The following is a 70692-nucleotide window of genomic DNA, read 5'->3' on the forward strand; positions in this document are numbered from 1 at the left end:
TCTCAGTGTCCGAAAAACTGCTCTCTGACTTTTTTCTTGTGTTCCTCTGAGAGTCGACTCTCACTTTCTTTGGAGTCGACTTGCCAACCATCGGAGTCGACTCGCGTTCCACTGGAGTCGACTCGAATCTCAGACCCGAAAACTGCTCTCTGACTTTTGCCTTGTTTTCCTTAGGAATTAACTTGCCAGCTATTGGAGTCGACTCGAGTTCTTCAGGAGTCGACTCGCCTCTCAAGGTCCAAAATATCTTTTCTGTCTTTCTGTCTTGTTACTCCCTGGAGTTGACTCGTTCTACTCTGGAGCTGACTCGACAAGCATCGGAGTCGACTCGAATTCCTCAAGAGTCGACTCGAAGACTATTCTTTTGAATTTTCCTTTGAACTTGCTCCTCCAATTTGAATCCTTCGAACTTGAGACTTGGGCCAATAAATTGTAGCTTTCTTCCAACTTTTCTTGAGAGCTTTGGAGGCCTTCTTGTGTTCTTCCAACTTGTTATGTTTCTAGCAAAATAAATATCTTTCTTCTTGCAACACAAACATTAGTAATTATACTTCAAGGTTTTGTGATCATCAAAATCAATCTTTAAATCAATCCTTGGGTCATCAATAAAGGAGTCTGACATAGCCAAGACTGCTTTCCGTACCAGGTATGGACACTATGAGTTCCTTGTGATACCTTTTGGTTTGACTAATGCACCAGCAGCATTTATGGACCTGATGAACAGAGTGTTTAAGCCTTTTCTGGATAAATTTGTCATAGTATTTATTGATGATATTCTGATATATTCAAGGAGTCAGGCAGAGCATGAGCATCACTTGAAGATTGTTTTGGAGACTCTGAGGCAGAATCAGTTGTATGGTAAATTAAAGAAATGTGAATTTTGGTTGGACAGGGTGATGTTTTTGGGGCATGTTATCTCTAAGGAAGAAATTATGGTTGACCCAAAGAAGATTGAAGCTGTGGTTGATTGGAGCAGACCGAATAATGTGTCTGAGATTCGCAGCTTCCTTGGACTAGCCGGTTATTACAGAAGATTTGTGGAGGGCTTCTCTAGTATTGCCGGACCCCTGACTCGACTCACTCGCAAAGGAGTGAAGTTTGAATGGTCGGATCAGTGTGAGAAGAGCTTCAAGGAATTGAAACACCGTCTAGTATCAGCACCTATTCTGACCCTACCAGTTACCGGTACTGATTTTACCATTTACAGTGATGCTTCCAAGAAGGGTTTGGGTTGTGTGTTAATGCAAAATGGGAAGGTTATTGCTTATGCCTCCCGACAGCTTAAGCCCTATGAAGAGAATTATCCCACTCATGATCTTGAGCTTGCAGCTGTGGTTTTTGCCTTAAAGATCTGGAGACATTATCTGTATGGAGAGACATGCCAGGTATTCACTGATCATAAAAGTCTGAAATATCTCTTCACTCAGAAGGAGCTGAACATGAGACAGAGAAGGTGGCTGGAATTGCTGAAGGATTATGATTTATCTATACATTATCATCCTGGGAAGGCAAATATAGTAGCAGATGCTCTAAGTAGAAAATCTTCGGAAAATGTTGCAGCCTTGATTACTACTCAGAGAAATATCCTGGAGGATCTGAGGAGGGCAGAAATAGAGGTATATCTGCAGGATGCTACCTTGAACTTGGCAAACTTGCGAGTCCAGCCTACACTCATTGACAGAATTAAGGCAGCGCAAGTGGATGACTCTCGGCTCCAGAAGATCAAGAAAGATGTTGAGTCTGGATCTCAGCCTGATTTTCATATACATGAGGATAGCTCATTGAGGTTCATTGGCAGAGTTTGTGTTCCAGATGTCCTAGTCTGAAGAAGGAAATTATGGAGGAGGCTCACAGTACGGGATATACAGTGCATCCTGGTAGTACAAAAATATATGGGGATCTGAAAGTTGTGTTCTGGTGGAACAATATGAAGAGAGAGATTGCCCAATTTGTATCTCAATGCTTAACTTGTCAGCAAGTTAAGATTGAGCATCAGAGACCAGCTGGTATGCTTCAGCTCCTTTCGATCCCAGAGTGGAAGTGGGAGCATATTACTATGGATTTTGTGTCAGGGCTACCTCGTACCCTCAGAGATAATGATTCAGTCTGGGTGATTGTAGACAGATTGACCAAATCAACACATTTCCTAGCATTTAAGACTGGGATGACACTAGAGAGATTTGCAGAGTTGTACATTGAGCAGATCGTGCGGCTGCATGGAGTTCCAGTATCTATAGTATCTGACAGAGACTCCCGATTTGTGGCTCATTTCTGGGGCAGTTTGCACAAAGCTTTGGGAACCACTCTTAGCTTTAGTACAGCTTTTCATCCACAGACAGATGGGCAGTCCGAGAGGACTATTCAGATTCTAGAGGATATGCTGAGAGCCCGTTCTATTGATATGAGGGGTTCTTGGGATCATCATTTGTCGTTGGTAGAGTTTGCTTATAACAATAGCTACCAGGCAAGTATTCAGATGGCTCCTTATGAGGCGTTGTATGGTAGAAAGTATAGATCACCTATTTGTTGGGATGATGTGGGGGAGAGAAAAATTCTGGGTCCAGAGATTATTCAGCAGACAGTGAAGAAGGTTCAGCTGATCAGAGAGCGACTTCGGGCAGCTCAAAACAGACAGAAGAGTTATGCTGATATTAGGAGGCGGGATCTGGAATTCCAAATCGGAGATCATGTTTTTCTCAGAGTGTCCCCTTCTAAAGGGGTAATGCGATTTGGAGTTCGGGGTAAGCTCAGCCCGAGATATGTGGGACCATTCAAGATTCTCGAGAGAGTTGAAGCTGTTGCTTATAAGCTGGCACTTCCACCTGCTTTAACGGGGGTCCATTCTGTTTTCCATGTCTCTATGTTGAGGAGGTACATTGCTGATCCCAGTCATGTGATTGAAGTGGCACCTTTGCAGCTCCGCGCAGATATTTCTTATGTTGAGCAGCCTATCCGTATAGTGGATAGGAAGGACCAAGTTTTGAGGAGGCGCACGATTTCTTATGTAAGGTGCAGTGGAGCAATCACAGTGAGAGAGAAGCTACTTGGGAGCTGGAGGAGGAGATGAGAGAGAAGTTTCCTGCCTTGTTCTCGGATTGAGGTATGTTTTAATTTCGAGGACGAAATTTTTTTTTAGTTGGTTAGAGTGTAAAGATCTGAATTTGGGCCCGTTATTGGGCCCAAAGAACTGAACTCGGCAATGGATGCCGACTTCAGTTTGATCTTCGTGGTCTCCCCACGATGACCACGCCGGCCGAACGGCCAGCAATTTCCCCGCAAACCCCTCTCTCCTCCTCCCTCTCTCTTCGTGAGGAAGGTTGGGAAACCCTCAGAGGAGCTCTATCCCAGCCCCATCCCTTCCCCACCCCTCTAAAAAAAATTGAGTTTTTCCCCTCATCTTTTTCCCTCTTTGTGAGAGAATCGCCGGAGCCCCGTCACCGCCGGAGCCGCCAACGTCGCCGGGGATTCGCTCGTCAACGACCGGAGGTGAGAAAGACAATCCATTCATTATTTTTTATGGATCTAAGGGGAAGAGAAATGAGGGATGGCAACCGGTTTTCATCCCCTGTTTTGGAAAATTTTTTGATGGGATTCGGCCGGCCGACGGTGGCCGGCCGGGGTCAATCCGGCCGAAACGGGTTCGGCCGGAGGTGGGTGAACGGGGGCCGGGCTTCCAGCCCCGGTCTCCCTCTCTTTCCTCCCTTTTCTTCCTCTCTCTCTCTCCTTCTTCTCTTCTTCTTCCCTTCCGCCGCCTGTGACAGCAGAGTGGCCGGCAGCGGCTGGCCGAGCACCGCCGCCGAGGGCCACGGTCGGCCGCCGAGGGCCGACCGGAACCACCAGCCACCCCCCCCCCCCTTTCTTCCTTTCCCTTCTTCTTCTTCTTCTTCTTCTTCTCTTCCTTCTTTCTTCTTCTCTCCTTCTTCTTCTTTATTCGGCCTGGGTTTTTCCTTGCTTTGAAATCCGTGCCTTAAGGGTGAACCAGACTTTGAACCGGGTTTAAATTGTGAACCGGTTCCACCTATTCCATGAATGGGTTTTGTTATGGTCTGATCAGACCTAGTTTGGGTTGGGCTAGGGACCTATTTTTGGGCTGAGTTGGGCCTGATTGGATCTGTGGGCTGGTTTGGGTTGGGCCCGAAATTTGATCTAGACCTGTTATCCGGTTTGGTTCAATTGGGCCTAATCTGTTTTGGGCCACAATTGACTTGGGTTTAAGGGATTCTGATTTTAGGGCCTATGTTTGATCTTAGGAGCTCATTCTTGGATCCATGAACTTAGGAGTTTAAGAGTTTGAAAAATTGTTTAAATTATGTTTCTTAGTTAATTAAATAATTAATATTTATGTTTAATCAGGGGTTCGTGATATCTGTGGCAGGGATTTTTAAGCGAGCCCAGGTATGTGACCGTTGCTTTAAAGTAGAATTTTAACATGTATCTTGCATATGTTGATTTATTGATTTATTATTGGCAATATGTGTTAGAATTAGAATTATATATTTAATTTCATAAATTGTTATGTGCTTTACTGTTGGGAGTATGATTATGACTTTGATATAGAAAGTTGATTTATTGATTTTTTAAAATCCGCGTGACTATAGTCTAGGCCCCGCCAATGGGATGATACGTTGGCCCTGTCGACTTGTACTGAGGAACTAGTTCCAACACCGCGACCACCGGTGATAGAATAGTGGCGGCACAGGGGTGCATTTTGCTCTTCGGAGCAGCTCAGTGGAGCGTGAGTTTGGCACCAGGGGGTGCGGCACAGTGGTGCATTGGCTCAGTGGAGCGGCTCTTCGGAGAGTTGTATTGGCACTTCGGTGTAACCATGCCACTGGGTGATGTGGCCGTAGTCATGCGGTTGAGTTATTTTGAGTCTCGGATCGGGTTTACGGATTGTCGTGTGAATTTTTGGATTCATGAGTTTTAGCTGCTTTTTATATGCATCATAACATGTTATATGATGACTTTATTGCATGATGTTGCCTACTGAGCTGTTAGCTCACTCCTACCATTTACATTTTTGCAGGTGATGATATATGATTATGGGGATTACGGGATAGAGTGATCATGATGTAATTAGCTAGTAGATATGGACTTTCTTTTGATTTATGTATATATGGACATTTGATATGAAAACTGAAATTTATCTTTAATTAGTTATTGATGGTTGATTAGATTTATCTGCCTTGCGTGCCTGCGGGGTCCGCCCTGCAGGTGCGCGGCGTCTGCTCGCGCCCCGGGCCCCGGGTTCGGGGGGTGACAGTAATATCATACAATGGTATCATTTATATGGGATTAAAGAATACTCTTGTCAGAACTAGACGCTAAACATATCAGAGATGTGAAGGCACAAAACAGACAACTTGCAGGGATGAATAAACACAAATAGAAATGACAATACTGGATCATGATAGATGACATTGTGAAAGAGGTACCGATAACCATTAAAGCAACTAGAAGGCAGTTTATATAGTAGTTTTCTCAATATTCAGATACAGGAAACGTTAATTTGAAAACTTCACAATAGGATATGATGAAGATGTTCGGCTTATAATCTACTGCAAAGCCGATTAACGTAATACTAGACAAGGTATTTATGAGAGTAGTTTTATTTGAAATCAAGAATCCATGCAACATAATTTGAGTTGAGTTTGAACTGGTCAAAATATCTATGATGAGGCTACTTGTAGTGAGAGGCTAATGCTTATGAAGTAAAGGCGATCTTGAAAAGATATTCTTGACTGTATTACTTGTACTGGAAGTATAATTTATCATACTAATCCAACATTCAGTGGAAGCTTCTAAACAAAAGATAACTGGTTGACGTTCCCTCACTATATAGTTTCTATAGATGCAATACCAAAAGCATTATGACTTTGTAAGTTCATTCAAAATTTTGAGAACCCTTTATATAGAGAACTGGAATGATGTTTTCACCAAATAAAATTTACATCCTGCAATATGGAGAGATGGACTTAAGATGAAACCTCTACTGAAATAATAACATGAACTAGTCAAATGAGACTTCATTTTCAGCAACTAAAGGCCTGAACTGACTAATGACTACAGATTCAACAGAGAACAACAAGATTCGGAAGGTATAAACATCAAATTAAGGGCAAGGGAGAGCATGGATTTTGTGAAATAATTCCTGATTTGAAGAGATATCTTATCCTGGGATTGTGAAGAACATGGATCAGATGAAAAATATAATGTTTAGGGCTTGGGTTATCATGAACCTGTTATTAATCCTTTGCAGATGGACAGTGGATAGGTAACTAAATTTGCTGTAGATTAAGTTTCAAGTGCAGAGATATACCAGTCTAGTACTAATAAAATGAGAACCAAAAATTACACGCTCCGAACATTTAGTGTCCGTTAACATGTAAGAAGTCCTGTCCTCAACAAGACACCTACATTTGTTTATAACTACTAATAAGAGTGTAGTAGCTAGAGTTTAATGTGCTTGCTTTAGTCAGCATGCAAACAGAACAAGTTCGGGACAGCTAAACTTATTAGAGACCACTTTGTTTTGATATAATATATGTTAGCATTATTTCCTTATACCTTCAAAAAAAATAAAAATTGTTAGAGTTCTGTGAGCATCATTGACCTTTATTTCATTCGTGAAAGCCTCTTCTACCATCACAAAAGCAGCATACCTGCCTGAAACTTCTCCATCATTAATTATTGCCACTAGCAATGACATTTAGGGCAATAATCTAAGATCTAGTAGCATAAAGTAAAGGAACTGATACATGACTTTTACATCTGTGAACAGTTTGTCCTGAGTTTAGCTGAATTATTTCCAAGCTTCATAGCACTTCTGACTGCCTTACGCAAGAAATGCATATCCTTTTGCTGATCTATCAAATCCAGAAAATAGAAGTTTGCTTTTATAAATATTGCTCTATTCTCAGAAACCACTGGACAACTTAATGTCTAATTTAACAGTAGCCCTAGATCTTCTTTCTTTATTTAGGAAATGTTATGCTAAAAGAGCCTAACAAAGATTCATTGAGGTAATGAAAGAAGAGCATTACAGCCCCCCAGGGAGGGCAAGAGAACACAAGAACCAGTTTCTACAAACACAGAATCTCCCAGCCAGTTTTCTGATTCTTACATGGCTACCTACAGAACCAAACACAGCCTCCTAAGAACCACACACACCCTTTGCTGGTTTAGCCTGGACCTTTTATTGACTTTCGATTTATTATATATACGTAAAACTGATGTGTAAACTAGAAAAGAAAAGCCATCGGTCACCCTTTATTTTGTAATTTCAACATGAATCAAAAAATATATTAACCAAAACATGTTATCTTTGATTTCCGAACTTGGGATACAGTCATCTTATTTCCATACACAACGAACTTGTATGATACAGATAACTTATTATGTTGCACAGGATTAACAAAGGCAGAGGACCTATACAGGGAAAAAGTAGAAATCAAAAGTAAATGAAAGAATTATAAAACAATTCTCAACATCCAGAACACCAATGAGACAGAACTTGAACAGCATATATAAGCAAGCTATCCTACCTAATGGAAATTATTACAAGGAACATTCAAGGGAAGATGGTAAGAGGTTACTTGATCATACTCAATGGGTTTTGACGCTATCCCGTTGGTGGGAACAGAATTATATATATGCAAAGACTAAATTTTAGCATCTTATTTTGCACTGCACAGACTTGAAATGGATCTTAATATCAGATGTTCTACTATCTTGCACATTGAGGAGAAGTTAATGCTTCAGGTTCCTGATTACTGGAAATCCTACAGTTTTGCAAAACGAACAACTTATTTGATTCTTTATGAATACAATACCTGATTAGAAATGCAAGATTAAGGCAAATTACCTCTGTCACTTCATAAAAAGAACCATTTGTGAGAGCATCTGGGAGACTGTTCATCACAATGATATATCGCCTGAAAATATAAACTTCCAATGATTTGGAAGAATGCTCAACAACCAGAAGAGTGACCTTCATAAAGCCCCATACCAAGAAAAATATATTCAGAAAAAATGGAAAAAATGCCAAAAAATAGAAGTCCTTTTCAGCTAGGTAGTTGGCAGACATACCTCTTTGTCCCATGTTTCTATCAATCCTTTCAGCAGATGATCACAAATGGGAATGCAAACATAAGATATCCCAAACACAGCTTGAAGTATAGCTTCAAGGATGTGCATTGCAATCTGCAACAACCAAAAAATGCAGTTTAACACCCCTTCCACCTCACATCCCCATCCTGCCTCCCTCAAACCCCCCTCCCCCTCCCCCAGCCATATAAAAAAAGGCAGCAGCAGCAGTATTATAGCTTCAAGCAATCTGAAACAATAAAAATCTGCACTTCTAACACCCTTCCACATAATCTCCAACCCACGACCCCCTATAAGAGAAAAGTAATAAAAATAAATAAAAATAATTTTCCATTTCTCTATAGGTGCATGCATTCACCAAATGTCATGTAAAAGAGTATTCATGCCCACAGATTTCAGTTAGGGCCTGCATTAATGATCTCACATCACCATGAAATTTGATGTAGCCATCAGGCTTAACATGTCAGTTACTTCAGAAAGAAAAATATATCATGCTAGTTTTCAACACTGAACAGCTCCCTGAAGAGCATAATTTTCTCTTTCTAGTATTTACTTTCGCAGCTATCTATCCTATCAGATAATTTCACTCGTTAAAAGATTTTGATATGGAACTGGTCTCGCTTTTCTAATTCACCAAAACTCAACAATGAAATTTCAAAATGTTGGTTGCATTTTAGAATAGAATTAACACCATTGACAGGGTAAATACAATAAACTAACTTCTTCCGGGAAACTGCATCCAAGATGAAATCAAATTTTGAGATGGGGAAATATCTGGAATCGGCTACATGGCTTTACAGTTCAATAATATCCTGCTCTCAGGGGAAAGGGTAAAAGGCACCAATTGGCTTGTAGAAAACAGCGATATTGAGAGACCTTCGAGTTCAACTTGATATCCTTTGTGCCTTTTATTGTTTAGAGAAATAAAGAAGTAAACAAATAGGCTATGTATGGCATGATCATAAAATTAGTCATCAAGCCTTAAGCAAAACTATATGAGGTCACTGTTACATGTCCTTCTTTGCCATTCATTACCTTTATAGGCTGAATCTTGTTTCTCTGCAAGTTTTTCAAATCCTTGCTCTTATATATTTCAGCTCATTTACAGACAGATGAATGAAACTAAGATCATGGATGCACAAATACAATGGAAATAAATACAAGATATACAAAATGCAAAAGGAGCATAATTGGGCCAAGTTGGAAATAGAAGGAAATCTTTGGAGTTTATTCTTGTATGTACATTATAGTTTTATCAAGAAGTTAACTACAACTCAAGATGGATGGAACTGCTCCATAATAGGAATCTGGGTATAAATTTTAAGAAATAGATGGATATAAAGTTATTACATAAGATAAATGATTAAACCAACACATATTGGGTGGAATTCTGCATTCCATCAACAGATAACAGAATCCCATATCTTCTTTTCACCATAATCTTTCTCTTAGTCATCGGTGATACATGATACAAAGGATGAGAGATCATTTGGAGTCATATGAATATATCAAAGACTAATCTTGGGACATAAAGAAGTAAACATGGGGCAAAGTATACTGAAAATGAACATTCAGCATAACATATGGAAGAAGATGAGAAATAAATTTTAGCACATTCATATTGAAAACTGGTACCACTTTAGTAAGTGTGTATTTTAAACAGAAATCATAAGGACCATCAAATTCCAGGAACACCAATATACAACAAATGATCAACCTAGCAATAACCGAGACCATCGATGGCCAAGTAATAATCAACCTAGTGAATCACCGTGGCAGGGTCCCCATCAAGGCAAATTTAACTTCCAGGGCTTGGTAGCGAATGACGTGCCATTCTATACTGCCCTTAGATTTGTTCTTGGAACAGAAGGACTTGCTCATAATAACAGCCTACGAGCCTAACAAAATGTCTCCAGGACACCCCACAGATATATTCTTTAGCAAATCAGTAAATATTCAAATTAATGAGTAAATTGATAAATAATTGGCTAATAGAGTGGTATCACAAAATTGTCAATGATAATTTAAAAATTCCCAGGCCTTCAGCATCTTGGTCTATCTTGATATCCTGTTGCGATTCCAAGATATCCAAGTTTAAAATCTTAAGCCTAATTCACTAGCCTGACTCAACCTGCATTGACCCACTATATATAAGACTTGAAAGGAATGAAGTTAGGATGTGATCCGACATTTAATCTCTCCAAATCTACAAAGCTGATCACATTTAGGAATTTGGATTGTTAATAACCACAGTTAGAAAAATAAGAGTGCTGGCTAATAAACCATTCAAATGCCTTGCCAATAACTTACTTACACAACTGATACATGATGCTCATATATGACACCAAAAAGACAAGGCCAAAGAGCAATAGAAAAAGTTGGAACATAGGTTGTATAACACATTTCCGTTTTAGCAAAAGACTGCACAAGTAATTTTGCTTGCTAAAATATTTCCCTGAAATTTCAGGGGCTTGAGACTCCTCCCGTGGGCCATTTTGCATTATTGATGATTGTATTAATGGATCAAGTTTTAAAAATTTTGTAATATCCTCAATCCGACTTGCCATATGCGAGGCGGGTGTTTGGCGCCAAGCGGATGTACATCGAGGGAGACTCATCTATAGTGATCGAGTGGATATGGGGTACGAACAGGTATGGAGATGGCCATTCACTTATTTATGAGACATGCTGGTTGTGGAGCTGGGGGAGCACCAGGTAGTACATATTTTTCGGAAGGCGAATAGGGCAGCAGACTGGGTTGCCTCCTATATTACACGGCATTCCGGAGAGTTCCTATGGACGTCCATAGTAGAGCTCCTGCCCCTAATGTACTTTTTATTTTCTTCTGACTTGACAGGATGTACTCACGTTAGAGCTATATAAATTGCCGTTTTCATCACAAAAATAAAAATAAAAAAAAATCTAGTACTTGTGGTTTTTAATTGAAGAATCTTTTTGCTCTCAAATGGTCAACGGATTTTGTGGAAGAAACGTAACGTCGTTGCCGTGTTATACTTTGCTTATGGATGTCAAAAAAGTCTCGATCGCCAGTCTAGCAAATACTCATCACCCCCAATCTATCGCGAATTGACAAGTGAAGACAACAGCATCCATGCATTAATTTTGGATCACACGTACTTCTGTCTTTGGTGATAAAGCTAAAATATTGAGCATTGCGTGATCAATTGGTATTGGGATCATATCTCACGTTACATGTTCTAATTTTAGGCATTTTTAGCTGAATCTGTATGTATATATTAATTCTAGGAGGAGGTATGCAGAGTTATCCTAGTTGATATTTCGTAGTTGTGGATGGACTGAAGAGTTCACGTTGATAGATAAATGAAATATCCGAACCAGTTCGTGAACAAGTAGGATGGAAATATGGAATGGACCGAGAGATTAGGCACGTCGGTTGCACATTAAACTGATTGTCTTGTCAAGTAAGTGAATGGCTAAAATCAAGTTGAGAGAGGACACTTTGTCCATATGGTGGTGAGTAATTATGTTAGTTGCACTTGTGACTAATCTATATCAAGGTTGATAAACTTATCAAGCAAATTTGAGGCCTCTTTTAGTAACTCAATTACCTTTTGGACTAATCAAGTGCACCTACTTTTTACAAGCATGATCTTATTGAAGTTTTAGTCTTAATCAAGTCACTTGTCATGCTATATATGTTTGCTGAATTATTGCCATTTTTCTTCAAGATCCTCCTCTTGAGATGAACTCATCGTTCTTTTCCCAATCTCAACAACTTGTTGAGTTAACAAGTTTTGGTTTTTGGAAAAGGTTCCCATTATCTTATAATTTGGGATTGTTTGACTAATGAGTTTCAGTCAAATAGATTTTAAGAATTGAAAATAAGTGAGATTTATAATATTAATTATTTGGTTATTTTTCATAAAATCTGTTTCATAAAAATTGACAAGTCATGAAAACTGAACATTAATATTTACGAAACTAGGTCTCCAATTTTTTTTCATATATAACCTGTTTGCCAAAAAAATATATTTATAATATATGTTTTAGAAAAATCTACATGCAAACAAGCAACCCCTTTAAGAATTGTCTACACATATGTACATGCCCACATACACACACGTATTATAAATACACAAACATAAATGTGAGCATTTGCATATATGGGTAAAATATGTGTGTATGTATTTTGTATATGTGTAAAATATATGTGTCTGTGTATTATATACAGAAAGGAGGGGGAGCATGTAGAACAAGAGGTTTCTAACATCTAAAAAAATGCCCCAATATTTCCATAAGTCCTCGACGTAAATGAACAGAAAAGATTAACCGAAGCATTTATCATCATGTACATTTGTTATATATCTTGAATAGCATTGCCACATTAACATGAAATTGAAAGAATATGTTAAGCCTGATATATATGTTGATCCTTTCTCTATTAGCTAAAGCTTTTGAAATCAATTAATCAATTAGAATGGTATCAAAAGTCAAATTTGCCGGAATTCATGAATTCTAATCCTCTTCATGCTAATTATTTATATCAATCAATCTAGTTATTATCGTCACTCATTCCAATCATTGTGCTCCCTCTATGTCCATAGCCTCGGCCGACACATGGTAAGATGTCAAGCCTGATATATAATATTAATAAACTTTTACTTATCATCTTAAGCTTTTGGGATAAATTAGTTTTAAGCTTGATGTATATTGTTGACTCTTTTTGGATAAATTAGTGTTACACTTGATTTATATTGTTGACTTTTATTCCTTTGGAGCAATTAGTTAGTTAAAATTATATCAAAACTTAAATTTGTACATTCAAGTTCAAAATCCTTCCATGCCAATTATTTCTTTAATCAATCTATTGATTATCGTAACTCATTCCAATCATTATGCTCCCTCCATGTGCATGATTTGAGTATGGGATATTGTTAACTCTGATATGCATTGTTGGCTCTTTCACTATTAACTTCAACTTTGGGATAAATTGGTCAGTATCTCAAGTTTAATAAAAGTCCAATTATTTATTTAATTAATTCAGTTATTATCTTAACAGAAGTTTTTATTTAATCCAGTTATTATCTTAGCTCATTTCCATCATTGTGGCCTATCCATGTGTATAATCTAAGCTGCATGTCAGGAGGATGGTTAAACTTGATATGCATTGTTAATCTTTTTCCTATCATTTTTAAGATAAATCGGTTATTAGTACCGTATCTCTAGTTTCACAAAGGTCATGTAGTTTAATTATTTATTAATCATCTTATTTATTAGTTCTTCTGATTCCGATGCTTTGACTTAGCGCGCGCTCTCTCTCTCTCTCTCTCTCTCTCTCTCTCTCTCTCTCTCTCTCTCTCTCTCTCTCTCTCTCTCTCTCTCTCTCTCTCTCTCTCTCTCTCTCTCTCTCTCTCTCTGTGTGGTTGGGTCATTGTCTGCTAGCATCATCATGATCCATCCATCTGTCTCTTTCCTTTATTGCATCCACATCCACCAATTATTCTCTAAAGATGGCAATTTATAATCGGACGTACAAACAACTTGCTTTAAATAAATTTTGATTTGACCTAAATAAATTTGGATAGTAAATAGATCAACCTATCCAAACTTGTTTATTAAACTTAGATTCAGAATTAAACCATTTGATCCATTTAATAATTAGATTATATTATGACCTGACCCGTTTAACCTATTTAAAATATATTTAATCTTTTTAAAACCTGTATAATTTATTTCTGACCTATTTAACTCGACCCATTAAAATATTTAAGTTGTTTAAATCCATTTAACTCGTTAAAAGCCATCTAACCTGTTTGACCTATTTAATAAATGGGTTGTGTGGGTATGGTAAGATTACCAGTTTAATAAAAAGGCCATATTCAAATTTAAAATTTTAACTTATTTAATAAATAAATCGAATTTAAATTGATGAATTTTTGACTCCACCTGTACCCTACATATGTACATAGTTGGACATTCATGATTCTTGGTGGGTAGAAAGAGTCCAGAGAATCGGCGACAAAGAGTTGTTTGTGGAAAGGCATCCAATGTCTGCACCATACTGATATAATTTTTATTTAAAAAGAGAATTCTATTATATGAATCTTTAAAAAAAGACATGATCCACAGGAAGGGAATGACCTGCAAATTTAATATTTTGTCCAACTTGACCTGTTATGTCGTCACGTAATGAAAAATGAGAAAATTATAGCAAAATTGGCCTGTCTTAATACTATATATATCTACTTCCATCAACTTTTTAAGAGTATTGCACACTATCCTTGCATGATGAAGATGTGCAGAGAAGTGCTTATTTTAATTGATTACGAAATGATGGTTCAATAAAGAAGAAGAAAAAAGAAAAAAAGAAGGCCATGGTAGTCAGTAAAATGCTTTGTGGTATATCAAAATTAATAATTATTAATTGAATTATAAAAAATTAATGACATGCAGGATGAAATGTTCCATGGAGCGGCCACTTTTCATGAGTTCAAGATCAAGCATCAGAGCATTCTTTTTCATTTAGTTTCTGCAATCTCAAATGAACATTTTTTAAATTCTCAGGAATGGTGACAGGATAACCGAGCAGCAAGGAAACAACCTCCCTTTTTATTCTTATCTTGGCGGCTTTGCTTTAGAGTTAACCACGGGCAGCTAAGTAGAAACCAAAAGTAGGCAAAACATTGTTTGTGAGACTACTCTAATTATGATAAGGTTGCTTCCTTCTTTTCTTCAGAGTGCAACTTAAATACATTGAGCCAACCGGTGCGTAGCATGGTAGTTACTAAATGAATCAACTCCAAGCTTATTTTAATGGCTAAGTTGCAACTGGCTTCCAATGCTGAGCCAGAAGACGGCCATCTTGAGTCGATGCCATTACCACTGAAACAAGCTGAAGCCAATAAATCAACCTAGCACCTTATCACTTGCCGAGCGATACTTACGAGATCAATCTTTTACAGGGATGACCACAGTAATCCTTTCAATGCTTGGGGACAGTAGCAAGATCTCACTAAGAGCACTGTACAAGAAAAATGTATGCAAATATATAAACCCAAGAAACAACCATGTCACAGATCGAGCAGTCCACAGCTTGTACGCCAGCTGTTTTCTCTATCACATCAAAGAGATGGATTTCCACCACCCTGCTCAAAAAAGATGTCCTCAGTCTCCAGAATGTGAATAGGTACGTAATCCTTCCAATTCAAAACACTTGAAGCCATGATTTAGGAGAGCATCCATCAAGTTTTGGAGTTCAAAAGGCTTTTTGATGAAACAACGTATCAAACTGATGGTCATGAGTCTGAAGTTTCATCCAAGTGCATCGAGCACAGCAGCAAGCCAAGCTTGTGATCAATCCAATAGAGCACGGATTTCCTGAACAAGCAAGATGGTTCACTGGCCAACATCTACTGATGGGAGCTAGTGAGACAGTGGACGAAGGAAATGTACAAGAAATGGCAGGGTAAAGAAATGCTAACATTCCCATGTGCTAGATTTCACATACAAACTTATCCAACCTTTTTCCACTTTGTATTATGCAAAAGCCATTACAGCTATATAACATCTTGATACCAACAAAAAAAGTATCTTCCAATGAAATCCAACCAAGTTCAACAGATATTAATTATAAGATATGAACAAAAGCTGTTGCTTAAAGCTGAAGCATGCACTATCCGATGTGTCGATCAGTGGCTAGAAGAGCCATAAAGTCGTGCAGACGGACATCACTAGAAGAGCCATCCTTGGTGATTAATGTTGAAAGTAATGCGCCGAAACTATATCCATCAATTGAGGGACGCACAACACCTAGCCGTCAGCCAAGAAAATAATTATAGCCACCAAGATATCAAGGTAAGTTGTAAAGGAATGCCGAACTAAAGATCGAGCATTTAAACTTTTTTGAAAAAAAATTGAAAGGATGGTCTGAAACTAGATGAAAAAACCTAGAAGAAACTTCGTGGGGAGAACTAGCTGAAAAAACCGAGTGCCTGAATAGAGACTCTAACATCTATGTACTCGAGAAATCAAAACCTCCACAAAAATAAAAGGTTATTATAATCGGGCTATCTAATCTTTTACATTAAGATGTATTTATTTTTTTAAAAAAAAGGCAGAGAGAAGGAGGTAGGTATATATTAAGAAAGGGAAAAAGAAACCTAACGAAGGACTGGAAGTTTTGGAATTAAAGGTCGGCGTATACCAAAGTTCACCGGAGAGAGGCTCCTTTCCTTGCCAAGAACGCGCCGGAAGCAGGAGGAGAGAAGCCTTAGACTGCAAGTTCCCGCACCGGAGCTCCGGCACCATTCAGTTTCTTTCCGGAATGGCGAGAGAAGCGCTGCATGCGCTTGTAATAATATCATAATAACCTACGAGTAGGTCGCATGTGCTGTGTGCGTGATCGAATCGTGGAACATTTCAGAGCCAGCCGGCTCCGATGCATCATGCACTTGCCAAACCAGTCTCGCAGTATGGCTCCCGAAGCGCAATTGGGCTCCATTCACCACCTTTCTTGCCCGGTCCAGCCCGGCCTGATGCTAATATCATTTTAAAGAGTGGGCCCCTTTAAGAGTATGAGGATCTATATAGATTGAACGTATATTTAGTCCCATATTAACTATGCATTGGATAGATTTTACGTATTTATATAAAACTAAAAAATCTAAAAAATACCTTGCATATAGTTTTTTAAGTAAGAAGTTGTTACAAATGATATCAGAACGGATCTGAACCATCGTCCATATAAAATATGAGGTATCGCGGCACGTTCCATTTGGGTCTATCCTAAACTAAACTCAAATTAAATGAGAAAAATAGGAACTAAATTCAAATTTTTGCCCTCATTGGATTTGAATATATACAACAAAGCCAACTTGTACCCTTTAACTGAGTCGAACACATGATAGGATCATCATCTCAACCTGACCCGACCTAATAGCTTGGAATTTCAGGCCCAAATTTATTTAAGCTTAGATTTAGATCAAGCAAATTACCGACCCTCTTGCAGCTCAAGACAAAATTAAAAAGAAAAAATTGGGTACAATTAGAGGCCCATGAGCTGCACAAACAAAGAAAACGACAGGCGAACTGATGGAAGAGAGCTTTCATGTGGAATTAATATTATCAAAATTAGCTGGCCGCAGCAAGTCTTGTCTCAATAATTTGACAATGTTATTTTTTCAACAGATATTCAAGCAGTCAAAATTATTCAAAATATAGAAAATTCTCCACTTGATACCAGCAGGAATATATTAAATAGTTTCAGGAGCTTAACAAAGTGAAAGAGGCTTATGGTATATATAGTTAGACAATTTAATTCTCATATATAACAATTGGTTTTAGTGAATGTCAAACCATTGAGCATTCTAATAAGCAAGTATCTTATACATGCTTTGTCAGTATTGTGATCTTATTCACCCATCATTTCCATTAAGGCTTACTTCCAGCTCTAAAATTAGCTTTCTACCAAATCCCTTCTTCCTATTGCAACTTGGTTAGTTTAACTATTATTATCCCTTTCTTAACTCTTTTACTATAGGTTTGAACATTAGTTTACCTTACATTACTGATATACTAAACTACGAGGGCCCATGCATGTATATTTAGCCTTACATTGGCTACATATTGGGTAGATCTTGGATACACATACAAAATCAAGGAACCAACTAATACTTTTTGGCCGGTCCTTTTAGATGAGATCTTGAGTTATTACAAATAATATAAAAGTGGATTCAAGTCATGGTCCATACTTGGGGATTGGTGCAGCACAAGCTCATTAGGACTGATCATGGGGCTGATCATGATATCTGCAATTAAATTTATGGTACTTGTGAATAAATTTGAAAGGATTGGAGCTCTTATTCTAGCGAGAATACATGGACTAGAATAAAGGAAGCATGTGAGGATCCATATTGACATGTATTTATCCAATTAGCAAATAGCATGAAGGTGTGTTGTGTGGTCATTGCCAAGTTAAGGCCCCTCAATCTCTTGAATTAGTTCATTAATAAAACCGTTGTGACCTCAACTTTTTATCTTTTGCAACTCCAGCATGCTCGGCATGAGGTCTATAACAAATCTGAACACGATTGGTTTAAATAATCTCAGAAACAGGAGACCACACAGATTTTAATATATACGGACTTAGGGACTTCGAGCTACGGGTTCACTTGGTTGGCGAAAAGAGAATTGTTAAGACCAGGCGACAAATGGCAATCACTGATCTTCTGTGGTCCAACCTAGGGACTATCAACGAGGTCTTGTTGAACAAAATAAAAATATGACTTAGTTATGCTCTACGTTATTCAAATAAGTTGGTGGCTCACAAGTAGTATGAGCCCTCAATAAAAAATCAGAAAAGGATGTTTAGCTAGGGCACCGCAAAGCAGAATCCTTTATTTTTATGTACTCCATGCACGCATCGCCAATATAATACTTGTTTGCCTGCCCTCTACCCTATAGATTCTACCATGTTGACAGAAGTGTAGCCATGACAAATGTCCACCAAAGGGCTCCCACCTTATGGGAACATCATTAGTTTAGATAGTGGGTTATTCTTGGGAAGTCCGCGAGTATTGGTTGCAAAGCTGCAGCTACTTGTGACATCAAAGTCTTAGTCTTCTGTTTCTCTATTTTAGGATCTGTTTGGTTCAAAAGAGAGGGGAGGAGGAAATGTGTGGTTATATGAAAAACAAAAAAATATCTCTTGCTCAGTTTTTAAAGACAAGCGATAAAAAAATAACATTTTTATGCAAATAAAATTTCTACATTTTGTGAAGAAAAAAGCTATAAAAAATATAAAAAAAATCATGAGAGACATAAGAAAGAAAAACTCATAAGAGATATGAAAAAGTTATTTTTGTACGGATTCAAAATTAAGGATTTTTTTTCAAAAATATTTTTAAGCTATTTAAATCCATGGGTAAGGTTCTTTTTCTTTAGTAAGGATATAATATATATTTTATATAAACTTTTTAGAAAAGTAGATGCTTACTTTAGGATGTGTCATTTTTTCATGATCAACCAAACATGCTAAAACTATTTTTTAAATATTATATTTTTAAAAATTATCTTTTTAGAAAAAAATTCTAATAAAAAAAAATTCTACAAACTAAACAAGTCCTTAATGAATATTTCACTAATAAAAACGGTGAGCCAGCTTAAACTAACATATGCTTTTGCTCATTATATCCTTGGAAAAGGATCTCGCACTGATGGGGGCTAGTAGGAGTGCATGTCAAGAGGAAATAAAAAAGTTGTGGGACACAAAACGTCTTAGGGATGACAACGGCAGGATACGGACCGAATAGACTGCTATCTGCGCTTGTTCAATACTTTTCTTGGAGCAAGGTGGGGCGTGACGTGTAGAATTAAATAAGACAGATTGGATAGGTTGGATGGAGTAAAGCTACAAAGCTTAATTTTTTTACATATACATTTTTTTTATGGAAGGAAAATTATGAAGGGTTACGTATATCTTAATTAGGTTCGGAGTGGAATTTTCCATTACCTATATCTGTCCTGAATCCACTTCGGATTGCGTAAAATCTATCCCATTCAGAACGAATCTGATAACTGATTTGGTTTTCGTTTGTCGTTTTCCTCCACCTAGAATGTTGGGTAGTGGTGAATAAGGTGAGTGTCTCACCTTTAGATAATTGTCTATTACACGTATTAACTGAACTGTGTCTTTAAGAACCTTTTAACAAAGCAAGCCATGACCGGGGAAGTATTAAATTTCCGTAAGGAAAAAAATTTTATAATGAGCATCCTGAAAAGAGATTCGCATTTTGCAAAAACTTATTGATATATGTCCATGTCTTCGCTTGAGGTTCCACGTACATCAGCAGGGTTTTTATTTAATGATGTCATTATTCACCTAATCCAACCTTTGGCCATTATGAGTTTAGGATTTTAATCTATGATATTTCCAGATAGCTAAGAATGCAACTATGACAATGATTAGAAGAAGAAAAAATAAAAGCACTAAAAATAAACTCATGGTGGGAATTTGACATCATGGTGGGACCACATATAAGTATTTTGGTTGGTCAGAGCCTACACTCTTCATAAGTTACCTGTGCTATGGTGCATGGAGGGAGTATGTCATTGGGATGCATGACCCGCTATGATCTACATTAATGATTCTCATTTGATCTAAATATTTAGTGTGATATGGAATATAGTTGATTGAGATATTTTCCAAAATATGAATGCACATTCGTCAAGTCAATTTTAAATATAGTAAATTCAGAAGTTCTGTTTTGAATAAAATATTTTTTTTTTTAAAAAAAAGAAGATATTTACAATTAGTTATAATGAGCGTAGTTGGAGAATGCTGGAGTTTATCCTTTAATGTGGCCTAAATAGCTACTTGTCTATAAGTTGTATATTTGCATTCTGTTCAATAAACTTGGACTGGGCATGAGTTAGCCTATTCAGTTAAGTAACCTGTTCCGGTTACAATTACTTTAAGATGAAAAAAATAGAGCACTAGTTAGATTGAGAATATTGATGGATTAGGAAACCAACAACTATATATATATATATATATATATATATATATATATATATATATATATATATATATATATATATATATATATATATATATATATATATATATATATATATATATATGAGAGAGAGGTTTGGTCTCTCTCTTTCTCTCACATAAAGAGAAGTCTATAGAGTTTCCTATCAATACTTTGACGAAGAAGAATGAGGAGAGAGAAGATTAGTATCTATGGTTCGGCTCCTTTCAAAAGCAGTGTTTTTGCATGATCATGAGAAAAACTATTTTGTGCATCATAGTTAATACATTTACATTTACATATATGCTTTTCATATTATTCAAATATATAATATCATGAATTAATATGTGTTGGTGAGTATAATCATGTATAATTATTTATTTTTTGAAAAGATAGAAACCCTATGTATCTATGTGCTAGATTACCCCGACATATTTATATGCTGGAAATGCCCATAAGAGGTTCTACAGCTAATAAAGAAGCACTTCGTTGATTTCAGAGCAATAAAGGAGAAAGTTTTTCAGAAGAAGGCTTTCGCTCCAAATAATGAGGAGGCACAGATCCAGATTGTTATTCAGACGGGCCTAAATAATTAGTAGAAGTAGGACAAGCTAGCCAGACATAGGGCTCAATTTGGGCTATCATACTACGAATCGAGCTTCGGTTCTGCGAGCAGTAGAGTACATCCAGAGTTTAGGAGGATCTCCTTAGTCAAGGAGGCCGTCAATAGAAGTGGTGGTCATATTGCATCAATACTGGATGCTTTCAGTAGCAAAAAGAGGTCATCTAGATAGATTCCACTAAGAGCCATCATCCATGATTTAAATCCACTTGCCTTCTCCAGCAAGGATTCAAAGCAATAGAGGGTTGACACAATGTTGAAGAAGATAAGAAGAAGGATATGTGCCGAGCTATTGGATCCTGATTTCACTTAAGCCACATTCCAGTGAATGGGCTGACAATACGTACTATAGGTTTGTCATTTTCTCCATACAGGCTGTCAGTCTCGGTGTTGATCTTCCAAGACTAAATGACATCTATGATGAGTTTGTTGACAATAATGAGGAGCTAAATAAGAGGATTGCCTCATACAAGAGCTAGTGGCCCGCATAAGGATTGACGGTGATGTGTGATGATTGGACCAATCCTATCAAGTAGAGCATTATCAACTTCTTGACATATTGTGATACGAAGACTTTCTTTAATAAGTTAGTTAATGCTTCCGATCATATGCATGATACCATTTATATCCTCAAATTAATGGAGGGGTGATTGATCAAGTATAAGAGGAAAATGTCGTGCAGGTCATCACTAATAATGGGTCATAATATAAGGCCGCCAGAAAAATCTTGATAGAGCAGCGATCACATATTTGCTGGATCTCATGTGCTCCATATTGTATCAACTGCATATTGATGGACATTGCGAAGATTTATAGGATGCAGCATATAATGGAGACAGTCTAAACTATCATGAAATATATTTATAACTATACATGAGTCTTTTCACTAATGAAGAGGTATGCAAAGGGAGATATCTTAAGACGAATAGTCATACGATTTGCTACCAACTATGGTATATCTTAAGCATCTTCTAATAGCTACTACCCTACGCAACTCCAGCATCTTACGCGTCAGATTTTGCTGTCGGCTTATTTAGATGGGCCCTTACATAACTGTTTTATCAACCAGAGAACACCTATCAAAATCAGAGCTTCAGCGAGAGATCCAAGGGTATTTATAACCCAAGGGTACTTATAACACAGACAAATCTCTCTTTTCTAAAATTTTATACCTAAAAGTTCATAAAATCTGTTGAACGATATATACAAACATATATATATATATATATATATATATATATATATATATATATATATATATATATATATATATATATAATTTCTTATATCAGACAAATATAGGAAACTATATATTGGTACCCATGAATATTATTTTCTAAAAGCTAAGTATTGATTTATTTAAAGATATGTATAGGCTTGCTATATGACTAATTTGCCTGATATGTATCATCTGGCCATGTAGTGTGTACTAATAAAAAACATGTCCCGAAAATTATGCATCAATTTATCTTAATTTCTGTATTGAATCACTGCAGCTGGATGTATATTAAATAAGCTTGCAACATATATTAACAAGTCGACGAGTAAGCATCCCCGGTCATATAGTGTGTACTAGTGCATTTGATATTCTGAAAATTGTATATTAATTTGCTTGAAAGTGTGTATTAGGTTGTTAGATAACTAATTTGCTAGTTGGGTATTATCTAACCTTGTACATATTCTATAAACTGTATATCGATTTACCTATATATATGTATCGACTTGCTAAATATCTAATTTGTTGTATATTATCTAATCTTGTACATATTGTATAAATCATATATCGATTTACCTACATGTATGTATTGGCTTACTAAATATCTAATTTGCTTAGTTTGTATTACTTGATCATATAATATGTAATGATAGAAAGCATATTTTAGAAATAAAAAAAATATTATATATTTTTTAAATTTTTTATATTGCTAAATAACTAATTTGTTTAGTATGTATTACTTGATCCTATCGTATATAATGATAAAATCTATATTTTAAAAAAAAATGTTATATGATTTTTTTTAATTTTTAATTACTGGACCGGCAATTCTGTTAGTTATGGTAACCCTCACCCACAAGGCCACAACGGCCTCCCACCATATCCGGTTCCGACGGCCACCGGACCGCGAGCTCCCCAACACCTCCGCCCGACCCAACCGAACAAAACCGGAAAAGAAATAAAGGACCTTGACACAAATCCCCAGCCCATCGGCCCCTTGCTTTGACACGTGCCGACCTCTCGATCACCTGGGATGCATCAAGAGTCCCGTGCACTGCACACATGCCAGCGTCTTGACCGTAGATCATCTACGTGCTACGCTAGCCCTCTCGAGGTCGCCACATACGAGCCCGGAAAGCGGAATCCCGCGAGCGGTGGCGAGGCCGCTGGGGCCCATGCCCTTTGTCGTTTGCCCCAGAGAGTGGACGATTTCTATTGGCTCGTGTTCTTTCCTAGTATCTCTGCGCACGTGTCTCGCATCCGACGGCGCGGGGAGTCCCCAGATCGGCGCTTCCGCCTTCTCGCTTCTTTTCGGCGAGAAGTTTGAACTTTGAACAACTCGGCGCGACTTTTTGTGCGAAGGGTATGATCACCGCCTGTGAGAGTAACAGGTTTGTGAAGGTGAAGGTGAAGGCTGGCTGGCTACATGCTATGCTTAATTAAAATCTCTTACCTAAGCAAATTGTCAATCAAAAAGTATACCTTGGCTACTTACCAAAAAAAAGTATAGTTTGGCTCATCATTTCATTTGTTGCTTAGAGCTAGTGGAGGTTGGTGCTTCCAATTAGAGATAGTAGTTAGATTGGGTCAGACCAGATGCAGATTAGAGCGAATACAGAATAGATCCATCTTACACCCCAAACTTGATCTTTTTAGCTAACAAGTTATAAATCCAGAATTGAACCTAATTATTTTATTAAACAAATAATTCAAATTGACATACAATGGTTTGAATTAAATTAAATGGGTTAAATATGGTGAGCATTACCCTCCGATTTCAGATCTACCAAAATCGATCTTAGGTCCTTCAACTATTTTTCTTCTCATTCTCGCACTTTAGCTGCATTTCCAGAAATCTCGTTTGGATAAGTTAATTGGCCAAAGAAAGCTTACTTTTTCAATACAAGGCCAAGGAAGTTTATTAAATGGGGTACCAGTGCAATTAAAATATGAGATGAAGAAAGCAAGGGGTGATTTAGAATCCATGGACTATCAAATGCTAATTTGATTTAATTAAGGAGCATGACTAAATTTTGTATGTGTTACGGGGGAAATAAGCCGCCATGCCCCACGTGACCGGCACGCGCGCCCAGGAAGACTACGGCTGCCCTTTGATCCAGCAATCCGACCCCGAGTCGGACATCCTCGGCTCCGCAGCCCGACCCCGAGTCGGCTGCCCTTTGATCCAGCGCTCCGACCCCGAGTCGGACATCCTCGGCTCCGCAGCCCGACCCCGAGTCGGCTGCCCTTTGATCCAGCGCTCCGACCCCGAGTCGGACGTCCTCGGCTCCGCAGCCCGACCCCGAGTCGGCTGCCCTTTGATCCAGCAATCCGACCCCGAGTCGGATATCCTCGGCTCCGCAGCCCGACCCCGAGTCGGCTGCCCCTTGATCCAGCGCTCCGACCCCGAGTCGGAGATCTCTTGATAACGACAGGCTATTCCCCAGAGGCACGCCGCGGCCTCCTGCTCCACTACTCCCTGCAACGGCTGTATCCGATGCTGCTCCACGATCTCCTGCATCAGCCGTACAAAGCGGAGCCCCACTATGCCCTGACGTGGCCGTACCCGGTGCTGCTCCACGACGCCCTGTAACGGCCATGTCAGTGGCCACACCATCGTGCCCCACGATAACGAACCCCCCTGAGAGACCCCCCAGCCAGGTATATATGCGGCTGGGGGGAGAAAGGGGGGGAGGTGAGCAATATCTCCCAGAGCACTCTCTTACTTGCGATTATCACCTCTCCTCCTCCTCCAATCTCCTCTGACTTGACCGTCGGAGGGCCATCACCACCCTGGTGGTGGTGCAAGGCTTGTTTGCAGGTTTCTTGGCGGAAGGTGGAGCGCAACCAACACCAACCAAGACAACTCAGACGGAACCCCGTTCACACCGCAGTGCCAATCGTTCTCGGTTTGGACCACCAGCAACAGTTGGCGCTAGAGGAAGGGCCGAATCTTAGAACGATCGTAATGGCACGGCGAGGTGGTCGTGGAGCTTCCAATGCTTCCGGTCGCGGAGCCTCTCGCGCCTCCGGCCGAGAGGCTGCTGCGTCCCCAACGCACTCTCAGCAGCACTCCACCGCCCCTTCTTCCATTCAGACGGTCGAAGCTGCTCAGTTCGACCAGCTAGCCCAGCAGGTTCGCACCCTCGCGGAGGCAGTGCAGAATCTGCAGGGTGTGATCTCTCGGGTGCCGCAACGGGCTCAGGAGCCGCTGCCCCCCGAGCACTCGCCTCTTCCTCACAACCCGCGCTCCTTCCTCTCCCATGGAGAGGAGCGCCGGCGCGAGGAGGATTCTCGAGTGCGGTCCATTCTGCCAGGACCTTCTCATCGGAGCTGTGCGGGGTACGAGAGGCGGACCCGGGCGCGTTCTCAGACACCCCAGTCCTCGAGGGGCCCGCACTCCAGTCGGTCCCCCACGCGCCGCTCCTTGTCCCCCACCCACCGGTCGCGCTCCCTGGACCGGCGGGTGGACGATCTCCACAGACAACTCCAGGTCCTGAAGGGCCACTCCAAAGATCCCTTCGCTGACTTGGAGATCTCCTCCCAGCCGGCGCTTGCCTCGAGGATCCTACGGACCCCGAACCCGCCGGGGTTCAAAATGCCGGCGATCGAACCCTACGACGGGGCGGCGGACCCGCGGGACCACGTGGAGAGTTTCAGGACTCTTATGCTCCTCCATGGAGCATCGGATCCGCTCCTCTGCAAGGCCTTCCCGGCGACCCTCCGTGGCCCGGCAAGGGCATGGTTCGCCGGCCTGGAGGCTAACTCCATCCAGTCCTTCGACCAGTTCACCCGCTTCTTCATCAGCCATTTCGCCGTCAGTAGCAGGCGGCGACTGGTCTCCGACTCCCTCTTTGATGTCCGGCAAAGCGAGGGAGAAAGCCTGCGGGATTATCTCACCCGCTTCAACAAGGCTACACTGGAGGTCCGGAACCTGAGCCAGGAAGTGGCTCTCTCAGCCCTGAAGCGTGGCTTCCGGAAGGGCAGACTCACCTTCTCCCTGGACAAACGCCTACTGCGGAGCTTCCCGGAGCTGTTATCTCGGGCAAACCAGTATGCAGACGCCGAGGAGGCAGCCTCCCACCGGAACAAGGAGGCCGCCGAGGCCCCTCTAAAGCCCGGGAAGAAAAGGCGAAAAGAGGCACCCCAGAGGAGGAGCCCGACGCCTCAACGCCGGCGCAGAAGCCCGTCACCAGCAAGGAACCACGGCGCCACACGCCCTCGTTCTCCACACCGACGCTTCAACCGGTACACCCCACTCCTGGCCCCCCGGGCCCAGATCCTCATGGAGGTCAAGGGGCGGGAGGACCTCCCGGTCCCGAGGCAGATGAAGAAGATCCCTGGGAGGAGGCCTTCTCGGGCGTACTGTGAGTACCACCGAGACCACGGCCACGATACCGAAGACTGCTTCCAGCTTCGGGACGAGATCGAGGCTCTCATTCGCCGAGGGCGTCTCGGTCGATATGTAAACGACCGACGTCCCCCGGCAGACCCGCGTCCGGCCGACCCGGCCCCTCAGGAGCCTCGGGAGCAGAATCGACCCGTTGCGGGAGTGATCCACACCATCACTGGGGGCTGCTCTCGGCCCGTGAGGAACGCAGGGGGCTCGGCGGAAGCATCAGGAGTGGCCGTCGCGAAGAGGCAGCGGGTCGGAAATGTAATCGCTTTTTGTGATGAAGATGTAAAGGGGGTTCAGACTCCCCACGATGACGCCATGGTGATCTCTCTCACTATGGCGAACTATGATGTAAGGCGTGTTCTTGTGGATAGTGGAAGCTCAGCTGATATTTTGTATTACGAGGCCTTCCAAAAGATGAGCTTGTCCCGACAATTGTTGCACAAAACATCCACCCCCCTCATAGGATTCACTGGAGACGCTATCTCGGCCGAAGGTGTCATTGAGCTGCCTGTGACTGCGGGCGTTGCACCCGCAGAAGCCACGGTGCGACTCGGGTTCTTGGTCGTCCGTGTCCCCTCGGCCTACAACGCTATCCTCGGACGACCCGGACTGAACGCCCTTCGCGCGGTGGTTTCTACCTACCATTTGCTCATGCGGTTCCCCACGGCGGCCGGGATTGGAGAGGTCCGAGGTGACCAACTAACCGCACGGCAGTGTTTCCTAGCAACTCTCAAAGGGAAGAAGCCCATGGAGGCCCTAAGCATCGAGTCCCTTGACGCCAGAGACGAAGTGGCCTTGCGGCACGGGGAGCCGGCCGAGGGCGTAATCGAAGTTCCCCTCGAAGAAGGCCGCCCGGACCGCACGGTCCGGGTCGGTGCCAACCTCGACTTGGAAGCTCGGCTCCGGTTAGTGGAATTCCTCCGAGCCAATGCTGATGTGTTTGCTTGGTCGGCGGCCGATGTACCTGGGATCGACCCGGAGGTCATTTCTCACGCCCTCAACGTCGACCCGACCCACCGACCAGTAAAGCAAAAGAAGAGACACTGTGCCCCGGATCGGATCCGGGTGGTCGACCAGGAGGTAGACAAACTCTTGGAGGCAGGTTTCATAAGGGAAGTGAGCTACCCCGAGTGGCTGGCAAACGTCGTACTTGTCCGGAAGGCGAGCGGGAAGTGGAGGATGTGCGTCGACTACACCGACCTGAACAAGGCGTGCCCCAAGGATAGCTTTCCGCTTCCGCGAATAGACCAACTGGTCGACGCGACTTCCGGATATCAGCTGCTGTCTTTCATGGACGCCTTCTCCGGCTACAACCAAATAATGATGGCTCCACAGGACGAGGAGAAAACGGCCTTCATAACAGACAGGGGGATGTACTGTTACAAGGTAATGCCCTTCGGTCTGAAGAACGCTGGCGCTACTTACCAGCGCCTCGTCAATAAAATCTTCAAGGAGCAGATCGGCCGGAACATGGAGGTGTACGTGGACGATATGCTGGTAAAGAGCCGCCATGCGGATCAGCACATTGCGGATCTGGAGGAGACCTTCGCCACCTTGCGGAAGTTTCGTATGAAGCTAAACCCAGCGAAGTGCGCCTTTGGTGCTTCGGCCGGGAGGTTCCTCGGCTTCATTGTCAACCAGCGGGGGATCGAGGCCAACCCGGACAAAATCAAGGCCATCCAAGATATGTCCCCTCCGACCAAAGTGAAGGAGGTTCAGGAGCTCGCTGGAAGGGTCGCCGCGCTCGGACGATTTGTGGCAAAATCGGCCGAACGCTGCCAACCGTTCTTCAAGGTGTTGAAGCGCCCGAAAGACTTCCTCTGGACGGCTGAATGTCAAGTGGCGTTCGACCAGCTCAAGGAGTACATGGCGTCTCCTCCCCTGCTGTCCAAGCCGCAAGAGGGGGAGATGCTCTACCTTTACCTGGCGGTCTCCCCAACCGCAGTCAGCGCAGTACTGGTTCGGGAAGAGGCAAAACTTCAGAAGCCCGTGTACTACACCAGCCGAGTCCTCCGGGATGCCGAGACGCGGTACACGAAGGCTGAAAAGATCGCCTTCGCGCTGCTGACTGCGACCAGGAGGCTTCGCCCCTATTTCCAGGCTCATTCTGTCACCCTTTTGACCGATCAACCACTGCGGCAGATCCTCAGCAATCCTGAGAATGCGGGACGGCTGGTGAAGTGGGCAGTAGAACTTGGTGAGTTCGACATCCGCTACCAGCCCCGGCCCGCCATCAAGGCCCAGGTGCTCGCGGACTTTCTCGCTGAGTGCACTGTGCAGGAGGCGGAACCTAGGCCGCCGGAAACACCCAGCCTCGATCTCCCGATCTGGACGCTCCACATTGACGGGTCGTCGAACCCTGAAGGTGGAGGGGCTGGGTTGGTCCTTACCAATCCCGATGGAGTGATAGCCGAGTATGCCCTGAGGTTCGGATTTCCAGTGACCAACAATGAGGCGGAGTACGAGGCCCTAGTCACGGGACTCAAACTCGCCAAGGAGCTCGGCATCCGGCGTCTGAAGGTCTTCACCGACTCCCAGCTGGTGGTCGGGCAGGTTCGAGGGGAGTTCGAGGCACGGAGCCCGACCATGCAGAGCTACGTCCGGAAGGTGCAAGCACTCATTCCCGACTTCGGCAGTATTGACATTCAGCAGGTCCCAAGGAGCGAAAATGCTAGGGCCGACAGGTTGTCCCGCTTGGTGGGCGCTGAGGCACACAACTTGTCAAGGGCGATATACCTGGAGACCCTAGATGCCCCGAACATCGGCGAGGCTGAAGCGGTAATGGCAATTGATCCGGAACCATCTTGGATGGACCCGCTTGTAGCTTACCTCGCCGAAGGGATCCCCCCCGAAGATGAAGATCAAGCTCGGCGACTTGTTATGAAGTCCGCCCACTACGTACTCTACGAAGGGAGGCTGTATCGGACCTCGTTCACCGCCCCCCTCTTAAGGTGCCTCCGCCCTTCGAAAGCGGCTTACGCCCTCAGCGAAGTCCACGAAGGCATCTGCGGATCGCACCTGGGGGCTAGGTCCCTGGCACATAAGATCATGAGGCAAGGCTACTATTGGCCGACCTTATTGGAAGACTCAAAGGATCACGTACGGAAATGCGACGCCTGCCAGCGCCACGCCAACATCCAGAGAGTCCCCTCTGTTCCCTTGGCGCCAATCACCGCCCCCTGGCCCTTTGCACAGTGGGGAATGGATATCCTCGGACCATTCCCCATCGCTTCGGCCCAGCGGAAATTTTTGATTGTCGCCATCGACTACTTCACCAAGTGGGTGGAGGCAGAGCCACTGGCCACCATCACGGAGGCGCAAGTCCGGAAGTTCGTAAAGAAGAACATCATTGTCCGATTTGGGGTACCTCGGGTCCTCATCTCGGATAACGGTCGACAGTTTGATAACAAGCATTTCCGAGACTTCTGCGAGGAGTTCGGGATCGAACATCGGTTCACGTCCGTGTCGCATCCCCAAACCAACGGCGAGGCCGAGGTCACAAATCAGACAATCCTCCAAGGTATCAAAGCGCGGATCGGACGGACGGGGCAAGCTTGGGTCGAGGAACTCGAGAATGTCCTTTGGGCGTATCGGACCACGCATCGGACTCCTACCGGGGAGACGCCTTTCAGCCTAACCTATGGCACGGAAGCCGTTGTCCCCGTAGAGCTCGGACTTCCCTCACCTCGGGTAGCCGCACACCGACCCGAGGCCAACTCGGAGCAACTCCGAGGGAACCTGGATCTCTTGGAAGAAGCAAGGGAAATGGCGCAGGTTCGGATGGCAATGTATCAGCGGAGGGTGGCCCGATATTACAACTCCAAAGTCCGACCGAAGCTTTTCAGAATTGGAGATCTGGTGCTGAGGCGAGCTAAGGCATCTCAACCTACGGAAGGTGGGAAGCTAGCGCCGAATTGGGAAGGCCCGTATAAAGTTCGTTGGGTAAACCGACCTGGCTCCTACCAGTTGGAAGCCCTAGATGGCCGAGAAATTCCAAGGGGCTGGAATTCCGCTAACCTGCGGATGTATTACCAGTAGAACAACAAGGCCAGAAAGACAATTTGAAAAGGTGCAACACTTTTCATTTCAATAATTTCTGGTTACAATGGCGTGCTCGTGTGATTACAAGGAATTCCCAGAGGGGAATTAGGGAGTAAAGAAAGCAAAGAAGAGGTGGAGAATCCGTGGAGCTGAGGACCGAGGATCCCAAACCCTCAACCCAAAGCAGCTGCAATCCCACCGGAAGTGGGTGCTTCTAACCGGAGGCGCCATCCAGCACCTCACCAAAAAGACGAGGAGCCGCCGCAGAAGAAGCTCCCGCTGCCCCCAGGGGAACGCCGCCTCCAAAGGATATTCCCATCCTCCCCAGTGGTAGGAAAGAGAAGGAATTCGAGGGGGAAGAGCATATGGAGGCGCGGTCCCGGACTGAGCGTCTGGTGCAGAGCTCAATCGGGAGGCTGAACTTCAAGGAGGGGAGATGTGATCCCGGATGAAACGCCTAGAGCGGAGTTCCGCCGGGAAGACCCTCCTTGTTGATCTCAGATGAAACGGCTAGTTGGCTGAAGTCGCAAGGGGAGCGCCTCCCCTTTCCTTCAACAGGAGTCTTTCAGTCATATGCCAAGGAGGAGGTCCGCGATCCATGGCAACCTGAACAGCTCCGGCTTGGCAAACTCCATCGTACCTGCACCTGTATTTATAGCCAAACTGCGGCCCCCTGGTCGTTCCGATGCGGGTGGCTCCAATAAATGCAGGCGCATTGAAACCGGAGCCGTTCCGGCTCCCGAGGCGTATCTCCCCGCGATTTCCTAAGCGTCATTCTCCTTAAACCGCATTCTTTGTGCAGGACAATCCGGGTGTCATGTACCCCTAGGTCCACATATCTCCGCTCGCGCCCAGGCCGTATCCTCCTCGAAGAACCCGCGTATCGCGGCCGCTCAACTAACACTCCTCGCAAGCAGCAGCTGGCGATCCGATTTCCCAGGTAACGCATTAATTAGCGTTTAATGCCCTTCTCGTGTTCCCCCAGGCAACGCTTAGAGAAAAGGAGAAACATGATCGCGGCTGGCCACGGAGAAACCCCGTCGGGCAGCGAGCGACAAGCGCACGACCAGCGAGCGGAATTTCCCGAGGCTCGGCCCTCGGATGCCAGGCTAACCCGATGATCATCCCGGGAGCAGACTAGCCTGAAGCCCCGACCGGTCGCCTCGGCTTGCGCCAGCCTTGGCCGACCAACGAGCGGAATGTCCCGAGGCTCGGCCCTCGGATGCCAGGCTAACCCGATGATCATCCCGGGAGCAGACTAGTCTGAAGCCCCGACCGGTCGCCTCGGCTCGCGCCAGCCTTGGCCGACCAACGAGCGGAATTTCCTGAGGCTTGACGGCCCTCGGATGCCTGGCTAGCCCGATGATCATCCCGGGAGCAGACTAGCCGGAAGCCCCGACCGGTCGCCTCGGCTTGCGCCAGCCTTGGCCGACCAACGAGCGGAATGTCCCGAGGCTCGGCCCTCGGATGCCAGGCTAACCCGATGATCATCCCGGGAGCAGACTAGCCTGAAGCCCCGACCGGTCGCCTCGGCTTGCGCCAGCCTTGGCCGACCAACGAGTGGAATGTCCCGAGGCCCGGCCCTCGGATGCCAGGCTAACCCGATGATCATCCCGGGAGCAGACTAGCCTGAAGCCCCGACCGGTCGCCTCGGCTTGCGCCAGCCTTGGCCGACCAACGAGCGGAATGTCCCGAGGCTCGGCCCTCGGATGCCAGGCTAACCCGATGATCATCCCGGGAGCAGACTAGCCTGAAGCCCCGACCGGTCGCCTCGGCTCGCGCCAGCCTTGGCCGACCAACGAGCGGAATTTCCTGAGGCTTGACGGCCCTCGGATGCCTGGCTAGCCCGATGATCATCCCGGGAGCAGACTAGCCGGAAGCCCCGACCGGTCGCCTCGGCTTGCGCCAGCCTTGGCCGACCAACGAGCGGAATTTCCTGAGGCTTGATGGCCCTCGGATGCCTGGCTAGCCCGATGATCATCCCGGGAGCAGACTAGCCGGAAGCCCCGACCGGTCGCCTCGGCTTGCGCCAGCCTTGGCCGACCAACGAGTGGAAGGTCCCGAGGCTCGGCCCTCGGATGCCAGGCTAACCCGATGACCATCCCGGGAGCAGACTAGCCTGAAGCCCCGACCAGTTGCCTCGGCATGCGCCAGCCTTGGTCGACCAACGAGTGGAATTTCCTGAGGCCTAACCCTCGGATGCCTGGCTTAGCGCCGGAAGAGTTTCCTGGGGCCTAACCCTCGGATGCCTGGCTTAGTGCCGGAAGAATTTCCTGAGGCCTAACCCTCGGATGCCTGGCTTAGCGCCGGAAGAATTTCCTGAGGCCTAACCCTCGGATGCCTGGCTTAGCGCCGGAAGAATTTCCCGAGGCCTAACCCTCGGATGCCTGGCTTAGCGCCGGAAGAATTTCCTGAGGCCTAACCCTCGGATGCCTGGCTTAGCGCCGGAAGAGTTTCCTGGGGCCTAACCCTCGGATGCCTGGCTTAGCGTCGGAAGAATTTCCTGAGGCCTAACCCTCGGATGCCTGGCTTAGCGCCGGAAGAATTTCCTGAGGCCTAACCCTCGGATGCCTGGCTTAGCGCCGGAAGAATTTCCCGAGGCCTAACCCTCGGATGCCTGGCTTAGCGCCGGAAGAATTTCCCGAGGCCTAACCCTCGGATGCCTGGCTTAGCGCCGGAAGAATTTCCTGAGGCCTAACCCTCGGATGCCTGGCTTAGCGCCGGAAGAATTTCCCGAGGCCTAACCCTCGGATGCCTGGCTTAGCGCCGGAAGAGTTTCCTGAGGCCTAACCCTCGGATGCCTGGCCTAGCGCCGGAAGAATTTTGGGAGCCAGGAGTCAGCAAGACGCTACCGAGAGTTAAAAGAAAAAGAAGGACGAAGGCGAGATGAAGAAACATTCAACTTGCATTAATTTTCATTGTTTCAGGGCCGAGGCCCATACAATTTGGCAAAACGCCGGTATACAAAAAAAAAAGAAGACAACGAAAGGTACAAGAGGTCAGCTTGGAGGAACTCCCGGGTCGGGAACGTCGGGCTCGTCCGCAGGAGGTAGGGAAGCAGCAGGAGAACCAACAGGCAATGGCGCCGGAGAGGAGTCGAGAAGGGAGATCTCGCTCAGGTCAACTTCGGGGTACTTAGCCGACACCCTTGCCAGGCCCTCCTCGAAGCCTAAGACAAAGGCTTCGGCCCCCGCGTCCGACGCGTCACGGACAAACTCGTCGGACTGACGATAGGTCTGTACTGCCTCCGACATATCATGAGCGAACTCGGCGGACTGGCGATAAGCCTCTACCGCCTGACGCCCGATTTCCGCACTCCTCTCGGCCAGCGCCGCCTCTGCCTGCTCCATAATCTGGGCTTTCGCCTCCAAGACCTTCGCCACAATCCGGCCTTCCGCCTCGGTGGAGACCCTCAGCAGCTCAGCCCGAGCCTCCTTGTGCTTCGCTTCGGCAGCAATGCGAGCAGCCTCAGCCTCCGTCAGGCGCGAATGAAGCTCCTGATCGCTCGCACGGGACTTCTCCAAGGCCGACTCCAATTCGCCCAGCTTAGCTTCAAGAGACCGGGTTCGGTTGCGGGCGTTGTCGGCTGACCGCTGGGCCTTCTCCCACCTCTCCCGGTAGTCGGCAGCCTTCCGGGACTGCTTCTCGGCCCGCTCATCCGCCTTCTTGACCTCGCCCTCGAGACCCGAGGCAACCTTGAGCTGCTCCTGAGCCTCCAACAGTTGCTTCTCGAGGGCAGCAAAGCCGAGTGCCCGCTCTTCGGCCTCCCGGAGCCTCGCCTCGAAGTCCCCGGTCGTCCTGCCTGCCACAGCCTGGCCTCCCTTTTCCACTGCTTTCAGCCGGTCCTCGGCCTTCGCCAGAAGCCCCGCCTGTTCCTTGTAGCACTCCTCCAGACGGATCATGTACTGGGCGAGCTAAGAAATAGGAAAAATAAGGGAGTCAGGCGGAGAACAACAGAGCCAATAAATGGTGAAAAGCGGCCAGAAGAACACTCACCGACATGAGACAGACACAGCTGGCAGCCCCAACGTCAGAGACCTCCAACTCCCGGACCCGCCGACGGTCCTTCTCCAGCAGCACTGTTTCGATGAGATTTCGGGCGCCATCGGTAGTGAAGGCAGACCCCGATTTCTCCCCAGAGCCGGACGGTGGTTCTGCAGCCTTACCCCTATCCATCGCCTGGGGAAGAGTCCGGCCGATCGCGCTCGGGGCGGGGGTCACCCCAGGAATTGATAGGGTCCCGCTCGGTCGGGGCCTCGGCGCGTCCCTCCTCGAGTCATCAGGAGCTGACCGAGTCGAAGGCCGGGTCGGGGACCGATCACGTCCGACCCGTCCGTCTCGGGCAGGCTCGGATGATACCTCCGGAGTAGCGGCAATCTTACCACCGGAGGGCTGATACAGCGTCAGCTGCCGGTCCGTGCCCACGACGTCTCCCTGATCGGTGGGCCCGGACTCGTCGGTCGGCGTCGGAGGCACCTCCTTACGGGACTTCTTCGCCGGTGGGGCCCCGCTCGGAAGAGCTCGTTTCCTCCTCTGCGCTGCTTCCAGCAGGGACGCCCTACCAACAGCCTTTTTCTTCACCGACCGCATGACGTCGTCGATCTCTGCAAAAAGGACGGGATAGTCGGAGACGGAGAAACCAAAGGAAAGAACGGGACGAAAAAAGGAAAAAAGTCAAGAAAGAATCGGTGGCGGACTCACGGTCGGTGGAGACCGAGCTCAGACCGATATTCACCAAAGTATCCTCGGAAATAAGGCGGGCCACCGGGGGGAGCTGGCCCTCGGCAACCAACCCCTTCAAGGCGGCCAAACCATCGGACTCCTCCCTTGACAGTCTCGATAGGCCGATCGGAGACTTCATCGGGGTCTCCCAGGTCGCCCTGATTTCCCAAGAGGGATCTGCATCAACAAAAAAGAAGCGCTCCTTCCATTTGTGAATGGAGGTAGGAGCCTCCTTGACAAGGCCGCATCCTCACCGCGCTGCGAAGCACCACCACCCTTTGTCCTGGGGGTGGCCGCTCAGGCTGTAGAACTCCCAAAAAACATTCAGGGTGGCGGGGATCTCGTGCATACGGCAGAGAACCTGGAAGACCGTCAGGGCCCGCCACGAGTTCGGCACCAGTTGCGTCGGTGCCACTCTTAAACCCCGTAGCACCTGCATGACCAAGTCCGAAGGGGGAAAGCGGAACCCGGCCTGGAGAATGCCCTCATTGATGGCGATCTTCCCTGGAGGAGGATGGGACATCCTCTCCTCAGGCCCCGGGAGCGTGGCGTTGCAGGCCTCGGGAAGGTGGTACCGAGCCACGAGTCTGTCTAAATCTGTGGCGACCAGCTCCGACTTAATTTGGTCTGCTCTCACTTCGCCCATTCCTAATGGCCAATAAACCTACGGTTAGGACGGGGACAGGAAGGGGGGAAAGACCGGAGCGACTGGAGTATACTAGTATAAGAGGAGAAAGTATGGAGAGCCCTAAGTAGAAGAATGGGGAAAACTCACCGGAAAAGAGGTAAGAATGGCTCCGAGAGCGCCAAAGGAGAAACAAGTGAACAGTCCGACGGCAGCAACAGCTGCGCAAAGGGGAAACTTGAAAATATCTGTAAAGAAGAAGACGGACGGGGAAAGGCCCCCGATTAAATAGGCGGAAAGGCAAGTGACGCCTCGATGACGCCAGAGGACGCCTGGCTGCCGAAGGGTCGCTTGCGCCCCAAAGGCGAATCGACACCATTAAGGAAGGATGTCCGCCGAAATCCTCAGACTGCCAGGTCGGCAATAACCGCCATACGCCATAAAAAGGGCGGGGAGCTCGAAGCGCGCGCGCCTCTCCGAGGAACGGCGGCAATCCCGAAACATCACTCCCTTCACCTGTTCCCCTTCTGGTTCCAGGCTCGGAAGTGGGGGGCTACTGTTACGGGGGAAATAAGCCGCCATGCCCCACGTGACCGGCACGCGCGCCCAGGAAGACTACGGCTGCCCTTTGATCCAGCAATCCGACCCCGAGTCGGACATCCTCGGCTCCGCAGCCCGACCCCGAGTCGGCTGCCCTTTGATCCAGCGCTCCGACCCCGAGTCGGACATCCTCGGCTCCGCAGCCCGACCCCGAGTCGGCTGCCCTTTGATCCAGCGCTCCGACCCCGAGTCGGACGTCCTCGGCTCCGCAGCCCGACCCCGAGTCGGCTGCCCTTTGATCCAGCAATCCGACCCCGAGTCGGATATCCTCGGCTCCGCAGCCCGACCCCGAGTCGGCTGCCCCTTGATCCAGCGCTCCGACCCCGAGTCGGAGATCTCTTGATAACGACAGGCTATTCCCCAGAGGCACGTCGCGGCCTCTTGCTCCACTACTCCCTGCAACGGCTGTATCCGATGCTGCTCCACGATCTCCTGCATCAGCCGTACAAAGCGGAGCCCCACTATGCCCTGACGTGGCCGTACCCGGTGCTGCTCCACGACGCCCTGTAACGGCCATGTCAGTGGCCACACCATCGTGCCCCACGATAACGAACCCCCCTGAGAGACCCCCCAGCCAGGTATATATGCGGCTGGGGGGAGAAAGGGGGGGAGATGAGCAATATCTCCCAGAGCACTCTCTTACTTGCGATTATCACCTCTCCTCCTCCTCCAATCTCCTCTGACTTGACCGACGGAGGGCCATCACCACCCTGGTGGTGGTGCAAGGCTTGTTTGCAGGTTTCTTGGCGGAAGGTGGAGCGCAACCAACACCAACCAAGACAACTCAGACGGAACCCCATTCACACCGCAGTGCCAATCGTTCTCGGTTTGGACCACCAGCAACAGTATGCTTGCAAACTTTTTAGTTGATCATAGTTGGCAAGTTTCTAAAAAAGCTTAGATTGTATATCTACATTGTTCTAATCATGGTAAAGTCTTTAAGAAGTTATCTGATTTAAGTAACATACATGTTTAGTCAAGAGAGCCATATTTTAGCGTATTAAATATTAAATTCTATTTTAGGATTAAGAGATCGGGTTAACCTAAAACGAGATGAGATATATTTAAGTTATTATTGAGATAAGTTAGAGTACCCAAGTATCCACCCAAAATGAGATTAAGTTGTTGTTATCTTGTTCAAGCTTAGCTCAAGTTAGCATTATATTGATTCAACTCTATGCAAGCCAAGATAACCATGCAAAACCCATAGCTGCTTACTAAGTTCTAATTTTATTAGTAAAAAAATACCGTGTTAATAATGTAAAAGTCCTCTTCATTTTCTCCTCACCATGATAATGACTTGGTGAAAACTTATAGTTGTTCCTTTGTTTTAGTTTTTCAATTCTTAGCAGCATCTAACAATGAAAAGATTTATATTATCATAAATGACTTAATAGTTGAATCAAGATGATCAGACATGGAGAGAATATATGTAATTGGCTGTGGATTCTTTAGTAATGCAATGTAATTGATAACTATCCTATAAGTCATATATGATTCTCTTTTTTTTTTTGAATATCTATGCAATTCTATTTAGTCAAGCTTATCAATTATTTTGTTTGGAAAGATTATTAGCAATGACTTGGGTACAAATATCGTCCTCAATTAATTTCAGCAAGGCTTTTCCATTCCATTTTTTCAAAAAAAAATCATTTAAAGGCTTAATTTTGTTTCCAAGATTAATAAATTATATGATTCACATCCTGATGTCCAAATAGTCTTACAAGTGAACCATCATATTTGGATGTTCTTTCTAATAATCTACATCAATAACTTGCACCCCTAATCATGCTCTATTAGTTTCCTAGCTCAAGATTAAACAAACCAGCGCAGCATCCTTGTTACAAACCAAACAACGCCTGAGTTTTGACCATTCACAAAGGTTACCTTCGCTTTTCTAAAAAGTGTCCACGTGTTATTCTGAGCTGTCACCTGGGTTGATCTGGAGAAATCGAATAGAGATTAGAATGAAAAGCTGCGAGAGACGATGCGATAATTCGACGAGAAACACGCGAGAGCAGCCTTCCAAGAGTCCATGTGACGCGTAACCTAGTACACGTGTCAAGACTTCGACACGTCGTGGTCGGGGTGGGGCAGCCCGGGCAGCTATAGGCCCTGCCCAGAGGCGAGTACCCTGCCCTCCCTTCTCCCACGAGGAAAACAACAACGCAAGCCGTTTCCTTCTGCAAAAAAAAACTCCCCAACAGGCCAACAATTCCCCACTATAAAACCCCCTCCACGGCCCCTCCCCGTCCCATTTCGCCAAACCCCAACCCCCGCAGGAGATGATCGATGGCGTAGATCGCGCTTCGCTGGAGCTCGCCTCCGATCCCAGCTGTTGATGGCGGGTATCTACGTCAAGATGGTCGACGAAGGCGACTCCCCGGCCAAATGCCGCGAGGCCCGCCGCCGCAGGATCGAGATGCGCCGCTTCGCCGCCGTCGCCGGCGACTCGCCCTCCAGGGCGGGGAGCCCGTCGCGGAGGGCGGAGAGGAAGCGGGAGGGGGAGCCGGAGGCGGCCGCCTCCGATCCCGCCAACTGTGGCGGCGAGAAGCGGAGCCGTCCCGCTGGCGATGACTTTCCGTCGCCGCCTCTCTCACTTACTCCTTCGTCCTCGGCGACGCCTTTTTCTCTTTGGACTACTTCTTCGCCCGTCGAAGCAGCTGCAGCGCCGGCGATCGCGTCGAGCTCCGGCCTGGTCCCAGCGGGGGAGCCTCGGCTGGCGTTTGGTTCCATCTCACTCTCCGGCCGGTCGCGGGAGATGGAGGACGCCATCTCCGTGCGGCCGGGCTTCTTCCGGCCGCCCGGCGGCGGTTCAACCCTGCACTTCTTCGCCGTCTTCGACGGCCACGGCGGATACCACGTAAGTAGTCTCTTCACCGTCGCCGCGTCTCTTCTCTCCGTTTCTTAAATTCAAAAAAAAAAAAAAAAAACTACAATTGCGTAAACACGAGGGGCGCATGGGATCAGTTATTTTGTTTTTTTCTCTGATTCATATGATTTTACTTTGTCCGTACTAATTGAATTCTTCTTTTGATTAAAAAAACTGAAGGAGGAGGGAAAAAGCATCTAAATTGGCTATGTGTTTTCAAATTTCGGAAAAAGTTTCTTGTTCTTGTCTTTTTATTTGACGGGCATTGAAACGGTTATCTGTTTTTCCCTCTTTTCGCGATGATGGCCACGTTAGGGAGAGAAAATTCGGCACATTCCAACAACTTTCAGCTCTTTCCTGGCATGAAATTTTATTCATTATTCTGAAACAAAAATATTGGTTTGGCTGTTGCACGTATTGTCTTTTCGTACATCAGAACTACCGGAACAGCGGCTTCGCAGTACGTGGAGCAACTGGACGTGATGGCTTGCGCCAAAAAGCTGCCACCGCCATTAAGTCCAGCTCTTTCAAGCTTCTTTTTTTTTTGTTTTAACCCAACCGTGGCGTTTCGCGGACCATTTGCCAGTCGTCCGATCGAGACGATCGTTACTGAATGATGTTTGTGTTTGGGTTTATGAACGCAGGTGTCCGCCCTGTGCAGGGAGCGAATGCACGTGATACTGGCGGAAGAGCTCGCGGCGGCGGCGGCGGCGGCGGAAGGGGAGGAGCAGTGGAGGACGGCGGTGTCGCGGAGCTTCGGGCGGATGGACGAGCTGGCGCTGACGGTGTGCGTGTGCGGCAGCGTGGGGTACCCTCTGTGCCGGTGCGAGCGGGCGGGGACCGAGTCGGGCATCGTGGGGTCTACCGCGGTGGTCGCCATCGTCAGCCGCGACCGTCTCCTCGTTGCCAACTGCGGCGACTCGCGAGCGGTGCTCAGCCGCGGGGGCCGCGCCGTCCCGCTCTCCTCTGATCAGAAGGTAGTGGCACTCCCCCGTGATTTCCCTAATCTCCGTGTCCTATTTCCTCTTTATGCCAACCCCCCCGTCCACGCTCCAACCGTCGGCCACGTGGGGGTACGTGGGAATCGGGACGAGGTGATTGTGTTACGTAATCAATTCCCCATCCGACCGACACGTGGTAGTTGTTGGTGCGGCCGTTTAGACTTTAGAAGTCGTGTTTAATGTGCTATTTGTTTTATTATTTGCGGCTCTGGTAACGCATGGCGTTGTGTTCTTTTTTTTTTTTTTTTTTGGGTCAAAACGGCATTTCATTTCCAATAAATCAAGTTGCGTTCTGTTCTTGTTATTGTGAATTAATCCGTCAGCCTGACCGGCCGGACGAGCTGGCAAGAATAGAAGCAGCGGGCGGGCGTGTTGTCTACTTGAACGGTGCTCGCGTCCACGGAATACTTGCAATGTCACGGGCCTTAGGTATGCTTCTATCTCAGGCTTTTTCCTTTAGAAGAGATAGATAGAACTGCTGCTACGTACAATGCTGTGCATTTGTTCACTGTGCTCTTTTGTTTGTCATGTGCTAAGATATTTATGTCCCATATGCAGTAGATATAAGTGCTTCTGGGTGATGATAATTTGATGGAACAACAGAGGTAGAAACCAGGTTGTAGCTTAACAAGCAAGTAGTAGGTCTGCAGGTCAATCTGGTTTCTTGCATTGATGTTATGGAGAGAGAGAATAGCATGGAGAAATCAGTTTATGGGCTATAAGAATGTAATTATTGGGACAGATCTTCAGAAATGTCAGCAGAAAGTTATTAGATCAAGCAAACAGTTTTAGCTTGTGGGTTCATTTAGGCAAGAGAATGGAAATAGAGAGCTCATGTGGATTTTTTTTTTTTTTTAATAGATAGAGAGGATGCGGTATTCTTAATTATAGAGTCCTTCTGGAGGAGTTCTTCATGGTTATTAGGAGTTCTTGGGCAAAATGGTTGAGCTTATTGTGATATATATATATATATATATATATATATATATATATATATATATATATATATATACATACATTGGAGACATTACCTTGTGACATGGCTCATCTATTTTATTTTATTTTATTTTTTGAGAGAGGGAGATCCATGCGTGCCATAGTTATCCAGGTCGAGATTCTTTGGCATGCACCTTCCAAGAATTGAACTAAGAACCTCTAGTTGGTAACCTGAGGGGTGTGACCACTAGTGCAATCTCTAATTCAAGTGCTATAGCTGATTAACTGTGAATGCTTTGCCTATTTCTAGGCAAATACTTGGGTTGTTATCTTTAGAAAGTTGGAGAGTGATGAAACAAATGATAAGCTTAAGATACTTCAAACTGAGGTCATCACTTAAAACAATGTTACAAACTATTACTTAGTGTATATTGATTTGTATAAATAGGAATCAAACATTGAAACAAACAAAAATTGATGACTCCATATTTGACTGGAAATTGGTAATATAGTAGAAAGATATTACAGTTTACTTTTGTTAATCTGGAAGATTACTTCATTAAAGTTAACATTTTTTTGGTTAAATCTAGTTTCTAAATATATGAGTCAATATAAGCATAGATAATTCTGGTTACCTTCATGTGTATACGCTTTATGAAGTACTTTTTTCTTTGCTAGACATAAATTGTGCTTAATTCTTTGACCGTGCAACTGTTGGAACTAAAGATATCTAAACTACTTAAGTATCTCTAGTTTGTATAACTTGTTATCAATGGCATGATAATTTACTTTTGGTCCACAAACATGGTACTTTAGACAATAATTTTTATGCTCTCAAATGGTTGTCAGAAGTCTGGGTCATCAACATATAATAGTTATGAGATTAGATAACTATGTTAAGAGTTAGCTAGACTCTAAATGTAGGATGAGGTTTTCTTATAGGGAAGAGAATAACTACCACCCACGTCCATCAATGCCATGAAATCCCAATTAAATGATGTTTTCCTGCAGCCATTTGCTACATTAATCGACACAAAAACTAAGAACCTTCATCTATTGTTGAGCAATAGATTGGCCTTAGCTACAAGAATCCGAGCTCGAAAGCATGGATAGTTAAAATTACTTATGTCTATATGGGATGTGTATTAGATTCCAATACTTGTTAAATACTAATATAATACATGTTTGGTAGTCAATTGAGTATTCTACTTTTTGAAATTATAAAAAGGGCTTTTAGTACTTTGTCGTATACTTGAGATACCATGTCTTTCGGGCCTGTTCTTTGATGGGTAAATATCATGGAAAAGTTGGTGAACTTGTCCATTAACCAACTTACCCATATTCTTATGCTTGTCTACATTGCTAAGTTATTTTCTTATAGGCAGCATTTATCCGTAAAATGGGCAGAAAGACTTACCCACCTGAGAGGTGAGTAAAATATTTTCCCTTTAACTAGTAAAATAAACTTTTTATTTTGTTCCTAAAATACCGCTAACCCTATAACAATAATATATTATATAATATTATATTATATATTATTGTTATTTTATATTATATTATATAATAATATTTATGTACCAAAGGATATTATGAAAAATATGGATAGATCTTAGAAACTTTTCCGAGAAAGTAAAAATGCAAAAAAACATGGGTAATAGATTCTAGAGCCATTTTCTAGTGCATAAAAGAACATAAGTAAATTATTTTTCTGTCTAAATGTTGCTTAGTAAACATTTAGCCAGAAAAATGCAGATTTTTGGGCAAATTTTTTACTCCCCAAAGAACGGACCCTTAGAAATAAGGGGAGAGGTTTCTTTCGTACTTTTGTTTGTTTTGGATGAATGTTGATCTTCTAGTGGTGAACGGTCAAGTATGAGTTTCTTAGCTGATATTGTTAAATGGAGTATGGTTAATAGTCTATGAATTTAATTATGGACTAATTTATCCCTATTGATAAGAGACTATGCTCTATCGTTATTTTTTTACATATATGGAAAAAATACATTTATTTAGTTAATGTTATATATTAGTTGTATCAGATCCTACTTTTTCCAAAATTTATTGTATTGGCCTATTTGTATTTTGCAACAAAACTTTTTTTTTTCCTTTTTGAATCTATGTAATATATATCCCAACCTAGGAAAGCCTTAATAAATTCTTTGCAAATAAATGGGGGTAAGGTATAAAGTCTCCTTAAGCAATATAGTAGCTTATTTATAGGGATCATGAGATAGGATAACTCTTACATAATAAAATTACTTGTAGGAAAAGTGTGCAAGATTTAGGTTTGGATTCAGTATTTATCCAACTTCAAAACCGCATGCCTTGATCGTTTTTTCTATGGACCCTTTAAACTCCTCAAAGATGCACATGAAGCTCTTAATGCATACTCCTTCAAGTTTTCTGATGGCTTTTCTTTAAGCCACTAGGTTGAGGCCCTACTCCTTATCAAGGTCTATTCCTTCACTGCATGCCTTTATGAAACTATCTTCTTTGAGAATCACGACTTCATTGCTGATGTTGATGCCATCAATACCATCTACATCCTCGAGGTCATCTCTTGGCCCTTATTTCTAAAGCTCATGCAACCTTGGGGCTAAGGAGAGAAGGACGAGTACTTGTGCAATCTCTTCCATCTCCAAGCAAAACCAAAGCTGAGGCCCTTTCCGAAGGTTGTGCTTGTTGAGCAAAAATCATGGTGACTGGGATAGAAGAATGATGATCTTACCTTCAACAAAAAAGGGCCTTTCGTCATGATTGCTCAAGAGGGGCGAAGCAACTGAGGGTGAGAATATATGCAACTTCTTCCATTTCCAAACCAAGGCTAAGCGAAGGTCCTTTGCCAAGATTGTGCTTGTTGAGCAACAATCACGGTTATTGGTGCCAGAGCATGACGAGATTGCCTTCGATAAAAGAGCATCATGGTTGCTCAAAAGCTCAAGTGAGGTAAGCTTCATTGTTGAGAATTACGGTATGTTTAATGGAGTTTTGATCTGGGTGCATGATAAATTGAGCTTGTTAGGAACCAATGCTGTTAAAGCTTAAGGGCGAAAATCCGAGATGTAACCCAAATGGTTGATAAAGGCGAAGTTGCTAGGATCTTCTACTATCATCAGAGGCAATGTTAGGTGCATCGTTGTTTTGAATGTTGAAGGATGTAATGTTCTTGCAAGATGATATAAAGGTGTTAATGCTGTCATGCATATGTTGAATTGCAAATGATAATGGAAGGTTTTATCAACATTGATTGACAAAATTTTATATATTTAAACAGTTAATATGAACATTCATGACGGGCATTATTTTTGTTACTTAAAAACTCCGTACTTTGGATACTTGACATATCATTTGGTTGATACAATTTCCAATATGATCATGGTGGCAAAATCTAGCTATTGGCATGAATGATGAAATTTCATGTCACAGTAATGTCTAGCAAAAAGATTTCTTGGTTGTGTGATGCAATGAATTTCCACCCTATATTTCCAAATAGAGAATCCACAGTATTAAAGGATTGGGTGGATGTGAACAAAACAACATTTGACATGGTTGCCAATTTTGGAAATATATGCATGAAGCACTATGAAAAAGTATAGAAGAAACCTAAGATGTAAGGAAAACTTGGTTGAAATAAAAAAACCCAAATGAATTGATTTACAACACTTGCGTCTAGGATAACACTTTATGGGGTCAATGACATTATTGTGTTACATGTGGCTCTAGTAACTAGTGTCACATTTCTGGCTATTACAGTGTCAATTCAATTTTTTGTTTTTTGATTGATGAGACTTTTAATCAAGATTTTTCTCGACACTCTTTGACACTTCAATTTGTTCAATCATAATGTGATCATCATTAGATGCCTACTTTAGGCATTTATACATGAAATCTCCAAGTATAAGATAAAACATTTTATAGATAAAGTGTAATTGGTCCAACTAACCATTCATTTTATAGATAACTTCCATGCATATTTGAAAAATAATATAAGCTGAAGACATGTTCTTTGTTAGATTTCACAAAGATTCCTATGTTGGATTTTACATGATAATTGGATAGTTGACTCCATGATATGCACTTGAGAACATTGGTTTCTAGTAAGAGTCATCTCTTACGACTTTTCCAGTAATAAGGGGCTCTATATTTAAAATTTCTTTCATGATTGGCAGTTAGGTACTTAGGTGTGGCAATGGGTCAAGGAATGTTTGTTTTGGAAATGGATCAATGATTAACTTACAAAACCAATAAGGGTTGCAAATTAGAGAGACCTAAATAAGACACTAAAGACCTTGATTCGACAATATTGAGATTTCCTACAAACTGTCGACTCGCTTAAAATTTGTAAAATAAAAAAGGAGCTCCGACGAACCCCCTCCTTGCGGCCTCCACAGCCCTCCAGCTGCCTTTCCTCCCTTTCTTGCTCTCTCTTTTCCTCTCTTATGTTCTTCCTTTCCCCCGCCCTCTTTGCTGTGTCAAGCCGCGGACCGCCGACCTTTGCCGGGCTTCACCATCTCTCTCTCTCCCCTCCTCTCTCTCTTTTTCTCACTCTTGTTCTCCCTCTCCCCCGCCCTATCTACTGTATCGATACGGTCTGGCACGGAATTCACAGGGGCATATTGAACCATGCCACTGGCTGACCGATATAGGCGCCAGTACTGGCATAGCGATCCTTCGCAGGGAGGATATTAGGACCAAATGAGATATCATGAAATTATCTTCCTTTTTTTCTTTAGAGAAAGATGCATATTATTTGAAACCAAAAGGGTGAAATGAATGAGCGGTAGATTTAGTTGAAGATGTGATTAATTGTTTATAATATAAATATATTTTGAAAAATGCTATAAGGACCAAAATATTACCAGAAACTTTTCTTTGCATTAATGGCATGCCACATGACATAAGAGGGTTGGTGCTTTATACCATAATACATTATGAACGACCTCGGATTCATGAATCATACTCTTTGTTTTATGGTTGACTAAGCAGCTGCTTTAGGTGGATCAAGTGCCTCATCAGGCCTTGGGCAGCCCAAATGGGTGTCCTATCACTGGGCTTGTGCTTGGATGTGTGCCCGTGCCTTAGGCGAGAATGTGAAGCCTCAAGCAAGGCCTAGGTGCTTCCTGTGTTTCGGGTCAGATTGAAACGAGTTGTATATTCATAACTCCAAACCCAATCCATTAGCTTATAATGTTAAAGTAATTTGATCAATTTTCGTTGCCTTGACTCTAAATATGTAGAATATAAAGGGATTGAGGAAAGAAGAAAGAGGAATGACAATTTAGTGTCTGGCAGTTGGCACTACATTGCTCAAGGTTGTGGTGCTTGATAGTTGGCAACCTTGTTATGTCGTATTTTCTTTTATTTTGATCAATGTTTTCCTTAAAAGTTTTTTTGTCAGTTTTTTTTGGTGGGGAGGGTCGAGGTTTGGCTAATATTGGTGGGCTGGCACCAATGGTGATTGTGGTGGCTGCTCATGGACCTAGTACTAGTAGCAATAGTTGTTGTTGGTGCTGGTAGGCAACTATGAATGCCTACCGTAGAAACTTCTACCTAGTGCCTGGTGCTAGGGCACTCATTTCATGCCTTTTGTTTTTTAAAATATATGATCACACCAATCTCTTCATGACATATGGCATGTCATACATACGAGAAAAGTTTTGGTAATAGGGTTAATCCTCATCGCCTTACTCTCCTTTTCAAATGATATATTTTGATTATTAACCCATTAGGGACTTATATCATGTATTTTTATGCCATCCTATAAGAACCCAAATGTCCTTGATGACATCAATCTTACCCATTATTAAACATTTAGGGAAGGAATTTCAGTGTTGCTTATTTTAAAAACTTAGTTCTAAATTTAACATGATATTAACAATTTCAATTTCAATTTGTTGTGACCTTAGTAAAGTTGCTCCATCATGACCTAGGGGTCATAGGTTCAAAACATGAATGTAGCCTCTTCACATGTGCTGGATACATCTAACTATCTTCAGACCGTACAGTAGTAGGAGCGTTGTGCACTGGGTTGCCCCTTTTTTATAACATCCTATTGAAATGTCATGAACAAATAGTCATCAAACTAAAGAATTTTATCGAGTTTTGTATAACTATTAAGTCAATATAGTTTGTCCGTCAATTTACCTTTCAATAATATTAACTAGCATAACCCAGAAAAAGAAGCACAAGAGTATTGAGGACCAAAATCCCATATTTCATTTGAAAGGTATCTATGAAATTAGTGGACTATAGGATCCTGCTAAGCAATTCTGTTTTTTAAAAGGGGGGCTTGGAATTGTCCCAAGAAATTGAATGGATATGGACGTGTGGCATGGGCAAGGCATGAGTTTTCATTTTTTAATTTTATTCATCTGTTTGAATTCGGCCGGTTCCTACAACTCCATGCCATTCCATGCACCCATGATTTTTTTACATAGTTACTAGAGTTAGTCTCTTCTTCTATGGTAATGGGGAAGGATGAGGAAGTGGGATTTCTCCTTTCTACTATTATTAGGTAGAAAGATATATTTTGATTAACAAACTTCGAATAATGCAGATTATTTTCATATTTTACAAGGATTTTGAAATTGTCAATAACTGTTCCTGATGAGTATGTGAATTTTAGAGTTGAACTTGGGTTTTAAGATGTGGATGGCCTTTAACTCCACCTAAGTCTTTCCAATTTTGATGGTTTTTCTGTTGTTAGAGAAAAAAGAACTTTCTCACATGGATTTGGAAAGGAGGCTTGCAAATGAAAGTGAATCTCTCATTTGGTTCAACTCGCTGTTCGACCTTGACAACAATTCCATGCAAATCTTTTGTGCAACAAAGATTTTTAGGCTTCCTTTTTATTATGGTTATGGGTTCAGATTTAGGATCCAAGGGCTACAATTCTCTCCACAAATTTTTGGCTTGAGTTAATGTTTTGCATGTGTCCATATAAGGGGTCATTTGATACAATGAGCTCTATAGTGGTGGGAATTTTTTGATGGAAAATAATGAGATATAGTTATAAGAATCATAGGTATCAGGATGAAGATTCCTGATTCCTGATGGTGTTATGTGAACATTATCTTAAATTAACCTTATATTGAAGAATTTTTCTAGGTGTATCGGACTCTTAGGGATTTTGGTTATGTGGGAAAATTTGGACTTCTAGAAGGCACTTAGGGTTTAGAGTGGTGATGGAAAGCAAAAGCATGTTAGAGTTAAGTTGAGCAGTAGTGAATATTCAAGATTTTGGTTATATGGCAAAATGTGGACTTCTAAAAGTCACCTAGGGTTTAGAGTGGTGATGGAAGGCAAAAGCATGTTAAAATTAAGTTGAGCAGCAGTGAATATTCAAATGGACGATATGTGCTATATCTTTGAAAGGAAAAGTTCATCACAAGGCAGCAGTGTATCATGGCTGTGCAAATGTGTTTTGTTTTATTGAAATATATCTTAGGGTATTTATGAGGCCATGTAAGAATCTCCAAGTTAGAGCTAAATGAAATTGAGCACAAAGTCTTTTCTAGAAAATCATGGAGTTAAACATCACTGATAGTCGGGAAGATCATTGGTTCTGAACTGGGAAAAGAGTCATCTTATTAGTAAAGTTAGTCTAAGGCCTTAATCAAATTTTGTCAACTTGTATTTAAACTTCATGAAGACCCCTTCAAAGGGTTTATTTGAAAATGATGAAGAGTTCCCAAGGTGGCTTGATGATAGACAAAGATTATTGGAGTTACGGCTTGATTTTCTCCCTTGGTAACAGAAAATTCAAAGCGTATAGACAACAATAATTAGGATTTGAAACAGAGATTAGTGCTCGGGCAACAAAAGGTGTACAATCCAATGAATTAATAGAAGAGAATGGGGAAGCCTGCCTCTCCCTCATGCAAACTTGGAACATTGGTTGATTACTGATGATAAATTATAAATAAGAGAATCTCTTCTAACATAAATTTGGTTTCTAGCTCTAATTCAACATCAATTTTTTGTACTAGGCTAGGAGATCTTGTAGCTAGCATCTGTATGCAGTTAGGAATTCGTTCTTCCAAAAATTTCAAGCTTGTATATAGGATAATACAAGGGCAACATGTTATGCACTCTATTCATGTTGTACTATATAACACCCATCGAAGCTTGTCAGGCATGATCAAGGACTGGCTATCAGAGTCGAGTTGGTCCAATTGCATTGGAAGGGTACATAGAAAAGTTATTAAGAATTATTGGTAGTCCTTAAAGTTTCCACAATAGTTAGTTGTGTTCTTTGCTATTGCATCTAATCATAGTCTTTGTAATAACAAAATTAGTTAGGAGGATTTTTAAAATCTCAGTTTGAATTAAGAGTCTATAGATGTCATTCTAAGTTAGGAGAAGTAAAAGCCAAAGGATTGCATAACCAAGGAGATTTGGTCTAGACCGCGGTGGAGAAAAAATTTTGAAGGACTAGGAAGCAAGACTAGAGTCATTACACAGCTTGTTTAATAATCTTTCACTGCTTAAGAATTGTTTTGGCTGGAGACAAGGTGGAGGAGATGTTGCCATTTTACCTTTGCTCTATTTCTGTCTGATTTAACTCTATCATAAGCCTTCTTTTCTCTACTTGGATGGCGGTTCCATAACCCCTCCCCTCTCCCCCATGCAGTTTGGTAATGCAATTTATCATGAACACATTGTTGGAATCATGGCTATGACTCTTGAAGACTGTGTGAAATTGAGCAGTGTGATCCTAGTATGAGCAGTTTATGTTTTGTTAGGAGGAATGAAATCTACATATGTTATGCAAAAATTGGGTGGCACCCCATGTTCTTCATTTTTTATAATGTTCCATTTTTGTAAAACACTTATAAAACATTCAATGTAGATAATTTTTGATAAAAACTTTGCAGAGGTCCAAAATTACAGTTCTTAAGAGAATAACTTATCTAGCTATTCAGTAAAATAAAAAGTTCCCTGCAGCACAATTGGTCAATAGTGCATGGCTTGGCTATCTTTTTGTTGAAATATTCTCTCTGAATGCATAGGTATAATATTTTAGGAATTAAAGGAGTGTCAAAAGAATAACTTTTTCTTTTCTTTGAAATAAACTGTTAAAGAATCCAGTGCAATTAGAAGTATTATCTGAACTGCAGCAAAAGCTTGTTATTGGGTACATGCCAGTAGATGCTTTTGTTATTTTTAGGAAGCGAGGAAATTAATCCTCATAACTTATAACCTAGAACCCACTGTCACAATACGGATAATTGGTTCATTGACTATTATTAGTGTAGAAGTAATTAAATCACTAGAGAGGCATGCCATATTGGAGGACTGTCTAATAAATTTTTCCATTAGACCATCTCTAAATTAGAAAATGTAATTAATATACCATATATTTAGAAAATCGCAGTGGTTCTTGAAAACAACTTTCTATATAAGGTATCTGCTTTCATCGTTTTAGAATACAAATAACATGTGTATGTACTTGTAAGCTTTCAGCTAAGGCAAAAAGTTACGGTCAAAACTTCTTTAGATAAGAACTTATTTATAAACTTTATTGTCAATAATGGTCACATGGGGTACTTTAGTTATCTTAAGAAACTGTTTATATTTCATTTATTTTATCTCTTGCATAGAATCTTCACATACTGTTACATGGATTCACTCAATATCCACATCGTGGACTTTTTGGTTACTTAGGTATTTCCAAGTACCTGCTCATTCTATTTTAATTATGTAGGTGTTCCAATTGTGTATAAATTAAAAATCATCAATTTTAAAAATCTTTCCTCTTCTGTCTGCTGAATCTCGCAAATTTATAGTAATTATCTTTCTTTTGAGTCATTAGGTTGCATGCCCAATAATACTACATACATACTCTATGCTGTAGAGTTGCTAACGGCATTACATAATTTGAGCAATAATGTGGGTCTCCAAATTTATGCTGAAAGCTTTTTTGGCAAGAATCTAGTTTCACCAAAAATCAGGTTTCATAGGAGTAGCCTTTTCAAAAACAGTGCTTAAGAATGTGTGCGATAATGCTGGTTACAATCAAGTTCATCTGTTTTGCATTTGATTAGCCATTAAATCTGCCTTACCTGTTTAAAGAGAACTCAAATAGAGTCCTATGCAAACATGTCAACAATTTTATAATTTTTAAATCTGTTTATTAACGAACTATTTTATTTATATTGCGTATACTTACACAGTATATTTATTAACTTTTCTACAATTAATATGAACTGGACTTTGGATATATTGTTATCAAAGAGAGGCTAGTGTTATCAATGGAGCTGGCTTGGTTAGGTGGAAGTTTGTAAGAGGCTTGCAGGAATCAAGACCACTAGGTTTGAGAGCCCAGACTAGGCTACGTGGCTTTTAATGGCGTGAATAAACCGGGCCTAATATTGGGCTTTTCTGCAGGCTGGGCCAGTCCCAGATTTAGGCTGTAGTTTAAATCTTCTATTTTCTCAAGCCCATGCTTAGGCCCAAATTTATTGCAGCATCAGTTCCTTAAGCTATGCTTGTGTGGCCCATCTGCTTGTGAACCCAAAGCCTAGCCGGTGAACACCTTTAAAAGCAATAATTTGATAAACTTCTTGACTCTTTTTTTTCCGAATAAAATGCTTGATAAAGCTCCTTGTATGAATGCCTTTAAATGATTAATCATCCAAATTGGAATTCCCTATTTAGATGATAAGTGCATGTAAACATATTTTGGTATGTTATAAAATATTTGGTAGACAATCTCCTTGAGGTTGTGTTTCATCAGTCTTCCCTTTTGAAAAGCAGCATTTTACTGTGAATTGCAATTTCCAATGCTTTGGCATACTAAGAAGTAGTTGTTTATAGGCTGATCAACTTGAATTCCAAATTACCATAGAGAACTGATGTATGTTTGTTACAATCTTATTTTTGAACAGGAGACAGGTACCTGAAACCTGTGGTGATATCTGAGCCAGAGATATGCATTGTGGAGAGGACTGCTGACGATGGTTGCCTTATCCTTGCCAGCGATGGTCTATGGGATGTCCTGCCTAATGATCTCGCATGCGATGTTGCTCGACGGTGTTTGGAGGAAGCAGATCCAGTTAGGGGTGCAGAACATCATTCTGGGGCTGGTGTGAGCGCACCTGGTGTTCAAGAAGAGGATCCACAGTGCTCTGTTGCAGCATTGCTGCTAGCCAGGCTTGCACTGGGAAGGAAGAGTGCTGATAATATTAGCGCGATCGTCATCGACCTGAGAAGTGGCTAAGGATAAATCAAGGTTGGATGATGCATTCAAACAGTTGTTTTTTTTCCTATTTATTTACTTATATGAACTGCCTAGTACAACTCAAGCTGATGAAATGGAAGGTGTGGAAGGGTAGATGCACAAATGATGCAGAACATTGATGCAGAAAGTTATAAAGCATGCCCTTGTTCTTCCAAAGACTCTCTGTGGGAAGTAATAAAGAGTTACTGTTTCGCCTGTGGGCTGCATGTGTATCTTATCTTGCCAATTTGTAGTAGATTTCGAAAATTGCTAAGCTAACATGGATGTGGATGATCATCCCAGAAAAATCAGTCTAGTGCCTGCGCAGGGGGTGATGGACCTATCAGGCAGCATCCCTGATTTCTTATGGTTGCTATCAGGTTCCATGTCAGAGTTTTCATTGCGTGCAGAACTTGACATTAACGAAGTTATTTAGTAGTTCCTTGGTGGTTAGATTTTGCTATGATGAATTTGGATAGAATTCAATGAAAAACCTTCTGCAAAAAATTGACAGGTCATAAAACCTAAGAACTGAGTGCTATAGAAAATAAACTTCGCTGTTTTCGTAGAATTTGTTTTAGAGAAAATTGAAGGTTTATGATTGCTTGTTTTAAGAAATATTATAGGGGATTAGACAACCCCCTTTCAGTTAGCGTGCAGGTCTCCTGTTCCTTGTGAGTTTGCATCCGACTCAAATGGAGCAAATGGGAGACTCCACCGGTAAAGCGAAATAAGCTATCATTTTCATTAACTCAAATTACTAAGGCTGATATCAACAAAAGATGAAATGTTAGTTCTAGAAGTTTGTGAACTTAACTTGAATTATAAGCTCTAAACAACGGTTCTGCGTTTCATACACAATGCTATCATTATGTAGAGAGAAAAAAATGCTGTTCCAACTCGAAGGTAGGTCTCTCCTCCAGATTCAATTACTTTGGATCAATAATATATATATATTATCTTGGAATTTTGGCGAAATGTAGTATCGGTTCTTATCCAGTTGAATATCTGGTCACAATTTTAAATTAGTTTCTCGTGGGGGAGGGCTCATTACCTTCTGGTTCTCTCAGGATTTTTGGAGCCGATAGTTTTCATATCTCATAAAGGAAGGTGTCCAATATCGAGATAAATCGAGGCCGAGATGAATACCTCTCTCTCTCGATTGCTCCTCAATTACCATCTAGGTCAGATGGCGTACAGGCACAGCTTTTTCACATTATTTAGTTTTGTATTAGGTAAATAACTTAATATGGGGTGCATTTCGATGAGTTGGCTCGTCTGTAATCAAGTTCGAACTAGTGTATTAGGCTTGTCAGATCAAATGGTTCTTTTGGCCAAATACTATTAATTGTTTGTCTGGTTAGGCAACTTGAATAAATAAATCACTGGCTACTTTCAGCGAATCTGGATATGCTTATAATGTGACGCATTCCTGCGCGCTTTCAAATTCCTTGAGCAAAAGAACTAGACGCTCTCAAAAGAATTGATATGTATTATTTGGTATTGCTCTTGTTCTCTACTTTTGCGATGATGTATTATTGTCAAACCCGAGAAAAAAAAAGAACTAGATTGAAAAAAAAAATGTCTGGTGAAGCTTTTCTTTTTGAAATTATTTGTAAAATCTTAAAAACTTTTTCTTTTGACTTAAGCAGGCGCCTCATGGTACATGAGTACGGACACATCGAATAAAATCTGAAAATAAAATATCGCAGAAAGCCCTGGGCAGCTCTCTTCCCTCGTCTACAAAGTACCGCCTGAGTGACTAGCCACCCAATCCGTGGCCTTATTGGTCTCCTTGTAAACATGCTTGGCCAGAAAGGCTTTCCCGTTCCTGCACATGGCCCAAATGTCTCGGAGTAGGAGATGGTCCCACCCCAATACCCTCGGACCCTCTTGGATCCACCCTATTATAGTAGAATCTTTAAAATTATAAACCTTTTGGTAATAAAAATTTACTGCTTTGAAAGAAGACTTAGAAAAAAAAGCAAGAATTAAAAGGAATTATGTGCAAACACTATCTTCAAACATCAATATGCATGAGGTGTTTCATTAATATGTAGAGAAACAAAAGCACAAAAATAAGTAAACAACGACGATGCCAAAGAACTGGAGCTGTTGGTGCAAGGGTGCGGTAGGCAAGGAGGTAATGAGAGTCTGGGATAGGCAGTCTCTTTGTCACTTTCGGCAGGCTCACTAGGCTAAATATATTGAGCTCTCTAAGTTCGGTCCCAACCAAAATCATTTCGACTGAGGCCAAACCTAATCAAATGCTGGCCCAACCCAAGCCCAATTTTAGCCCTACTTAAGACTTATATTTTCTTTTCCTTTCATTTTTTTTGCTAAGACGAACCATTCACACCATTCTAGTATGAATATATCAAAAAAAAAAAAATCAAAAAGCAGGATGTTCCGAAGTGCCTGGGTATCAGCGCCAAGTTGGTCCACAACATATGGCCACAATGCTCCACCATACAACAGGCCACCCAATCTATAGCCCCATTTGCCTATCAGTAGATATGCTTCGAAAAGAAGGAAGTGGCCTCCCTCGCCAGCCTCCAGATTGTTCTTTAAGAGAGGTTTTGTACCACTTCCTCAGATTGTCCTTCAGATCCAACCAGTCATAGTTGCCAAATCGCCTTCTTGGATGATGAGGTCAGCTGTGCAGCGAGCATCGATAATACCCGCCCAAGCCACCCTCAACTCAGCTTCTGGAACTAATATATCGAAGATAGGGCTACCATCTGCAGTAATAAGCCTAGAGTCTGAGCCTCTGATTACAAACCCTACTCCACCTCTACTGTCACCATCTAACACATAGATATTGAAGTTCACTTTGAGAAAACTTGGGGGTGAGGGCTTCCAAGTGATAAACTGTGAAGACCCGAACTGAAGTCGGCAAGGAGTGCCGACTTCAGTTGGGTCATCGTGGTTTGCCCACGAAGACCACGCCGGCCGAACGGCCAGCGAGATCTCCGCACCACCCCCCTCTTCCCTCTTCCCCTCTTCCCTCTCCCTCTCTCTCTCTCCCTTTCTCTCTTCTCTGAGAGCCCCAAACCTTTTCCATTTCATTTTTCCTTCTCATTTTTTTTTTCCCTCTTCTAGAGACGGTCGTCGGAGCCGTAGGTGCCGCCGGAGCCGCCAACGCCGTCGGGAATCCATTCCCCGACAACCGGAGGTGAGGAAGATAACTTATTTACTATTTTTTTTTATAAATTTAAGGGGAAAGGAATGAGAGTATGTTTTCGGTTTCACTTCCCTATTTCGGAGATGATTTTTTTGTAGGATTCGTCCGACCAACGGTGGCCGGTCGGGGTCAATCCGGCCGAAACCAGTTCGGCCGGAGGTGGGCGAACGGAGGCCGGGCTTCCTAGCCTCGGTCCCTCCCTTCCTCCCTTGCTTCCTCTTCTTCTTCCCTTCTTCTTTCTCCGCCCGGCTCGGGACAGCGGCGTGGCCGACGGCGGCTGGCCGAGCACCGCCGCCGAGGGCCACGGTCGGCCGCCGAGGACCGACCGGAGCCACCAGCCACCCCCCCTCCTTCTCTTTCTTCTTCTTCTTCTTCTCCTTCTTCCTCTTCTTCTTCTTCCTCTTCCTCTTCTTCTTCTTCCGGCTGGGTGCTTTCCTTGCATCGTTCCCTGTTGGTGTCTCAAACCAGGCACAGATGAACTTTGGGTGTTTCCTTGCATCGATTTCCGTGCCCTGTTGGTGTCACAAACCAGACACAAATGAACTTTGATCTGATTGAACCATCTTCTGACTGTGGATCTGGTCTAGACTTGGGTTGGTCTAATTTGAGTGTAATCTGGTTTGTTAAGATTTAATCTAATCTGGTCTGGTCAGACCTGGTTTGGGTTGGGCTAGGGACCTGTTTTTGGGCTGAGTTGGGTCTGATTGGATTTGTGGGCTGGTTTGGTATGGGCCTGAGATCTGATCTGAACCTGTTATCCGGTTTGGTTCAATTGGGCCTAATCTGTTTTGGGCCACAATTGACTTGGGTCTAAAGGATTCTGATTTTAGGGTATATGTTTGATCTTGGGGGCCCATTCTTGGATTTATGAACTTAGGAGTTTAAGGGGTTGAAATTAGTTTAAATTATGTTTCTTAATTAATTAAATAATTAATATTTATGTTTAATCAGGGGTTCGTGATATCTGTGGCAGGGATCTTTTAAGCGAACCCAGGTAGGTGACTTATTGCTTTAAAGTCGAATTTTAACATGTATCTTGCATATGTTGATGTTATAATTTATTCTTGGCATTATGTGTTAGAATTAGAATTAAATATTTAATTTTTTTTATAAACTGTTATGTGCCTTACTATTGGGAGCATGATCATGACTTTGATTTGGAAATTCACGATGTGGAAAATCTATTTATTGATTTTTAAAGACCGCGTGACTGTAGTCTAGACCCCGCCAATGGGATGATACGTTGGCCCTGTCGACTTGTACTGAGGAACTGGTTCCGACACCGTGACCACCGGTGATAGAATAGTGGCGGCACAGGGGTGCGTTTTGCTCTGCGGAGCGGCTCGGTGGAGCGTGAGATTGGCACCAGGGGGTGCGGCACAGTGGTGCGTTGGCTCAGTGGAGCGGCTCTTCGGAGAGTTGTATTGGCACTTCGGTGTAACCATGTCACTGGGTGATGTGGCCGTAGTCATGCGGTTGAGTTATTTTGAGTCTCGGATCGGGTTTACAGATTATTGTGTGGATTTTTGGATTTATGAGTTTAGCTGCTTTTATATGCATTATGACATGTTATATGATGACTTTATTGCATGATGTCGCCTACTGAGCTGTTAGCTCACTCCTACTATTTACATTTTTGCAGGTGATGATATATGATTATAGGGATTACGGGATGGAGTGGTCATGATGTAGTTAGCTAGTGGATATGGACTTTTCCTTTGATATTTGCATATGTAGACATTTGAATTGAAAGTTGGAATTTATCTTTGATTAGTTACTGATGGTTGATCTGATTTATCTGCCTTGCGTGCCTGCGGGGTCCGCCCTGCAGGTGCGCGGCGTCTGCTCGCGCCCCGGGCCCCGGGTTCGGGGCGTGACAGATTTATTGGTATCAGAGCTTAGGTTAACGATCACTAGGGACATCAGAACAAAAAAAAAAAAAAAAAAAAAACAATAACTAATGAAAACCCTAGGAGCATAGGGACACATGTGAGGAAATGAGAGTGGGGTAGTAAACTCATAGGAAGATTTTTTTGACTTAACCCTAACTTGTGGTATTATGTCTGTATCAGGATGCCGCCCCGCCGTACTCGTATACCACCTCGTCATCTGATTGAGACGATGGGAGATGATCCGGCGACTCCTCGCCCAGCTGAGCGAGTTCAGGAAGAGGAGATTGCTCCGACAGTTTTAGACCGACCAGAACAGGATCAGGCGGGAGGATCGACCCCAGTATTGGAACTGGTCAGGGAGGTGATTGAGCTGGTCAGACAGCAGAGGGACCCACATCCACAGCATCCCTCTGCTAGCTCGTCGGATCAGGGGAGGAGCATTGCAGAATTCCGGAAGTTGGCTCCTCCGGCCTTCAAGGGAACTACCGATCCCCAAGAGGCCGAATGGTGGATAGATGAGATGGAGAAGGCTTTCAGGGCCATGGGTTGTACTGAGGAGGAGAAGATCAGATTTGCCACCTATATGCTTCAGGACCGGGCTCATCATTGGTGGGAGTCTGTGGAGAGGACTATGATGCAGGATGCAGGATATGTGACCTGGCCGGGATTCCGCATGGCCTTCTACTCCAAGTATTTCCCTTCCAGTCGTATCAGGGAGTTGGAGAGGGAGTTTCTGAGTCTCTCTCAGGGGAGTATGACTGTGGAGGATTATGAGGCTGAGTTCGATCGACTGTCACGTTTTGCACCATCTCTTGTCCAAGACCCTAAATCTAGGATGAGTAGATTTGAGGAAGGACTGAGGCCTCGCCTGCGTCAGGGTTTAGCTGCTGTTCACTCGACTGATTATGATGACCTAGTTGACAGAGCTAAAAATATGGAGATCATCTGGAAGGAGACACAGGATGCTCAGAAAGGGAAGTCAAAGAGGACCAGGGACTTTGATTCTGACGGTGAGCGGCATCTGCGCCGACCTATGCAGTTCCGTCCAGGAGCAGGGCAGCGAGTTCCATATGGGAGGACTGCACCGGATCGCAGGGGGATATCAGGAATGTGCTTCAAGTGTGGCCAGACTGGACATAGAGCTGTTGAGTGTCTTCAGACACGGCCTGGTATTGGGGCATGTTTCAGGTGTGGTCAGCAGGGCCACCGGATAGCTGAGTGCCCTCAGACTCAGACAGTTTCTGGAGTTTGTTTCGGGTGTGGTCAGCCGGGTCACAGGATTTCCAATTGTCCTCGTACTAGATCTGCGCAGAGGCCACCGAATTCTGTAGCTCCTCAACGACAGACTTCCTTTACTCCAGTACAGGCTACCCAGTCAGCTGTCCTCAGGCAGCAGAGGGGAGGAGGATCTCGCACCCAGGGACGGGTATATGCACTGACACAGCAGGATGCTCAGGCATCCAACACGGCAGTGACAGGTACCTTATTAGTACATTCTACTTATGCATATGCACTATTCGACTCAGGGGCCACACACTCTTTTATTTCATCTACATATGTGCATAAGCATGATATATTTTGCTCACCCTTGGAGAGGGAATTATGTGTGAGTACCCCAGCTGGGGGTAAGATGATCACCTCACTGATATGCAAGTCTTGCCCAGTAATTGTAGAGGGTAGAGACTTGAAAGCTGACCTTATTGTCATGGACTTACATGAATTTAATTTAATTCTGGGTATGGATTGGTTAGCTATATATCACGCTACCATTGACTGCTTCTCGAAGCGGGTGACTTTCCGAATCCCTGACATTGAAGAGTTTTATTTTGTGGGTGATGGAGGGTGTGTCTCCCCTCAGATAGTGGCAGCCTTACAGGGTATTCGGTCTCTCAGGAAGGGGTGCTCTGTGTATATGGCAGCCGTCATGGATTCTGAGCAGTCGGAACAGAAAATTGAAGACATACCCGTGGTCAGGGAATACCCTGATGTTTTTCCTGATGAGCTTCCTGGTTTACCACCAGTTAGAGAGGTGGAATTTGCCATTGATCTAAACCCTGGTACGGCACCCATATCTAGACCTCCTTACAGAATGGCCCCGGCTGAACTAAAAGAACTGAAGGAACAGTTGCAGGAGCTATTGGATCTGGGTTTCATTCGACCCAGTGTCTCTCCTTGGGGTGCACCAGTGTTATTTGTGAGGAAGAAGGACGGCAGTATGAGGCTATGCATTGATTTTCGGGAAATTAATAAAGTGACTATCAAGAACAGGTACCTCCTGCCCCGGATTGATGACTTGTTTGATCAGCTTCAGGGTGCCCAGGTGTTTTCAAAGATTGATCTGCGATCTGGATATCATCAATTGAGGATAAAGGAGTCTGATATAGCCAAGACTGCCTTCCGCACCAGATATGGCCATTATGAGTATCTGGTGATGCCTTTCGGGTTGACAAATGCTCCAGCTGCATTTATGGATCTGATGAACAGGGTATTTAAACCTTTCTTGGACAAATTTGTAATTGTGTTTATTGATGACATCTTAATCTATTCCAAGAGTCATACTGAGCATGAGCAACACTTGAAAATTGTTTTGGAAATTTTGAGACAGAATCAATTGTATGGGAAACTGAAGAAATGTCAGTTCTGGCTGGATCAGGTGATGTTCTTGGGACATGTGGTATCTAAAGAAGGAATTATGGTTGACCCGAAGAAGATCGAAGCTGTAGTTGACTGGAACAGACCGACAAATGTATCAGAGATCTGCAGTTTCCTTGGATTAGCCGGCTATTACAGAAGATTTGTAGAAGGCTTCTCTAGTATTGCTGGGCCCTTGACTCGACTCACTCGCAAAGGAGTGAAATTCGAGTGGTCAGATCAGTGTGAGAAGAGCTTCGAGGAATTGAAGCGCCGGCTAGTGTCAGCACCTATTTTGACTCTGCCAGTCACGGGTGTTGATTATACTATTTACAGTGATGCCTCCAAGAAGGGTTTGGGCTGTGTGCTGATGCAGAATGAAAAAGTTATTGCCTACGCCTCTAGACAGCTCAAGCCTTATGAAGAAAACTATCCCACACATGATCTCGAGCTTGCAGCAGTTGTATTTGCTCTGAAAATATGGAGGCACTATTTGTATGGAGAGACATGTCAGGTATATACTGATCATAAAAGCCTGAAATATCTCTTTACTCAAAAAGAGCTGAACATGAGACAGAGGAGGTGGCTGGAGTTGTTAAAAGATTATGATCTGACTATCCACTATCACCCTGGAAAGGCAAATGTAGTAGCAGATGCACTGAGCCGGAAATCTTCAGGGAATATTGCAGCCTTGATTACTACTCAGAAGGATATTCTGGAAGATCTGAGGAGAGCAGAGATAGAGGTGTATCTACATGAGGCTACTATGAAATTGGCAAACTTGCGAGTCCAGCCTACACTTATTGATAGAATTAAGGCAGCGCAAGTTGATGACCCTCGACTCCAGAAGATCAAGAGGGATATCGAGTCTGATACACAGTCAGAATTCCGTATACATGAAGATGGCTCTTTGAGGTTTATTAACAGAGTCTGTGTTCCAGATAATCCTGGTCTGAAGAAGGAAATCATGGATGAAGCTCACAGTACGGGATATACAGTGCACCCAGGCAGTACCAAGATGTACAAGGATCTGAAAGCGGTGTTTTGGTGGAATAACATGAAGAGGGAGATTGCCCAGCATGTATCTCAATGCTTAACTTGTCAGCAAGTTAAGATTGAGCATCAGAGACCAGCAGGTATGCTACAGCCTCTGCCGATTCCAGAGTGGAAATGGGAGCATATCACTATGGATTTCGTATCAGGACTACCTCGTACCCTTAGAGGTCATGATTCAGTCTGGGTGATCGTAGACAGACTGACCAAAACAGCTCATTTTCTGGCAATCAAGACTGGGATGACACTGGAGAAGCTGGCAGAATTATATATCGAGCAGATAGTACGGCTGCACGGAGTTCCAGTATCCATTGTATCAGACAGAGATTCCCGGTTTGTGGCACATTTTTGGGGCAGCTTGCACAGAGCTTTAGGGACCACCCTTAGCTTCAGTACAGCCTTTCATCCACAGACAGATGGACAGTCTGAGAGGACCATCCAGATTCTAGAGGATATGCTGAGAGCCTGCTCTATTGATATGAGGGGCTCTTGGGATCATCACTTGTCACTGGTAGAGTTTGCTTATAATAATAGTTACCAGGCAAGCATACAGATGGCTCCTTATGAGGCTCTATATGGTAGGAAGTGCAGATCGCCTATCTGTTGGGATGATGTGGGGGAGAGGAAGATCTTGGGTCCAGAGATGGTGCAGCAGACAGTGGAAAAGATTCAGTTGATCAGAGAACGACTCCGAGCAGCTCAGAGTAGACAGAAAAGCTATGCAGATATCAGGAGGCGGGAATTGGAATTTCAGGTCGGAGATCATGTGTTCCTCAGAGTATCCCCTTCTAAAGGGATCATGCGGTTTGGAGTTCGAGGCAAGCTCAGTCCGAGATATGTGGGACCCTTCGAGATTCTCGAGAGAGTTGGATCTGTTGCTTATAGACTGGCACTTCCACCTGCTCTATCGGGAGTTCATTCTGTATTTCATGTCTCCATGCTGAGGAAGTATATTGCTGATCCAAATCATGTGATTGATGTGGCACCTTTGCAGCTTCGCGCCGATCTTACATATGTGGAGCAGCCTGTCCGTATAGTGGATAGGAAGGACCAAGTCTTGAGAAGACGCACTATCCCATATGTCAAGGTCCAGTGGAGCAATCATAGTGAGAGAGAAGCCACCTGGGAGCTGGAGGAGGAGATGAGAGAGAAGTATCCAGCCTTGTTCTCGGATTGAGGTATGTTTTTAATTTCGAGGACGAAATTTCTTTTTAGTTGGTTAGAGTGTGAAGACCCGAACTGAAGTCGGCAAGGAGTGCCGACTTCAGTTGGGTCATCGTGGTTTGCCCACGAAGACCACGCCGGCCGAACGGCCAGCGAGATCTCCGCACCACCCCCCTCTTCCCTCTTCCCCTCTTCCCTCTCCCTCTCTCTCTCTCCCTTTCTCTCTTCTCTGAGAGCCCCAAACCTTTTCCATTTCATTTTTCCTTCTCATTTTTTTTTTTTCCCCTCTTCTAGAGACGGTCGTCGGAGCCGTAGGTGCCGCCGGAGCCGCCAACGCCGTCGGGAATCCATTCCCCGACAACCGGAGGTGAGGAAGATAACTTATTTACTATTTTTTTTATGAATTTAAGGGGAAAGGAATGAGAGTATGTTTTCGGTTTCACTTCCCTATTTCGGAGATGATTTTTTTGTAGGATTCGTCCGACCAACGGTGGCCGGTCGGGGTCAATTCGGCCGAAACCAGTTCGGCCGGAGGTGGGCGAACGGAGGCCGGGCTTCCTAGCCTCGGTCCCTCCCTTCCTCCCTTGCTTCCTCTTCTTCTTCCCTTCTTCTTTCTCCGCCCGGCTCGGGACAGCGGCGTGGCCGACGGCGGCTGGCCGAGCACCGCCGCCGAGGGCCACGGTCGGCCGCCGAGGACCGACCGGAGCCACCAGCCACCCCCCCTCCTTCTCTTTCTTCTTCTTCTTCTTCTCCTTCTTCCTCTTCTTCTTCTTCCTCTTCTTCTTCTTCTTCTTCCGGCTGGGTGCTTTCCTTGCATCGTTTTCTGTGCCCTGTTGGTGTCTCAAACCAGGCACAGATGAACTTTGGGTGTTTCCTTGCATCGATTTCCGTGCCCTGTTGGTGTCACAAACCAGACACAAATGAACTTTGATCTGATTGAACCATCTTCTGACTGTGGATCTGGTCTAGACTTGGGTTGGTCTAATTTGAGTGTAATCTGGTTTGTTAAGATTTAATCTAATCTGGTCTGGTCAGACCTGGTTTGGGTTGGGCTAGGGACCTGTTTTTGGGCTGAGTTGGGTCTGATTGGATTTGTGGGCTGGTTTGGTATGGGCCTGAGATCTGATCTGAACCTGTTATCCGGTTTGGTTCAATTGGGCCTAATCTGTTTTGGGCCACAATTGACTTGGGTCTAAAGGATTCTGATTTTAGGGTATATGTTTGATCTTGGGGGCCCATTCTTGGATTTATGAACTTAGGAGTTTAAGGGGTTGAAATTAGTTTAAATTATGTTTCTTAATTAATTAAATAATTAATATTTATGTTTAATCAGGGGTTCGTGATATCTGTGGCAGGGATCTTTTAAGCGAACCCAGGTAGGTGACTTATTGCTTTAAAGTCGAATTTTAACATGTATCTTGCATATGTTGATGTTATAATTTATTCTTGGCATTATGTGTTAGAATTAGAATTAAATATTTAATTTTTTTTATAAACTGTTATGTGCCTTACTATTGGGAGCATGATCATGACTTTGATTTGGAAATTCACGATGTGGAAAATCTATTTATTGATTTTTAAAGACCGCGTGACTGTAGTCTAGACCCCGCCAATGGGATGATACGTTGGCCCTGTCGACTTGTACTGAGGAACTGGTTCCGACACCGTGACCACCGGTGATAGAATAGTGGCGGCACAGGGGTGCGTTTTGCTCTGCGGAGCGGCTCGGTGGAGCGTGAGATTGGCACCAGGGGGTGCGGCACAGTGGTGCGTTGGCTCAGTGGAGCGGCTCTTCGGAGAGTTGTATTGGCACTTCGGTGTAACCATGTCACTGGGTGATGTGGCCGTAGTCATGCGGTTGAGTTATTTTGAGTCTCGGATCGGGTTTACAGATTATTGTGTGGATTTTTGGATTTATGAGTTTAGCTGCTTTTATATGCATTATGACATGTTATATGATGACTTTATTGCATGATGTCGCCTACTGAGCTGTTAGCTCACTCCTACTATTTACATTTTTGCAGGTGATGATATATGATTATAGGGATTACGGGATGGAGTGGTCATGATGTAGTTAGCTAGTGGATATGGACTTTTCCTTTGATATTTGCATATGTAGACATTTGAATTGAAAGTTGGAATTTATCTTTGATTAGTTACTGATGGTTGATCTGATTTATCTGCCTTGCGTGCCTGCGGGGTCCGCCCTGCAGGTGCGCGGCGTCTGCTCGCGCCCCGGGCCCCGGGTTCGGGGCGTGACATAAACACCATCTAGTTTGCTGTAGAAGCTGCCAAGAAGTCCCAAGTGTCCCAAGCTGTCATAGGCTATCCATCACCATGTGTGTAGATAATCTTAGCAGCTTAAGGCAAGATTAATCGCATCGACTGAGTGGCCTCTAAAAAATTTGGGTGTTCTTGACCAGCCAGATGTGATAAGCAACATAGAAAGCCCTGATCACAACAGGTTTAGATGATGATCTACTGGAGCAACCTCTCAAGTGCAAAAGGAATGTATCAATGGGGGTGTTACTGACTGAAAGAGCTCCTGCAGTGCATCGGCTAATCTCTAAACTCGCATAGCTCTCTCACAACAAAAGAGAACATGGTCAATTGAGTCCTCCTCATAATAGGGGCAACTAGAGAGGATGCTCATTCCACAACTACTGAGAACACCTCTAGTTGGGAGCCATCTCCAAACCACCTTCCATATGAATAAGGTTATTCTTGAATGGACCCCAAGTCATGTCTATAGGCAAGGTGATCTCGAAGGTGGTTGTACAAATTCCTAGTTCTGACCCTTGTACAGCAAGTAGATCTCTATACCCTCACATCGGGAGCACTGTGCCTAGGGATCACTAAAGACTGCACCCTCTTTGCCAACTGCTCACCGAATAGCTGAGCAACCAAGATAGTATTTCACCTCCTCTCCCCTAGAAGAAGTAGGTCGCTAACTCGCATGCTCGCCTCCAACTCGGTGTTGTATGCAATCGGCCAATGCATCAGAGGAAGGTCAGAAACCCAAGTGTCCCTTATAATGTTCACACTCTGCCTATCCCCAACCTGCCACCTTATATAGCCATCACCATCAAAGCATACAGTAATCTCCTTCTAGATGAATGAGCTAATGTAGTCAGCATGTATATTAGAGATAGATGGCCATACTTTGCCCTCATCATAGCACTTCAAATACTATTAAGCTCAAGTAAGTACCTCACCGCATGTCGGCCTATTATGGCTTGTCTCTTGACATGCAAGGACTAGAGACCTAATCTGTCGTCTTACAATGGATGGCAAATCATACTCCAGGCAACTAGGTGCACCTCACACCCACCACTATGAGAATCTACAGGAAGCTTCAAAACATCTGATCCAACTTCATCAGACAGGATCTCCGCATAATGGTGCTAAACATGAGATAGATCAGCATAGAACTAAGGACAAAATGTAGCCAAGTCAACCTACCCATCATTAATGGAGACCTGACCCGCCAACCGTCAAGGCGATCATGAACACGCTACTCCACAGTCGAGTAGTTGAGCCTCTGCCCAGAGATAGGCACACCCAAGCAACGCCATGTCCCCTCCCGCTTTTTGATGCTCAGGCAGTCCTTAACTGAGTGCTTCACTTACAGCTTTGACTTTGGCTAAAGCAGATGGCAAACTTATGAAGATTCACTTTCTAGCCTAAAGCATCATAGTAGTCCTCTAAAATGCTTCTGAAGACCACTGCATTCCTCATGCAGGCCTGGCCCAGTAGGAGACAGCCATCTACAAAAAGCAATTACGAGATTGGTCGAGTTCCCAGGGTGGGCATGTAGGCATCCAATTCCCGGTGCTCCCAGGGTGGGTGAGCTCGAGATAAAGCATCAGCGCATATAATGAAGAGATAGGAAGACAAAGAACAACCTTGGCAAAGGCCAACCGAGGAGTGGAAGAAGGCCATCGGTGTGCCGTTAATTAGGATGGAAAAGGATGGGGTATGTACACAACTCAGAATCCACCGGATCCAAACTCCATGGAATCCAAAGCTCTCTAGAGTGTAATGTAAGTAGTCCCAGCACACTCGATCATACGCTCTCTCCAAGTCAAACTTGATGCCCATGAGACTCTGGTGGCAAAGGGCCCTAGGAAGATCATGCATAAACTCCTGAGTAATGAGAACATTATATATAATACTCCGACCCCCAACGAAGGCTTCCTGCTTGGGGCTGATGACCTTTGGAAGGACCGTCTTCATCCTGCTAGTCATGATCTTTGCTATAGCCTTATATCGAGTATTATAGAGTGGCTTAGCTCCGAGGCATCATGTTACTTTGGCATCAAAGTAATATAGATCTTCTTCCAGGAGTCTGCCATCACTTTGGTGCTGAAAAATGCTGGATCGCTGCAACAATCTCATAGCAGATGACATCCCAGTATCTCCTAAACAGTAGGGGAGGGAAGTAATATGACCGGTGCTTTGTCCTCAAACAATGGCTAGAATGCTTCCTAGACCTCCTTCGTGAACACTTGTTCGATGAGGATAGAATTCTATGTGTCATCAACCATAGTATTCGACGGTGGAGAGGGGCCTCTCCTCCTCAAAGAGTGACCATCCACCTCGATCTAAAGAACCTAAGACTCTCCCACCTGACAATATCTTCATCCTCCATAACTTGCCCTGTGCTATCCCTCAGGAATCAGATAAGATTCCTCCGTATCCTAATGATCATGGATCTTGATTTTCCTTCGATTACACCCATTGAAATCACATACTTATGTACTAATTTACCCAAAACAAAAGCTTGTAAATACTATAAAAATTAGTATTATCTTTTTCTTGACATTTTTTACGCATCGTCATATTAAGACACGTTGACACATGGTTGGGAATTCTAGGCATTGATTAAGCATTTGTATAAGAGGAGCGAGTGGTAATTATACTTGCTTATCTGCTAAAGTTTAATTATTATGATATGTTCTTTACCTCATCGGAATAAACCTAGAGCGTTAATGGGCTCAAATTAGGTTCGTTGCTAAAATCAAACTTTATTTCCAATTTAGGTCACATGGTGATACATGGAATAGTACAAAATTTGTTTCCCTCTATGATGAAATAAAGTTTTCAAGGATGCATTAGAAAGTGATCATAGGTCAAGGATGGATCTCAAATCTGCCATGTATTCCGCCAGGAATTGCAACGCCAGTTCCTATCCTAATCAAATTCCAAATTATTTAGCAAACTGTACCCTATAACAACTGGTGCTATTCAAGTCCTGTTGATCCAAGGAACCATATTTCGGCACACGCAACGCATGTGCTATGAAGATGTATGAAACACGGAGGTCTTTACGTGAGCAAGTAGAATAGTTCTTTGATGATTTGACAAGCAACTGAAATGGAACTACCATATAGACTATGCAAAGTATCTACTTAAAGGTTCGCTGTTATTTCTATCCTAAAATTTTATACTCTCTTATATATATATATATATATATATATATATATATATATATATATATATATATATATATATATATATATATATATATATATATATATATATATATATATATAAACAGAAAGAAAAGACTAATAAGTCTTTTATGCAATGACCAAGTTAGCAAGGCCCACCTGCCAACACAACCAAAACCTCTCTCTCTCTCTCTCTCTAAAATACACGCACACAAGCGTCGTTCCAGTGGGGCAATGACCTCTCAGCTTTACTGGATGTAGAATAAGTCTTTTTTTTTTTTTCTCTCTTCTCTTTTTTCTTTTGCGCTAGGCAGGCATGTCAACCTGTACAAATCCGAACACACCCAATAAAATCAGAAAATAAAACATCATGAAATGTCTTAGACAAATCCTCATCCTGAATTCATAGAGTACCACCTATGTGGTTAGCCACATAAGCGGCCGCCGTAAAATCCACCTTCACCATGTCCTTTGGAAGCAAGCTGAAGCTGGGTTAAATTGGACAGAAAGGTTCCTGAATTCGCCAGTAGCCTGCCTAGGCTCTTTCATCAAAGTCCCTAATGTGGATCTCGATTCCAACTGTTACTCATTGAATCCCCGGACCAAATTGCTGCTGCCCACAATTTAGTTCGCTTCGTGATGGCCTCCCTCCAGGTTCGGCGAACATTATGTTAACCATATGTGAATACCATGTTAACCAGTAATAAAAGATAGCAAACTAAAGTATGTACTTTTACTTTTCTAAGACATATCAACAGCTCCAGTCCAATACGTCCCCCACTTACACCTGCACTTCCAGAGACCGTGCGCGGACGCTCCAGATAAAAGCACATGCATTAGAAAGCAGATGCTACAGTAGAGATTTGAGAGAACGGGCCTTCACGGGCTTCCTTCCTCTCTTCTTCCTGCAATTCCTCTCCTCCTCATCCTCATCACTCTTATCCTCCTCGCCACAGCAGCCCTTTCCATCCACCTCCTCCTCGTTGTCTTCCTCGTCATCGCCGGTCGCCGGAGCGTCGTGCCCATCCACGGACTCCGAATTCTCTCTTCCTCCTTCTTCAGCGACATCACCAGTAATACCACCACCAAAATTATCGCTTCTATAATTACTTCCTCTCCTCTTTCCCCGCCAAGGCCCGAACGCAGAATAGTAGTAGTAGTAGTAGTAGTAGAAATTATTACCATCTCCGGCTGCGTCCGCCGTCGCCTTCTTCTTCCGATGTCTATCGCCGCCTCCGTCGGCTACTTTTCTATAACTGCTATTGTTGGCATAGGAGCGGAGCTGGGTGAGGTGGTAGTGGCAGAGGGAGTGGGGAAGGTGCGCCAGTCTTTTGCAATGCCATCCCTTGCCATCGCTCTTCTTGCACAAGGGTGTAGCAGTCTCGCCAGTCTTGGTAGCAGCAGTTGAATCACTCCCTTTCTCCACCCTTTTTCTCTTCACTTTCTTCCTCACCTTCTCCTCCTCCTCCTCCGCCTCCGCCTTTATCTTTACATCACTGCCATGAGAGCATGAATAACCTTGGTATAAGACGAACTTAACTTGCCGCCGCAACCATATCTCTATTATATTTGGTGGGTTGGAGCCTTGGAGGTTTAGGTTTGGTAGCAGTAGATCTAATGACAGTAAAAAGGAAGGGAGAGAGAGAGAGGGAGGGAAGATAGGAGGAGGATGCTTGCCTCTTGATAAGAGGAGGCTCGACGGGTTTCCGTTCAGGTTTGATGCGGTTTGCGGCGGCGCCCCTATCGTCGTCGGCGGCGGGGTCGGCATCCGCATCTTCCTGCTGCCAAATGCCAAATCCCAGAAACCATTCAAGTCCCGAAGGAAGCTGTAATGGATGAATTAAAGGGAAAACAAGGGCCTAGAGAACGCCCCAAATAGAAGCAGCAAAAGACCCCTCCCAGTTCTAACACCTTCCCCTTCCGATCGACCCATGAATCGGCCGATCAAAGATTCCCTTCTCTTGTTTTTTTCTTTTTCCTTCTTATTCTCTCCGCGCTCGATCGATGCTGCAGGCATGAACCCTAACTCCCTCACTAATTAACTTTCGCCGACGCCATAAGTCGAAAGAAAATAGAAGTAAATGAATAAGGAAGCTAATAAAAGCCCAGGTCGATCATCCCCCACCCACTTCGATCTCACGATCCCAGTTTTTAGGGCTCGGAAGGAGGAGAAAAAAAAAAGAAACCCTTAAATGGAAGGAATGACCTATTTTCCATCCTCGAGAAGAGAAATAGAAAGGAACCAAGAAGCCATCGTCAAGAATCGAACCTATTAGAAACTGAAAGCATGAAAGAAAGAAATAACGGAGAGAGACGAGAGGGATGGATGGATCTGACCTGGGAAACGGCATTCTGGTGATTGGGTATGAGATCCCACGGGGAGCGGTTCAGCTGGCAGAGAATCCCGGCGGCCGCCGCAGAAGCAGCCTGCGAGTCCCA

The 70692-nt window shown here is 43.8% G+C and overlaps 2 protein-coding genes across 5 annotated transcripts in view; one reads left to right on the forward strand and one right to left on the reverse strand.

Moving 5' to 3' along the window:
* The first annotated feature begins 39023 nt into the window (after nt 1-39023).
* On the forward strand, nt 39024-53103 carry LOC103715479 (putative protein phosphatase 2C 68). Its single transcript, XM_039123605.3, has 4 exons — nt 39024-39709; nt 40363-40695; nt 41043-41148; nt 52545-53103. The coding sequence occupies exons 1-4, from the start codon at nt 39188-39190 to the stop codon at nt 52874-52876; spliced, it is 1293 nt and encodes a 430-aa protein (XP_038979533.3). The 5' UTR covers nt 39024-39187; the 3' UTR covers nt 52877-53103.
* Nucleotides 53104-68474: 15371 nt separating this feature from the next.
* Nucleotides 68475-70692, reverse strand: part of LOC103715480 (uncharacterized) — a 2488-nt gene continuing 270 nt past the window's right edge. Inside the window, exons 1-3 of one of the 4 annotated variants that reach the window (XM_008803113.6) lie at nt 70591-70692; nt 69931-70034; nt 68475-69749 (exon numbers count right to left, since the gene is read on the reverse strand). The exon at nt 70591-70692 is cut by the window's right edge and continues 270 nt beyond it. In XM_008803113.6, coding sequence (XP_008801335.2) covers nt 69104-69749; nt 69931-70034; nt 70591-70692 — 852 coding nt within the window. In that variant the 3' untranslated portion in view covers nt 68475-69103. Of the gene's footprint in view, nt 70035-70590 lie in introns of all 4 variants that reach the window. The other 3 variants (XM_088718166.2, XM_088718164.2, XM_088718165.2) reach the window with 3 other exon arrangements.

This window comes from Phoenix dactylifera, chromosome 3 (assembly GCF_051530095.1).
Source record: "Phoenix dactylifera cultivar Ajwa chromosome 3, Ajwa_hap1_PhDact_Kaust_v1.1, whole genome shotgun sequence".
NCBI classification, from domain to species: Eukaryota; Viridiplantae; Streptophyta; class Magnoliopsida; order Arecales; family Arecaceae; genus Phoenix; species Phoenix dactylifera.

What these genes read in the sequence shown, in the direction of transcription:
- LOC103715479 (XM_039123605.3), top strand. Translation starts at nt 39,188, where the DNA reads ATGGCGGGTATCTACGTCAAGATGGTCGACGAAGGCGACTCCCCGGCC. An exon ending in CGCTCTCCTCTGATCAGAAG is followed by an intron (nt 40,696 to 41,042) that starts GTAGTGGCACTC and finishes TTAATCCGTCAG; the next exon opens with CCTGACCGGCCGGACGAGCT. An exon ending in TGCAATGTCACGGGCCTTAG is followed by an intron (nt 41,149 to 52,544) that starts GTATGCTTCTAT and finishes ATTTTTGAACAG; the next exon opens with GAGACAGGTACCTGAAACCT.